This window comes from Populus nigra, chromosome 1 (assembly GCF_951802175.1).
Source record: "Populus nigra chromosome 1, ddPopNigr1.1, whole genome shotgun sequence".
Classification (NCBI taxonomy): domain Eukaryota; kingdom Viridiplantae; phylum Streptophyta; class Magnoliopsida; order Malpighiales; family Salicaceae; genus Populus; species Populus nigra.
This window is the reverse complement of record NC_084852.1, coordinates 27,259,422-27,331,510: the sequence shown is the minus strand read 5'-3', so window position 1 is coordinate 27,331,510 and position 72,089 is coordinate 27,259,422. Positions and strand designations below refer to the sequence as shown.

The window sequence follows — 72,089 nt, the reverse complement described above, 5'->3', positions numbered from 1 at the left end:
ATTATGAAAGTATAGGGGGAGATTGAATTTAAAAGTGATAAATCCGAGGAGGATGAGATGCACCATTTGAGAATTGTAGTTATGTTGAGTATATAATTGATGAAGAGGCTTTGGTGATTAGAAGATCATTGAAAGCTCATAATTGAAAGCTCATATTAAGGATGGTGATGTAAGACAACAAAGGAAGAATATTTTTCATACTAAATGTCATATAAGTAATAGGGTATGTAGTATTATTATTGATAATAAGAATTGTACTAATATTGCTAGCGCTACACTTCTTTAAATTTGAATCTGAACATTATAAAACATGAATGACTTTATAGACTTCAATGATTGAATGAATGTGAGGAAGTAAGAGTTATTAAACACGTTTTGTTTTATTTTTCATTTGGGAAATGTAAAAATGAAATTTTATGTGATATGATCCTTATGTATGTTACTCATTTATTATTAGGGTGTCCTTGTTATTTAAAACTAACAAAACCACTAAAGGTGTCATAAGAAGCCAAAAAATTTTAAAAGTAATACATACTGACATCTATGGACTATTTAATACTCCATGCTTAAATGGTCAAAGATATTTTATCTTATTCTTTGATGACCATACTAGATTTATGTATCTTTATCTCTTATTTAATAAGAGTGAAGCACTTGACACCTTTAAGATCTATAAGGCTAAGGTAGAGAAAAAAAGAAGGAAAATGACCATAACTATTGTAAGGCCAGATAGATATGAAGAGTCTTATGGTAAATACATAGAAAAATGACAAATGTCGGGTCCATTTGCAAAGTTCATTAAAGGAGAGAGCATCATTACACATTATATAATGTCTGGCATACCACAACAAAATGATGTGATTCAAAGAAGGAATCGTACCTTTATAAACATTATAAGGAGCATGATTAGTAATTATAAGCTACTATTATTCTTAGGAATGAAGCACTAAAGACTGTTGTGTATATTTTAAATAGGATTTCATTCAAAGTTTTGTTTAGACACCTTTTGAATTATGGAAAAGATGAAAGCCCAGTTTAAATCATACACATGTATGTGGTTGTTTTGTAGAGTTAAGGATTTATAATCCTTAACCAAATAGATTGGTCCCAAGAACAACTAGTGGTTATTTCATTGGTTATGCAATGAACTCTAAAGGGTATAAGTTTTATTGTCCTTCATATAATACAAGAGTAGTAGAGGCAAGAAATCCTACATTTCTTGAGGATCTTAATTTCAGTAGGAGTGATTTTCCTAGAATGATACAATTTAAGGAAATATAAGATTTAACTAAGTTATATAAAGATAAACAACAAATGATTATTGTTCAAGAAAATCATTTAAATAATTTTGAATAATAACCAATTTACAAGCTATGAATGGATCAAACTTTGCTCCATGGTATAATGCAATGAAGGAAGAAATGAAGTCTATGTCTAAAAATCAAGTTTGTGACCTCATCGAATTACCTGAAGGATCTAAAATTGTGGGCTATAAATAGGATTATAAAACCAAAAGAGATGTTTCTGGTAATATCGAGTAATATAAAAGTAGACATGTTGCTAAGGGTTATACTAAAAAGAAAGTCATAGATTATCATGAAACCTTCTCTCCAGTTTCTAAAAAGGACTCATTTAGAATAGTACTGGAATTAGTAGCTCATTTTGATTTAGAGCTATATTAGATGGATGTCAAAACAATATTTCTAAATGGAAATATGGATGAAGAGATATATATGATTTAGAGCTTAAGGTTTTTGTGATGACACACATAGCCACTTGTTTTGTAAGCTAATGAAATCTATATATGAACTAAAGCAAGGCTCTTGACAGTGATATATTAAATTTTATAATGTTATAGTCTCATATAGTTTTATTAAGAACATTATTGATCAATGTATATACCTTAAGATTAGTGGGAGCAAATATAACTTCTTTGTCCTATATGCAGATGATATTCTTCTTGCAAGTAATGATTTGGATTTGCTACATGACATAAAACAATTTATTCTCGAAACTTTGATACAAAAGATTGGAGTGAAGTCTCTTATATTGTTGGCATTGAGATTTACAGAGACAAGTCTAAAATGATATTAAAACTGTCTTAAAAGGCCTATATTGAAAAAGTTTTGGAAAGATTCAGGGTGTCAAATTGTACACCTTCGGTAGCACCCATTGTGAAAAGGCAGAAATTTAACTAGAATCAATGCCCACAAAATACATTGGAAAAATAGTAGATGAGTAACATTCCCTATGCATCTACAGTTGACAATTTGATAAATGCACAAGTCTGTACAAGACCTAACTTGGTATTTGTAGTAGGAATATTGGGAAGGTTCCAAATTAATCCAGGAATGGACCATTGAAAAACTGCTAAGAAAGTCATTAGGTACATATAAGGAACCAATGATTACAAGTTGACTTGCAGACACACTAATCACCTTGAGGTGATTGGTTATTTAGATTCGAGTTTGCTGGCTATGTAGACATAAGAAAATTTACTTCATGATACATTTTTTTTCTTGCTAGAGGAGTTGTATCTTGGAGAAGTACTAAGCAAACCATTGTTAACTCATCTACTAGAATTCATTGCATACTATGAAGCAACGACATAGGTGATCTAGTTAAGAAATTTTATTTCTGGTTTTAAAATTGTCGATTCCATATCAAGACCAATAAAGATATATTATGATAATAAGACTATAGTTTTTTTCTCTAAGAATAATAAGAATGAAAGCTGAAACAAGCATATTGATATAAAAGTATCTTATTATGAGAGGAAAAGTGAAGGAATATTAAGTGCTCATTGGAAATATTAGCACTGAACTGATGATTGCAGATCCCATAACTTAAGCATTGCTGGCAAAACAATAAATAGGTCATGTAGATCGTATGGGTCTAGCTAACTCATTTGATATTTAACTTCATTTTCTTTTAATTGATTGTCTAGGCAATTTTTATGTTATTCTTAAAGACTAAAGTGATGTTTTGTGCACATAAAATATTATTTTATATATCTATTAAGATATATAAAGTTGGACCTAATTATTAGAAATTCATTCATAAAGTTTATTTTCTTATTGAGTGCTTTATTTTGGGGAAGCAAAGTATTGTAATACATGGAAGGAAGTACATGATTATAAAGTGTGACCGATATGATTTATTGTGTTCTTGATTTAAGTGTGAGTGTTTCCATTTACTAGGTATTTTGAAATCTAAAAAGATATTGTCACTTTTCAGGTGGTGTTATATAGACCAAGTGGGAGAATGTTAGAAAAATATTTTTTAAGGTAGCCTATATGTCATGTAGATTTTAAATCAAGTGACAATAAAAACTTAGAGCCCATTAGACTCTAGTAGTGAGCTAAAAACATTTATGATGAATGAAGGTGTAAAATTAGGTTATATATAATGGTCCCTAATCTAGTCAAAGAGAGGCTAATGAAAATTCTGTATCTTCCATCTACATAAAGAAACCCAAAAGTTTTGGCATAAATTAGAAGACTTTTTATTCTTGACAGCGCTGAGATTTCCAAACAATTGCTTCAACACTTAATCAATCATGGCAGGAGGTGTGTATCCTATTAATTTTCTGCTATGTTTATATGTTTGGCATATTAAGATTATCTTATAATTTAAATAAGATGTAAGTAAAGTTCTAAAAATTTAAATATATGTAATGTGATTTTTTTTTTTAATAATAAGGACCCTTTGCTGCACACCTAGAGTTTAATCCTATATAGAAATTACTAGATGGTTGGCAAACACTACACTATGAGTCATATCAATTTTTTTAAAACATACAAAAGAAACATCCAAGCGTTGCTAAAGTTTTTCTAGTAATTTTTTCTTACATCACATGGAGATTGATTTAATATGACTTGATTGACTTGATGGATCCAAAGACAGTCCAAATGACTAGTAAAAATGGTTTGACTCCCAAAAATTCAAGATAACAACTTTTAAAAAATAATATTGAAAAGGAAACATATTAGATTGATTCGGGCCAACCTGATTAACCTACAAAATCCACAACCTAAAGTATAAGACCATGATAACCCCCATATAAATAAAATCAAAATAGAAAAAATTATTTAATTCAAGTCGGGTTAACCTGCCACACTCGTGATCAAGGTCATGAGACTATGATAATTTTATAGAAAGCAAATCAAAATAAATTATGAAGCCCGGATCAATTATTGATTGATAAAATTGAAAAAAAACTCAATCTAGAAACAGAACATAATAGAAATTGTTAACCTACAAAACATATGACTTGAGTCATAAGATCAAGATAACCTCATAGAAAGAAAACCAAAATAAATCATGAAGCATCATTCCTATGCAACCTAATGTTGATGGATGAGATTAGAAAAAAACCAATTAAAAATAGAAAAAAAAAACTCAAGTCAACTGGGTTAACTTGTTAAACCCATGACCCAAGTCATGGGACCAAGATAACCTCATAGAAAACAAACCAAAATAAATCACGAAGCTTAATTTCTTTATTAACCCAATGTTGAATGATAGAATTGAAAAACAAATGCCAAAAAAAGAACAAAAAACTTGAGTTAAATGAGTTAATTTACTAAACCTGTGACACTAGTTATAAGACCAAGATAACCACGTATAAAGTAAACCACAATAAATTATAAAGTTTAATTTTTAATAAAGAAAATGTTAAATATGAAATTAGAAAACAAAAGAATCAAAGAGAAAAAAAAAACTATTAAATTTAAAAGAGATTTGTGAGGTGGTTTGTAATAAAAGCGTTACCTTTGTTAATTAATGGTGTGACAAACACATCCCACACTTAAAGAAAATGGAGTTTGTTGTCTTATTACGAAAAATTTAAATAATATTTATGGAATAGTTTGTTAACTTAAATAAAATAAAATAAAAATCTTTTTAAACAGAAAGAATAATAAGTTTAATTTAGTATAGCTCTCGTAAAACTAGATCTATTGATGTTTTTACACTATGCTCCTTCCTCATATTTAAATAGAAAAAATGACTATTCAATTAAAAAATTTAAACATTCTAAAAATAGGGCTATATATAAAGAAAACAAGTGTATAGAGAGAAACTCTTTGCAAAGATGGAGAAAGTCTAACTTAAAGCCTAAAGTATTACAATTATAATTATAATTTCAAGGAAAACTAACAACGTTGGTTGTTTTACCATAGATTTTATCACTATACATGCTTTTAAATTTTATTATGGATTACAATAGAGACTAAATTATTATTTTTTGTTATGGTCATTAAACTCTTTTTTTGTAATTGCATCCTTGTGAACTAATTTGTATATTTTGTGAGTTTATGGTCTTTATCCTTATATATGTTATAAATATTTATAGATTCTTATTAGATTTAAAAAATTTGTTGGAGACTAATTTCATAAAATACAATTTGGATTTGTAGTAGAGAGGCACAATTAAAATAAAAGAGACCAAACTGAAAAACATAATAAAATTGCTTGGCCAATCTCAAATTCGTGCAAAAAAAGTACTTTTTTACTCTCTTTTTTCATCTCATATTAAGTCCCTTTTGTTTTTAGAATTTTAGTTTTGATCTAAAATATTATTTTGTTTATTTTTCAATTTCTAAGTTTAAGAGATGAAAGAAAAAGAGAAAAAAGTAGTTGGAAAATGATTAAAGATAGAGAGACTTCTTGATTGGCCACATTCCAACAAAAATAAAGACAAATTTTGATAAAATGTTTCATTTTACGAGATCAGTTTCATTTAGATGTTTTTTTAGCCTTCATCTTGCTAAAAACAAAAATTGGGACATAAGAGATTTTTAAGATTTAAATTAATTTTTCTTTTTCTGACCAATTCAATGTCGATTAAAGAATAGATTTGAGTTTATTGATGTCTTTAGGGTGTTTCTTAAGTTTTTTCAATTGAAAAAAGGGTCAAAATAGGGTTTTTATATTACAAAAATCAAACCTTGATTTTTTGGTAACTTCAGATGGTTGGAAAGTCAGCTGGTAGGCAATGTGTCATCAATTATATTTTAAAAATAATAATAATTAGATAGACAATGTTTTTTTTAGAGAAAATAATTGGAAGGACGACACGTCATTCACTTGATTAAAAGAAAAATAAAATAAAAGGAGGACCACACTTACGGGCTTGGCCTTACAGATCCATTTCAGCCTATCTTTCTTTGTTTAATGAAGCCCTTTTTATTTTTTTCTTATATTTTATTTATAATTTGTTTAAATAAAATAACTAGAAATATATTTAGGATATGATTTTGTTAAATGACATTAAATTTTTAATTTTTTTCAATTAATCTTATAACATTTTTTTATAATATTAAAAAATTCTCTTTTTGTATAGCTCTTCATAATTACTTTTTCTTCTTAAATTTTAATCAAAATAAAATATTATGAAATAAATAAATTGAATTTAATATGTTATTTCACTAAACATCATTCAGCTTGACATTTATTTTAAAATCAGATTCTAGCTTCTTCTTCTTTTTTATAATGTTAATTATTATATGTTAACCTGTGATGTAGACTTTTTTATATATTTATGGTCATGAATATTCTATGAAAATGAAAATGAAGTTATTATAGTATCATAAATATATTATTTAATTTTTGTTGCTTTTTATTAAATAAACTAATTTTCTTTGAACATTTGTTTTTGTCAAAAATATAAAAAATTAGATGAATATCTTTTATAATACATAATTAATTAGAAATTAGATTCTATGAAGTTTTTTTTTGGTAGCTTGCAAGCTTTATATTAGTTTCTTTTTTAATACATTCATGTAAAAATTATCAAATATATATATTTTATTTTATGTTATCAAAACTTGATCATATGGTTCTAATACACTCATTTATTAGAGTATTTAATTCTTGATTTATTTTAATAAATATACGCATTAACTTTTGAGGTGATAATTAGCTCATGCGTTTGCAAGTGTTTGGTGTTGTGGTTGGACAATGCTTTTTTTAAAATTCAATTTTGTTTTTGATATATTAATATAAAAAAATTTTAAAATAAAAAATTTTATATTTTACTATATTTTCAAGTAGAAAGTATCTTAAAGAACAACATCTATCACAGTTTCAAACATTTCTTTTTCTTTTTTTAATGTCATACAAATCACTTAAATGCTAAGTTTAAAGATGGGAAGGAATGAACTTCAAAACTTTTATTTGAGAATGTGTCATAAAAACAGGTTTAATTTACTTAAGAACTCAAACTTAGAAGTCTTAAAATAGAACTAATAATCAAACTTTCTAGTTCAATTAGCTAATAATCACTTAAGTGTTGTGTTAAGGATTTGTGACAATGGAACGAAAACGAATATGAAAGTTTTGTTGCTACCTTCATTAGCTAATAAATTTCTAGTTCAATTATTTATTATTTTTTTAAAAAAAAGTTTATTAAGTTTAAATCTCTTATGTTTTAGTTTTTTTTACCTTGTTTTTGGAAAAAAAAAAAAGGAAAATAGATAGTAATTTTTATTCTATACTAATAGGAAAATGATAAAAATAAATTATGTTGATTTTGTAAATATTCTCTAAATAAGATGATTTCATTTCTCGGTGATTCTTTGTGGTCATATATAGCAGTCGGACTAGAATTCTTATTCCTTCCAATAGGTGTCCGAAAATAAAAATGATGTATTTTTACAATATTTTATTCTAATATATGGTTTTCCGGGTGGGCAGGATTACGATACTATTTGATATTGTATTAGTAACTTTTTTTTAAAATATGTTTTTGTTTAATAATATAAAAAAATAATATTTTTTTTATTTTTTAAATTTTATTTTTAACATGAGTATATAAATTCAAAAACATCAAAAAATTTAATTTTAAATAATTTTAAAAAAAATATTTTCAACAAACACGCAACGAGCAAGTTACGCTATCAAACAAGTTCTAAATATCATTTTGCCCTCAGGAACTAAAAATATATTTCAATTTGTTTCATTTTCTTCAAAGTTTTCTATAATAAAATAAAAGTTAAAGAAGGAAGAGTATGTATCATTGGAGAAAGAAAATACATTTTTCTAAATATTAAAACACCCCAAAACATTAACTTCGCATTAATTCTAATTTTTTAAATATATGACTAAAGTGAGGTGAGAGTCTAACTAGTGTATTCCATGAGAAAACCCCTGTATAATTCTAGGTACAAAATCCAATTCCTTTTTCAAGATGCAAAATAGTTTAAGTAGGAAAAAGAATTCTTGAATTATAATTGTAATGATTTCATTAACAATTTTCAAACAAGTTGTTGCGATGTCGCGGTCGTACAAATTAATTACCCTAACTTCAAGCACAACACACAAGATAGTATAGAGCAAGCAAGGGGTCGATCCCATGAGGAAGGTTCAAGTAAGATTTTTATGCTAGATGATATGCAATTTGGAGGGGGTTTGGACGTTATCTAGGCTAAAACAAAAGAAAATAGAAAACTATCAAATGAAACTTAATAAAATCAGAAAATTATCAAGAGAACAAACTTTGGTTGCAAGCACAGATCCACTTACAGAAATCAAAACTGATTATGGAAACGAAACATCAATTTATATTCTGAATATTTATCTCTTCTTAACATTGGTTAGTTAACGGATCCGCCGTATAACTAACTCTAACCATCAAACAATCACAGTGTCCGCACTAGTAATTTAATTCAATGGCAGCATTAAGAACTAGATAAGTTGATTAATCAAGAAAACATAATTGTCTGCAGTCTATGTTTGATTTGATTGAATGTTCTCCCTAAGATTAATAACGTAGATCTGCTACAATTATTAAACTCAGTTGCTTCACAAGTTCATATACTACAACTCCGGTTTTAATATCAAACTTAGCAATAGATTGTCTATAATAATAACTTAGAGTTCTCTCTAACAATTAAAATAAACAATCATAGAAAAAATAAGTATAGGAGAACAAACATATTCATCATAAACTGAAAAGAAAATGTAAAATAAATATCACAGTTCTTGAAATCCGAAGTTTAACCTTATATATTTGTTGAACAACTAATAAAAAAGAAGGAGGAATGCATGATTTCGGGTTTCTTAGAGGAGGAGGGCGTTTTTCTCCTCTTGGCTGGCTGCCCCCTTTCTCTTCTCTCGTTCTTTTTATATCCTAGGAAACCCTAGTCTCTATTTTACAAAATAGTCCTCTCTTAAGTAGACAGTTTACAATTAAGTACTTCAATAACTTTTTTTTTATAAAAAAAGAAATATTTTTGCATGAAATCTTCAAGATTTGAGTTATAGGAGTTAAATTGCTAAAATAAAAACTTGGATGTCAGTTTTCAGAACATAGCAGATTGCAAGATTTGACTTTGAAGGCTGCGATTTCCATGCTCTTCCTTATTTTATTTTCTTGCCTTATATTTTCAAAAAGTTATGGATGTTAGCTTTTTAATGCCATCGGAATCACTTCATTTCGATCTCTATAGCTCACGCTCTGCACAAAACATTGACTGATGGTCACATCTGTCAATTACCTCCAATTTACTTCTTCTTGCACCTTTCATCCAAAAGTGCCTTCAAACCATAAAACAAAGAATATTAAGGCATTTTATATATATAAAACATAGGCAAAACACTAGTTAAATATGGGTGAAACTTTCGAATAATATGATTGCATCAAATACCCCCACACTTAGCTCTTGCTCGTCCTCGAGAAAGGATAGGTAACATCAAATTGAAATTAAATTAAATCAAATCACTATGACTAATCTTTTAATCTCCCATCAATGTCCAAGAATATATGGATTATAAACAAGAATATAATCAAGAAGGATAAAGAGTATAAATTTTCATGAATTCATTTACATGTAAACTTCAAAACTCAATTAATCGTCGGGATTTAAATGAAATCTATGTCATGCCAAAGTGATAGGTCCTCTCATTGATATACACTCCAACACTCACGTATTTAGGGCTTATGTGTTTAAATCTCTCAAATTTAATCAATGAATATGTTCTACCATAAGCTTGCTCTTCAATCTCATCTCCATTACTAACATATTACAAGCAATGCATGAATCAAAAGGTTTTATTTTCCAGTTGTAATGAAGTTAAGGTTAAGGTGAGGTAAAAGAGAGTAAAGGAAAAGGTTCAAACTAAAGAATGTAGAGCATTCTGAAAAATGATATTTCAAACAAGATATTCCATCAAAGCACATAAATTTTTCATCTTTAAGCATCAATGCTTACCTTCTTTTGATTTCAAGCTCTTTCAACATAAAATCTTAAGAACATAAAGGAACACTTTTTCTTTTCTTTTCTTTTTCCTTTTCTTTTTTGTTTTTCACCTTTTGCAACTTTGCCTATCTTTTCATCAAGCATCACTTATTCTTTCTTTTCATATAATTTCCAATCATAATTTTATGAGATATCACAAGTATATGCTCTACTAATCTTTGGCCAAGGAAAAAGGAAAACATATAAAACGTTTGCTATGATACATTGATTGGAAGAGCTATTCATATTTATATTATGACAAACGTTTGCTATGATACATTAAAAAAATTAATTAAAAAATAGCTCTTTGAATAGCTTATGGAACCTTTTAGGTGAGATATCATTTGTACGTGCATGCATATATATAAAAAGGAAACATCAAAATATGGTCATAAACTTCTATATATAGCATATTTTATGTGCCAAAAAGATGCCCTTTTCTTCTTATAAATTAGAAGCATGTAGAGTGCCTCCTCAAGCATCTTTCTTGGCCAACTCTCTTTATTCTTCGCTCTCTTTGATCTTTCTCAGTTCATGCGAACTTTGCCCAACTCAATCAGCCATGGAGGTTGCGTCTGGAAGCGGTGACAAAGCTGGGTTTTTCACTCAAGGACGCTCGTGGCTCAAGGCCTTGCCTGTGAAGTTCAAAGCTAACATGGTTGGTATGGCTAGGAATATAAAGAAGCTTGGACAGGAAGATCCAAGAAGAGTTATTCATTCACTTAAAGTAGGATTAGCACTTACATTGGTATCAACATTCTACTACTTTCGCCTATTTAAGAACCTTGGTGTCGATGCCATATGGGCTGTTATGACTGTTGTCCTGGTCTTTGAATTCTCCGTGGGTAAGTCTCTGACCTTTTTAAAAGTACAACAAGAATGCCCTTTCATGGTGAAACCTCTACTCAAGTCATAATATTGACTGTGGTTTGATTTTTGACAAATAAATTTTCAGGGGCTACTCTTGGAAAAGGATTGAATAGAGGAATGGCAACACTTCTGGCTGGTGGACTAGGTATTGGAGCCAATCACCTAGCAAAACACTCTGGACATATTGGAAAACCTATACTAATTCTGTTCCTTGTCTTTGTACAAGGTATCTATAACCGCGCATGCACACAAAATAATTATATGATCCTTACTATTAAAAGAGAAGGAAAAAAGTACTCGTGGATTCAAAATTATTCTGTTTTTTATTGCAGCTACAATATCAACATTTTTAAGGTTCGTTCCGAAAATTAAAGCAAGATGTGATTATGGGATGTTAATATTCATTTTGACCTTCTCTATGATAACGGTATCTGGTTTAAAAGAAGATCATATATTAGAGTTAGCACATAATAGATTATCAACCGTCAGCATAGGTGCTGCTGCTTGTGTCATCGTTGCTATTGTGGTTTACCCTGTGTGGGCTGGTGAAGATCTCCACAATCTGATCGCTCTCAACATTGAAAATCTTGGCAACTCCTTAGAAGGTATGTATGTCCCCAACAAAGCAGTGCACTGAGTCGTAGTACCAATCAAGTAGTGGATGCATTCATTCCAATTGTTCTTTTCTTGCTAGATTTCAACATGCATGTGCTCAACAACTTACTCAGAAAAGGCAAAATTTACAGGATTTGGTGTTGAATACTTCATAAGAACAGGGTGTGAAGACGACAAGAAATTTTTGAAAGGATACAAAAGTGTTCTTAATTCAAAAAATAGTGAAGAATCCTTGGTGTGTGTGTATCTCTCACCCCACCCCCCTCTCCCTGCATCCACCACCCCCCCCCCCCCCCCCAACCTTTCCTTTACATATTTACTTGAATTTTTCTGATAATAGTTTTGATGCCTTTCAGGCTAATTTTGCAGCATGGGAGCCAGGTCATGGTCGGTTCACATTTGGACATCCATGGAAACTATACCTCAAAGTTGGGACTCTGGCTCGAGAATGTGCCTACCGAATTGAAGCATTGAATGGATACTTAAATGCTGACATTCAGGTATAAGAAATTAACTCCCTAGAAGCTATCTCATCTTTGATGTCTAAATACAATGTGATAAGCTACTTTAAGCCTTCGGCATATCATATGTTGCGATCCATTCTCACAAAAATTAGCAAAGTTCAAGCCTTTATGTATGGGTTAAGTAATAAAAAAAATGAGTACCATTTAGGAACATATATGCTCAGAAGCCCCAGGTGATTCTTCACATGCTTATCTCTAAATATTAGCTGCTTATTGTTGCAGGCATCATCAGAAGTTAGTAACATAATTCAGGAAGCATGCACAAAAATGAGCAGAGAATCTGGAAAATCACTTAAGGAACTTGCATTGGCAATCAAAATAATGGTGCAGCCATCTTCTGCAGATTCCCACATTGAAAATGCAAAATCTGCTGCCAAAAATATCAAATCTTTACTCAAATCAGGCATATGGGAAGACATTGACCTGCTGAAAGTTATACCAGGGGTTACGGTAGCTTCAATACTAATTGACGTGGTCACATACACTGAAAAAATTTCTGAATCCATATATGAACTCGCTTCCAAAGCCCAATTTAAGAGTGTAAAGCCAACTCTATCACCAAAAAAGTTGCATTCAGGACAAAATCAGAGTGTAAAATCAGCTCAGATGGTCAATTGCCCCGATGCTGGCATCAATGTCAGGGAATCAACTCTGCCTTCCCCACCAAGTGAGAATTCTTCAGCACCAAAGGCTAGCAAGCAAAGGATGGGAGTGCAAATATAGGGGTAACTTGTATTCCAATTTGTATCATCTTTTTTTGGTACAAAATAATTGCCCTTTTCTTTCAGGATAAGGAAAATATCAATCTTTTCAGCCATTTTTGGGTAACTTGTATTTTTTATTTACTTGTCATTTTGGCAAAGACAGAATACATGGCACATCAGCCATTAATAACAACCTTAAGCCCAAAGCAAAGTTATCAATTTGCTTGAAAATCTTCTTATCACTTTCATTCTTAGCAGAACGATGAGCTAGCTTTGAGCAAGCCAAGATTATACATGTAAAGTGACCAAGTTCAAGATGCTCCTCTGTTCTTCATCCATCATGTTGTGCTGACGTATCTTTGATTGGGGTTCTGACATGCACAAAAGGATTCCCAAACTCCAATATTATATGTGTTTTATAATCCAACTTTTACTCGTTTAAATCTATATGAAGCGATATGATATTTAATGTGCTGATAGAAAAAATGTGTCCTTGGTTGCCCTCATAGAGCCTCCAGAAAGATATTTTGGCGAAAAGAAAGACTAACAAGAACTCAAAGTTTTGACAAGATTTGTACATATATTTATGTAAGTACTGTTTCATTGTCAGCAACAAAGTCCATCATCGTCATTGTCATACCAAATTTTGACGCCCTCAATTTTAAGAAAAAATGTCTTCAAAACCATTTTCAAACAAAAAGAATCTTCAAAGAAAAATGTTTTCAAAATAAAATACAATTTGGGTTGCAAATGGGCAAGAATTTAAATTATAGCTTGGTTAAAAAATTATGCATGCATGCAATCTGGGGTTTAATTGAAAAAAATAGAAAAAAGGATTAAATCGGTCATAATCAAAAGAATTGGAAGACCAATGATCAAAATGGAAAAGATAACAAAGTTTGGAAGTCCAATTAATTAAATTAAGAGCCTAATTGAGGAGAAAATTGGAATCAAGGCCAAAAATGGCTAAATTTGCAAGCCAAAGACCAAAATGAAAGAAATGAAAAAGTTTGGAATTCCAATTAATTCTATTAGGGACTTACTTTAAGATAAAATTGAAATTTGAAGTTAATTTGCCTAAAATTAGAAGAATTAGAGGACTACTGACCAAAATATAAAAGACACTTAAATCTAGGGAACCTATTAATTCAATCAGTGGTGTAATTAAAGAGAAAATAAAAATAAAGTTTACAGTCAATTTGACCAATATTAGAAGAATCAAAGGATCAAGGACTAAAATAGAATAGATACTAGAATTTGGGGATCCCATTCATTCAATTAGGGGTGTAATTAAAGAAATATTAAGATTTTTTTGTCTAAAAATAAATAAATTAAAAATCCAAGTACTGAATTGTAGAAGGCGCCAATATTGAAGGATAGTTTTGAATATCATCAAGGGTTTAATTGAAAGAAATCTTAGAAAATCAACCCAAATTGACTGGATATGAAGGAATTAGAAGTATGAAAACTAAATTGTAAACAAAAAAGGATGAAAAAAAGATAAAAATAAAATAAACTTAAGTGAAATGGTGCAGAACATCATCTATCACCAAAAAAATGAATTTAAGGTGCCATAATGATGTTGTTTTTCATGGAAGGGATTGCCTTCAAACCCTCACACATGTATGGTTTTATTTTCTCTTTTATTCTCCTTTTGGTAGGTTTTCAGAGCTACTTTGGATCATTATTTCTCTCTCTCTCTCTCTCTCTCTCTCTCTCTTTCTCTCTCTCTCTCATGCTAAAATTAAAACATTAAATGCCAAGAGACATGTCATTTCCCTCGGCACTTGTACTTCATCTTTAGTTAAAGACCAGCTGCATTGTTTTTTTGTGGTGACAGAAAACATGCTAAAGTAGCCCACCCAAACATGTTGTACAAAAATATTGGATGGCCAAGATTAGCTCATGAAAATCAACAAACATATTTGTTCCACCTAGAAAGGTTCTAGAACCTTCCTCCATACCTATAAATAGAGCATGGTAAGAAATAAAAAAGAAGTCTTGATAGAGAAAATTTGACTTTGAGAGAGAGATAGTGGGTAAGGGATGTTTAAGTTTAAACCAACTTGTCTAAAAGGAAAAAAACAGTGAGGAGAGAAAGAAAAGAAAGAAAAAGAGAGGAAAATCATACCAAAACACCAAAAATATGAATATGATATAGAGGGAAAGGTTGATTTCTGGATCACTAAACCAATTCATTTTAAACCACAAAGTTTCAATAAGAGAAAGGAGGAAGAGAGGAAGAAAATGAAGAAAAAACAGAGAAAAAGAAACACAAACCTAAGAGAAAGAGAAAACCCTAGTCTAAAGAGAGAAAGTTACCCAAAATACCTCTCAAACACTAATGCCTATGACAGCCACTAAGAGCCTCCAGAACTCCTCCCTACTCTATTGAAAACATCCTTAATGTAAGTTACAACTCATTTTTTTTTAGGGTTTATTTGTGTGTTATTTAGGTTTTGCATGTCTCTTATCTTAAAAATTAAAAAAAAAAGAATAAATGTGATGATATTGATTTAAAAACAAATGCATGAAAGGTTAACCAAAACTTGTGTTTTAAGGTTTGCTTGTAACCTAGACATGAAATGATAAGATTAGGGTTTTGAAATGTGCTTTGTTTTTAAATGATGATGCATGGATAAAATTTCAGCTCAAGTGTTGCATGCTTCTTAATTATGAGAAAAAATCATGAGATATGTGTTTTGTTTATTTGGATGATGCATGAATAAATAATATAAGACTTGTGATCTTTTATTCTTAGGATTAAATTGTTATCCTAGGTTTTTATTCTTATGCTTGTTGTAGTTATCCTTGTCTTTATGTTCATGCTAAAAAAAATGTTTAAAATTCCATGCATTTTGGCTAAGTTTCCCAAAAACAAATCTTACATCTATTTAATATTCATGCAAGTTTGTTAATTATTGTGTCATTCTGATATTTTCATTTTTCATTTTCATGTCCTTATTTATAAACAAAGAAAAGAGAGAAGAAATCTTTTTTTATGAAATTGCTTGTTTTCATATTGTGTTTTATATCTTACTTATAAAACTCATTGTGATTTGGCTTACATTAAAACAGCTCTTATGGGCTAACATTCCAAAACCATTTTAAAAACTTAAGATTAGTCTAATTTAGTGTTGTTTTTAAAGAAATCAATGTTCTTTTTTTTCAAGTGATAAAATCTTTTATTTTAGGGATTAACATCAAGAGTTTTTCATTAAAATTCCAAAAATCAATGAAATCTCCTATTTTAGGAATTAACTCCAAGATTTTTTCATTAAAATTCCAAAGTCAATGAAATCTTCTAAGTTTAGAGATTAACATCACAAAGTTTTATTAAAATTTATACTTCAATAAAATCTTTTATTTTTAGGGATTAACATTAGAATTTTGTTAAAATTTCTTTTTCAATGAAATATTCTATTTTTAGGGATTAATATAAATGTTTTTCATTAAAACTCCAAAATCAATGAAGTCTTCTATTTTTAGTGATTAACGTCAAAACCTTTCTTTGAAATTCCCACACCGATAAAATCTTTATTTTTAGAGATTAACAATAGATTTTTCAACATCCTTTTTACAAAATAAATATCATAAAATATATGCTCAAAAATAAGAATATATAGTTAATAACAAACATAAAGTAATTTTAGGAAAACACATAGCAAAGATAACCTTTCATTTGAAATAATATGGTAATGATGGTGTCTATCTTCTCTAAACATATTCAACCTCATACTTAAATTTTTGAAATTAATATTTATTTTAGAATTTTTAATTTTTTTAATTATTAAGTGGCGAGTCAATTTATTTTTGTTTTCCCCCCTTCAACTTTTAAGAATCTCACATTCATCACGGTGTCACAATCATGTTCCTGTACTTGAGCATTTTGTAAGTCCAAGGCTTAAGTTGAGCAATGGTCCCTTTTAAATTCTAGTAGGAAATGCATTTTAATTTTTTTATAAAGTTCTTCACTTTTAACTATTTATGCTTTATATAAATATCTAACAAATATTTTTAAGTAACAATTTTTTGAGGTAGAAACTTGCAAAAATACACCATTATCTTGTACATAAAATAAGACTCATGAATGTTAAGTCATTAAATCTAGTCAAAAGACTATTTTAATTATAGAAAAGTGATACACAATTTACTTCTTATTGATTTTTGTTAAATAAATTCACATAATGTAAACAAAAAACTAATTAAATAAGATGGGTGGATTACATTATATGATATGAGAATATTATGTAAAATTAACATGTATGTTACAAACTAATCGAGAAAATTTGGAATTTTTCACTAAGCAATGATTAGATCAAGGAAGGAAATCAGGTCAATTTAATTAACATTGATTGAAAACAAGGTTTCAACTAGTATTTATTAAGAAAAACTAAAGCAAAAGGGTCAATCATTGTTGCAACAACAATCCCAGTAGACTTATTAGCGATGTGGATTCGCACAATGCCATTTAATTATTATTTTTTTTGCCCTGAAACTATTTCCTCGGTTTTATCCTTCCATATTTATTATATTCATGATTGAAATTAATGATTTTTTTCTAAGAGCTTGATATTAGTTTCAAGGGGAAATAAACACCATTTGCTATTTTTCTTGGGCTTGAATTTGTGAAATATTGTTGGGTTTGTTTTGTTTTTCAAGAGATCAAAAATCAAGAGATTATAATTGATCATTAAAAAAAAAAGTCCCTCAAAGGAAAGAAGAACAAAAAAGCTGTATATTTTATAGGGAGGAGAGAAAAAAAAAAAACTGAACATCAGCCAACAAATTAATTAACACGCCCCAGCTAGAATGAAAGAACACGTTAGGATGCTTTCAGATACACTAAAAAAGACCACTTTTAAACATGGGAGGACCCCACACGTGTCGCAACAAGGTTCACATCCTGGTGCGTGTTCGAGATGCGCCATACAACTCTTTTTTTACTATTATTTTACTTCGGTTCCTAATTTTATAAGCACTCATCAATTTAGTCTTGAATTTCATCTTATGTGAATCCAAACCTTTTTCTTTTAATTTTATTCCTAATTAACTTTTGAATTTAAGCCTGGATTCTATCCGATCCAAGCCCAATAAAGACCTATCACTTAAGTTGAGTTGTAATTTTTGCATTAAAATGAGAGTGATTTATTATATCTTTGTATCAAAATTAAAAAAAAAATTATGTCATATATGTTATTTTTAGCTTGTTATTTTTAGTTTGTCAAATCAATTTTTTCACTTCATGACAATTTCCATGTAGTTAATTTGATACTCAGCCTATAATTAATAATTATGTCATGAGATTTAAAGATTGATCGATGTTGTTTGCAATGACACTGTAGAAACAATTTCTATGAAGTTGCTAAATTTTTTGCGCTCGCGCCCATGAAAACAACTCTTATGGGTCAACATTCCAAAACCATTTCAAAAACCTAAAATTAGTCTAATCTAGTGTTGTTTTTAAAGAAATCAAAGTTCTTTTTTTTCGAAGTGATGAAATCTTTTATTTCAGGGATTAACGTCAAGATCTTTTCATTAAAATTCCAAAAATCAATGAAATCTCCTATTTAAGGGATTAACACCAAGATTTTTTCATTAAAATTCCAAAGTCAATGAAATCTCCCAAGTTTAGAGATTAACATCACAAAGTTTTATTAAAATTTCTACTTCAATAAAATCTTCTATTTTTAGGGATTAACGTTAGAATTTTATTAGAAACTTCTTTTTCAATGCAATATTCTATTTTTAGGGATTAACATAAATTTTTTTAATTAAAACTCCAAAATCAATGAAGTCTTCTATTTTTAGTGATTAACGTCAAAACCTTTCTTTGAAATTCCCACATCGATAAAATGTTTATTTTTAGGGATTAACAATAGATTTTTCAATCCCTTTTAAAATTCTCACACCAATAACCTTTTTTTGAAATTCTCACACCGATAAAATCTTTATTTTTAGGGATTAACATTAGATTTTTTAACATCCCTTTTACAAAATAAATATCATAAAATATAAGCTCAAAAATAAAAATATACAGTTAATAACAGACATAAAATAATTTTAAGAAAACACATAGCAAATATAACCTTTCATTTGAAATAATGCGGTAATAGTGGTGTCTATCTTCTCTAAACATATTCAACCTCGTACTTAAATCTCTAGAATTAATATTTATTTTAGAATTTTTAATTTTTTTTAATTATTAAGTGGCGAGTCAATTTATTTTTGTTTTCCCCCCTTCAACTTTCAGGAATCTCACATTCATCACGGCGTAACAATTATCTACCATTATCTTCACGGTGTGACAATCATCTTCATGTACTTGAGCCTTTTGTAAGTCCAAGGCTTAAGTTGAGCAATGATCCCTTTTAAATTCTAGTAGGAAATGTATTTTAATTTTTTTATAAAGGTCTTCACTTTTAACTATTTATGCTTTATATAAATATCTAACAAATATTTTTAAGTAGCAACTTTTTAGGGTAGAAACTTGCAAAAATACACCATTATCTTGTACATAAAATAAGAATAATAAAATTTAAACTCATGGATGTTAAGTCATTAAATCTAGTCAAAAGACTATTTTAATTATAGAAAAGTGATACACAATTTACTTCTTATAGATTTTTGTTAAATAAATTCACATAATGTAAACAAAAAACTAATTAAATAAGATGGGTGGATTACATTATATGATATGAGAATATTATGTAAAATTAACATGTATGTACAAACTAATCGAGAAAATTTGAAATTTTTCACTAAGCAATGATTAGATCAAGGAAGGAAATCAGGTTAATTTAACATTGATTGAAAACAAGGTTTCAACTAGTATTTATTAAGAAAAACTAAAGCAAAAGGGTCAATTATTGTTACAACAACTGTCCCAATAGACTTATTAGCAATGTGGATTCGCACAATGCCATTTATTTTTTTTATTTTTTTTTTCCCTGAAACTATTTCCTCGGTTTTATCCTTCCATATTTATTATATTCATGATTGAAATTAATGATTTTTTTCTAAGAGCTTGATATTAGTTTCAAGGGGAAACAAACACCATTTGCTATTTTTTTGGGCTTGAATCTGTGAAATATTGTTGGGTTTGTTTGTTTTTCAAGAGATCAAAAATCAAGAGATTATAATTGATCATTCTAAAAAAAAAAAACAGTCCCTCAAAGGAAAGAAGAACAAAAAAGTTGTATATTTTATAAGGAGGAGAGAGAAAAAAAAACCAAACATCGGCCAACAAATTAATTAACACGCCCCGGCTACAATGAAAGAACACGTTAGGATGCTTTCAGATACACTAAAAAAGATCACTTTTAAACATGGGAGGACCCCACACGTGTCGCAACAAGGTTCACATCCTGGTGCGTATTCGAGATGCGCCATACAACTCTTTTTTTACTAGTATTTTACTTCGGTTCCTAATTTTATAAGCACTCATCAATTTCGTCTTGAATTTCATCTTATGTGAATCCAAACCTTTTTCTTTTAATTTTGTTCTTAATTAACTTTTGAATTTAAGCCTGGATTCTATCCGACCCAAGCCCAATAAAGGCCTATCACTTGAGTTGAGTTGTGATTTTTGCATTAAAATGAGAGTGATTTATTATATCTTTGTATCAAAATTAAAAAAAAAATATGTCATATATGTTATTTTTAGCTTGTTATTTTTAGTTTGTCAAATCAATTTTGTCACTTTATGACAATTTCCACGTAGTTAATTTTATAGTCAGCCTATAATTAATAATTAGGTCATAAGATTTAAAGATTGATCGTTGTTGTTTGCAATGACATTGTAGAAACAATTTCTATGGAGTTGCTAATTTTTTTGCGCCCACGAAAACAACATCGCTTAAGATCTTTGTTTTCTAGATTATTATTTTTTACTCATATCAGACTTCCACTAGGTTAGGTTTGTCCATCATGAGATTATGAATTTCAAAATCCATACATACCCATAGCAGAGCGTAGACAACGTAAATAGTAATACCTAAAACTGCATTAGATGTAAAGTAACGTGCTTCTCTTGTAGAGTATGAGAATGGCAATGAGTACCCCAACATGTTGGGAGTTTGATTTGAGCCTTTATTTTTATATTTTAAGGCTACGAGAAGAAAGGTGTGCTAACAAGGTTTAAAACTTCTCCGATCCATGAACTACTACTGTAATGTGATTCAATTTATCTCTTAGAAACCGTTTGTTCCCATAAAATTCTTTTTTTTTTTTTTGCTAAAATTTAATATGATTTATATATTTTGAATCGTTTTGATGTGTTGATGTCAAAAATAATTTTTAAAAAATAAAAAAACATCACTGACATGCATTTCGGCATGAAAAGTTATTTGAAAAGCAACTGGTACCACCTTACCAAACATACTTGTCCACATAAAACTATCTACTGGTTTTACGAGAGAGAAATACCTTCTTATATAGAATACTATAGAGAAGAAATGAAGACGTACGTGTAGCATGGTAATTGCCAAAAACGTTAACTTAGAATAAAAGGTTCCTGTAGGATTCACACTAACCACACAAAATGAACATGAACAAGTGGTAAGCAGCGAAAGGCAAAAAAACAAAAGGTGGGATTTGAGTTGTTTTCCTCTAGGATCTTCACTTGGTTGCTAAATAAATAAATAATCTTCTTCGTTTGATGCACCATAGGGTTGAGAAATTAGAACCAACTTTTCAAAGATTTGTAGGAGCATTTATAACTTAATAAATAATACAACTTATCTTAGTAGTTCCACCATCTTTGCTAGGCTTTGATTTCTTGTACTTGTCAAGAAATATTTAATTTTGAAAGGCTACGTAGCTAGGACAGCTTCCATGCTTTCTGTTGGTTTCAAAGAAACAAAACATGCATCAGCATCTCCAAATTTACTTAAATCAACAGCAAATTAATATTCATAGTGTGGACTATATGCAGAATTTAGTGTTCGTCGATCAGTTTATTAATTAAATTATGTTGAGAGCACCATTAAATAAGTAATTTGTTTGATCTTTTTGCCTTGGCGTCACTCTTTTATTAAAAGCATGTTGTCATTCCACTTAGATCTCTACCATTGTCTGACCATTTTGTTTCCATTTATTTAATTTGGTGCCATTATTCTTGAATCTATCACGAGCAGTACTGTAGGACAAAATTAAAGACGATGGTTGCTTTTAAACATCATGTCGGGGTAAGTAATATTGGAAGCTTGGACTGGTTGCTTTGAAGGTCCATAGTTTACTGATAAGATTTGGAAAATCTCATGACATAGCAATTAAACCTTCCCCAGCTACAAGAAACAAAAACAGTGAATTGACTAGTTGATAGCTTGGAGATTTGAATTGATAAGGAGGTGGTGGGGCTTACTTTTCCCTTTCATTTAACAATTTTATGGACGAAAATTTATATTGGTATTCACACATGTACTTTGTTGGCATGTATGTTACCGATAGACTCACGAATAAAAACAATCCGTAGAAAAAACTCTTGTTGGTAATTTATGGGTTATTAATGAGTCCGTCGGTAATAAATATATCGATAGATTTATAGACAAACAAAGTGCATAAAAAAAATTACCAATTTTATTTCATCAGTATATCCATTAGTAAATATAATATATCATCAACAGAATATCATCTGTAATAGTAGATGTGGTATTTGCAGCAATTCTTTTATAATTCTCTAGAATATACTGATGATCTACGATCTAGTTCCGTCGGTAACCCTATCAGTATTAATGGCATTTGCAATAATTTTTGTTCAACTCTGTGGAATATACCGATGGAGTTGTATTGTCAATGACCCTATCAGTAATATTTTAAAAATATATATATATATATATTGAACAGAAGTAGAAATATAATTAAAATAAAATAAATCAGTATAAAAATCAAATATTTATTACAATTTAAATATTTGTACGTTCAAATACAATAAATCTAAAATAGAGACGAAGGCCGGTCATCTTCAAGACCGTGGGGCCAATTAAAGGGTGCACATAAAAGCTCTCTTTCTTTCGTATATTTTTTGGTTTTCTTTTGCGCCTCGTACCAAAAATCATGCAACTTATATGGTACAAATTAATTATTTGTTAGTAAATAAAAAATAAAATTCTAATATTTGGAATAAAAAAAATTATCTTGAATTCGATCTTACCTAATTTCAAAGTTCTCTCAATCCCTCCTTGCAATATTATTATCAGCTCTCTCTCATTCAAATTTGTTTCTTGAAGTAAAAATTTATAAAAGGAAAATTTCAGTAATTTCAATAAACGATCCAAATTAACATAAACAATATTTAAGTTAATCCTAACCTTGAAAACCATGCATCAACCTAAGGTATCCTGAATGGAATTTCCATTCAGGATGTTATTGTTCTAGTAGTCTCAATATTTATAAATCTAAAATCACATTTATTAAATGATATTAATTTTTTAAAAATTATTAAACATGTCGTTGTGAAAGCAAAACAAACTTACATTGAAAGGTCATCCTTCCATTATGTCTCGTACTTCTGGATAAATAGATCTTGTTGTGAAAGGACCCTCCCTAGAGGTTGCGGCATTGCACTCGACAAACCCGCGTCATGAGTCAATGTTTATGCCTCAAATTTATGTTCTTGGTCGGCACCTAAAGACTCATGGTCATCAGTATCACTGCTAAAAGAACTAGCAGCGAACTTGTCCTCGTAATGTGAAATAGACTTTCTCCTAGGCATCTACACAAATTAACAGATAAAAAAAATTAAACGATTTTTATTTTTAAAAAAATAAATAGGCAGCATGTCCTTTATACGAGAGACTACCCTAAAATTTTAAACCTGCAAATACACAATATATATGCCATAAACCAGTTGATTTTATTTGATTTCTTCTAACAATTTAGCATAATTCAATTTTGTAGAAAATTTTTATTTTCTACGTGATAATATTTTTAATTATCAATTTACAACAAATTATTCTAAATTTACAAAAATAATCAAAATAATAATTAAAATTAATCCTACACATTTAATTGAAATTCAACAACAAAATTGAAAAACAAAACAACTAAAATTCAACAAAATAATGAAAAACTTATTACAATAACAACTACAATTAAACAATTATTTCTAAGTAATAATATTTTTAATCCTAAATTTACAAACATTTATTCTAAATGGAATAAATACAAAATAATAGTTAAAATTAATCTTACACATTTAATTGAAATTGAACAACAAATTTGAAAAAACAATAACTAAAATTCAACAAAATAATGCAAAAATTATTTCAATAACAACCAAAATTCATGTAATTTATTAATTCATAAAATTACTAAGAACACAAAATTGAAAAAAAATGACAAAAAAATAATGAAAAAAACACATAAAAAAGAAGAAAAATGAATGAATTTTTTTTACCTTAATGGAGTGCTTTATTTCGGGTCTTAATTTAAAAAAAATCAAGAAAAAGAAAACACATTGTTAATAATCCTGAAAAATAAAGAAAAATAAAAAGAGAAATGATGAAAGACAAGTTTTTACTCCAAGGCACTTCCCCACCATTTTCATGTCTTGGAATACAGTTGATTACTGTTCTTAATTGAGGCTCAAAATAGTATAAGATAAATGTTAAAATCTTTTCAACAATATAGGCCTCACATATGGAAATCTCAACATGTGCCTTGTTTTTTTACTTTTCTCTTAAAGATTGAATAAGTACCTATATGGAATTAAATGAGTGTTCTAAAATATGCAAAGAAAGATATAAAATTTTAATTAAGATGCATATGTAAACCATAACCTCTCGAATGGATACATCCATCTATATTGGATTAGACCTCCAACTTTTGCCTCAAACGGTAAAAATATAGGTAGATGCTCCATAAAGTCAAAAAAAAATGTAAGGAATATCATCTCAAGTTTGCATATTGTCTTGACGATATTCATTTCAAGTCTCTCCATGTGTTATGTCTGCAACTTGTTGGAGCATAAATCTCTAAAGAAGTGACTAATCTCCTAGAGTGCATCTCATATCCTCTTTGTCAATAAATCCTGGCAAGTTAAAGGAACGAGTGTTTGCATAAACACATGACAATCATGGCTCTTCATTTCATACAATATGCAATCCTCCAAATTCACCAACCTTGATATGTTCAAGGCATGTTCACTAGGAAAACACAAACTTTTGAGTTATTGGCAGACAAGTAACTATGCATTCTTGTCTAAGGTGAGGCTGGCTTTGAGCTTTGCGACCTGTAACCTAATATAAATCAACTCCATATTTTTACAATGACAAAACAAAGTTGTATCTATTCTAGCCTTGATGTTGTTCTTTATCTTCTCCTTCACGTTCATAACCATGTTGAAAATGTTCTCAAACACATTATTTTCCATGTGCATGACATCAAGGTTATAGCAGAAGAGATAGTCTTCCAATAAGAAAGCTCACAGGAAATACTTTGCTTTATCAAATTTTGAGTCAAGCCAAAACCAAGAAACTTCTGCTTACCGAATTAAAAACTAAACACAATGTCACCGTACTCCGACACCACGTTATACAATTCTTCACCTGAAAGAAGTGGCAATGCAACAATCCCTTAAACTCTTCTAATAAAGAAGTCATTTATGTTCTTTCTAAACTTGTGATCCGTTAGCAAGAACCACTGGTAATAGTAAAAAAAGATATTTTACCTCTATTTGTTAGCGTGAATGTCTTATTATTTTCCAAATAACATGGACATGCTAGTTTTCCATGCATGCTCCAACTAGAAACCATTTCATAAGCTGAAAAATCATTGGTAGTCCACATCAAATCAATCTTCATTAAAAAAAAAGCATTTCCTTGATACATCATAAGTCAAAGCCCCGGATGACCATAAGTGCTTCAACTTATTAATTAATGGTCGAAGACAAACATCTATATTCCAACTTGGACTATTAGAACCGTGTATGACCATAGATAAAAACATGAACTCCAACCTCATATACGTCCCCGTTGGCAAGTTGTAAATATGAGTATCACCGGCTAACAAGAATAAGAAGCAGCAAATGATCATAATGGATTGAATTTGTATCTATATGACCCAAGACACACATTCCTTATCTCCACTAAAAACTGAGGATGCACATTATTAAAGTATTTCTAGGCTTCACCATTGAATGAGTGCACCATCATTCCATCCACCGCATCATGTGATTGGTGACATGTCATATGCTCAGTAGTTTCTGGTAACATGAATAATCTCTGTAGTCTAGGTGTGATTGGTAAGTATCTAAGTTTTAAGTGTGCGATAATAGTTTTTCCCCTGCTAGTCATGGGTTTATAATGAGAATGCCCCCAAGTTTTGCACTTGGTCAACTTTGTATTTTCAAGGTACAACATGCAGAAATTTGGACACATGTTAATTTTCTGATATCCCAAACTAAGGAGTTTCATCATGGATTTAGCAGCATAAAAGTTCTCTTTTAACTTGTTCTCTTCAGGTAAAATGCTTCTCGCCCATTCAATAATTTTGTTATAACTGGCCTCACTCAACCCATGATCTGATTTGATGTTAAACAATTGTGCAATGACTAATAATTTATCGTGATTTGTGCAATAATCTCATAATGGTTCGTCAGAATCTTTCAAAAGATCAAAAAACATAGTCTTGTTTGCATTAGGTTCTTCATCTACAATTAGACATTGATTGGCACGACCCTGATTTATTTTCATCGCATCTATAACCATATTCATATAAGGATTATTATTGTCATCTACAACTCCGTGCACGTTGCTAGAACTAGAAGTTGACCCAATCATCCTTTCTACTATAATATCGTGAAGAATATATGGTTCTCTGTATGCATACCAATATAGGTATTTCTTCATGAACTTTTTTTGTAGAAAATGCATCGTTACAACATCTAGATCGAGAAACTTTTTATTTTTACACCTCTTGCATGGACATGTAATACCTTCTCCACTAATATTTCTCAGATTATATAGTGTGTAATTAGTAAGATCATGAACCCCATTATAATAATTCATCCTCTATAACCCTTGGGGTGAATCTCTATATATCCATGAACGATCATCCAATATTTATATCAAACCTATATAAAATAATGATGACAACATGTATTAATTAACAATGTTAACTAAATAATTTGCAAAAATATTGATTTAGCTCAAACTTATTCTATATATTTTAATAGTGCCCTTAATTATTCATTATCAATTATGTACATAAATTCAAATCTTTACACATTTACCGAAAATTTCAACTCGATAATAAAATTGACAAAATATAAAACGGACCCATTACATAAGCCATTATTTATTTCATCACAAAATACCTAAATAAAAAATTTGACATAAGTTTCATCAATTTACAAACAAATGTAATTTTACAAAATCTAAAACAAATCCTAACATGTACAAATCATAAATCTATACAACAAATTTATATGAGAAATAAAACAACTAAATACCCAAACAAAATAAATATACAACAAAAGAATATGCAAAAAATCGAAATTTTAAAATTGAGTTAAATAAAAAAAATAGATTTGCTTATTTAAAGTAGAGAATCCTCAATAAAATTTGAATCAAAATACGGATGTTGACATACTAAGTATTGTGGTGGTCAAATTTTTTGTTGGAGGTTGAATTGTGTTGAGATTTGGGAGGAAGAGAGGGGTAGTTGTTTGTTGTAGAAACAAAATGTATAAGAAAGAAAAAGAAATGAGGGAGGAGGAGAGAAGGGTCGATCGTGAGATCATAAATTAAATATCAACGACAACATTACCAAAAGAATTATTGTATCAATAACTCATTCGATCATTCTGTTGGTAAAAATATCACGTCACCATATAATTTATCTTTTTTAATCCTATTGTAAAACCCTTCATCATTCTCTCGGTATATATCACAAAAACTTTTCTGTCGGTGTTTATCGATAGATATAGGAATGAGAATTTTATAAGTAAAGATCATCGCAATATACTGACAGATTTTTTCCATTGATATTTCTATTTATATTTATTAATTTTCTAGTAATTTTATATGTATAATTTCATATTCATGTTGTGAATACATGTTAGAGAATAATATAAATCATATCCTGGGACCTCACCTAACAGCTTAAGCTTTTGGGTTGAGATGGTTCTTTGACATGGTATCAGAGCCTTGATGACCAAGTGGTCACGAGTTCGAATCTCACCATCCCCATTTATTTGATAAAAATTAAGCACAAGGTAAAGTGAGCCTGTGCAAGTTTCAAGCCCAAAGGGCTTTCACTTGAGGGGGTGTGTTAGAGAATAATATAAATCATATCCTGGGACCTCACCTAACAGCTTAAGCTATTAGGTTGAGATGGTTCCTTGACAATACGATTATGTGATTTTCTTCTCTTCTTCATGCCCGGGCATGCTTCTTGGAATCTTGGGGCTTAGTTAATCGATTAATCTATTATTATTTTTATCTTTTAGATTATAAAACAGAGGTTCGAACTCGATGAGTTGAGTTATAGTTCATCGATATTAATTCATTACTTGATCATTTCTGTAATATTCTTGTTAGAGCTTCCTTTTCTTTCCATAATCTCTTGTTTCTTATTTCAGTGGATTTCACTTGACTTGTTATCCTATTCTTCACAAAACAATTATGTAATTTTTATCTCTAATTTTCTTATTTATTATAAAAATAATCCATTAAAAATTAGAATCGTGTTTATTGAATTAAGATTTTTCAAAATGTTATTAGTCTTATATTTTGTAATAAAAAAATAAATCTAAGAAAATTACACGAACAAAACAAGATCATTCCTAACTTATGGTGAATATATATATATATGTTTTCTTTTTATTTTCTAAGAACTTGGAAAAAAAAAAGTAGGCATAGCCTAACACTTGTATATCCAATAACTTTCTTTAGTGAAGTAACTTCAGTCATAATAATAGGGCTACTTTCATTATACAGCCCAAGATCTGAGCAGTCTTTTTATACCATCTTCATCGAATAATTATCATCTTGATCGAATTCTAACTCATAGTGCATGATACTAATTTTTCATGGATTTTTTTTATAATAAATAAGAAAATTAGAGATAAAAATTACATAATTGTTTTGTGAAGAATACATAATGTTTGGAAGTGTGGTTGCAATTGATTTTCAAAGTATTTTTTACTCAAAAATACATATTTTTTAAAAATTGTTTTTGACATCAGTATATCAAAATGATCTGAAAATACTAAAAAAATAATTTAAAGTTAAAAAAATAAAAAATTTTAAATTTTTTCAAAAATAATTTTAAAATATAAAAACAAACAGATTATTGCAAGTTTAGACAACAAAAATATACAAGGGAAGAAAAGAGAAATAGTGAATGTAATAAACTTATCATCAAGAGTTGCACTCTCAGGGCTCACTTTGGTAGTTTGATGAGGGATGATTAAAATTGTATTTTATTATAATATTAATTTTAAAAAAATATTTTAACACACATCATGGGTCTCATTAAAATATTTGTTTTATAATCTTGATTACAAAATAATAATAATAATTTATAATGTTTTTTAAACCTATTTGTCCAAGTTGCAGCCATATAAACTATTATAATATCAAATAAACAAAAAAAAAAACTTTAAGTGGATTTCATTAGTTAAATATTGGAATACCAAACTTCTTTCGAATATGTTAGAAGTTTCACTTTTCAGGATGATATCATGGAGTATTAAATGCATAAACAAAATAAACAAAAGTAAATAAATATGATAACTATTATTTTTTTTTTCTTTTACTTGAATTGAGCCATCAAGCAAATTTTAAAAACTGAAAAAAAAAAAAACGAGGAAATAGTTTAATGAAAGATTCCTCAGGAGTATGTTTAAAGGTGACGAATGTCATACGTTGAGTCCAGAACCCTTGAATAATTAATTAATTAATTAATTAATTTTTCTTTTTCAGTTTAAGTTCGTACGATAAGGCATTGTACGTGATCAAGCATTTTTTGAAGAATGGGAAAGGTCGAAGTTAGGCTCGTCGGCTTGGAAACCTACCCTTGAATAATTTAAAGAACGTTAAATGGGGATGTTCTAAGGGCGTTTGATTATTAAACAATTTCTTTTAAAATATAATTTCTTGGATTTGATCATCTTAGAGCCAAAGAATAAAAAATAAAATGTGGGTGTGGTCAAATCCTAGCTACCTCTAGGGATATTGTTTGCTGATTTTAATATTTGTTTTACATTCAATTTATAGAGATCTTATATAGCTATATAACAAGACATATAATAAAATAGAATAAAATAAATTATACAAAATGTTTGATAATTTTCTTTGATTAGATGATAGGAATATTTTTATTATTATCTTGAGTTGTTTATTTCCTTAATTTCTTTCTCTTATTAATTATAAAATAATAAAAAATATCTACCTTGATTATTTCTTTAATAAAATTCACACCATGTTTATACTCGATGGACCGTTTATGGGCCTAAGTGTGACAAGGAAAATGGAAGTGGCTTCCTGTGGCTAAAAAATATGTGCCTAGTACTTCGGTCCCTCGTCTATGATTTCAGTCAAATTCATGGTAGCATCCTAACAGGTTGTGAGTTTGGGCTTTAATGGAAACCGCAGGAAACCATCCCAATTTGGACCTACAAGAATATAATCGCAGCGGCTGGAGCTGCTTTGGTTGTCGAAATCACCGAGAAGTTTCAGATGCTATACAAGAATTAGCCTCTATGGCTCAATTCAAGAGCGTGGAACCTACAGTGTCTCTTGAGCAACCCCATTTGCACCACCAGGTAACAGTGAAGCCAATTTCAAGATCATGGAAGCACAAAATCACGTCATTAATTTTGATCACAGGAGGATTAGTGTCGGAGTTTGATATCCAGGCGCTCTGTGGATTAGGCCTTGGCCTAATTTACCCACCCTTTGCGTCATGAGTCTTGAATCTCTTGATGTAGCCCAGAGAGTTTCTTATGTGTCTCTACTTCACTTATGTTGCTTCGACCCTTTGATACTAGCAAGAGTATTTTCTCGGCAATAATGCTAGTGGGATTGTGTGTGATTTTTCAAAAGAGAGATGAATGAAAATTAATTTGTCGCAAATAGAATTATAGCTTAGAAATATCGATTGTTAATTAAATCATTTAAATTATTTCTTAGATTATCATATTTATCATTAGAAGATATTTTATAAGCTAATTATGTTTCTTTTAAATCAAATCATGGAAAAAGGTTATTTCCACTGACTTATAAAAATATGGAGTGATATTACAAATTAAAAACAGAAATAACACCAATCTAATAATTATGTCATAATAATCAAGAAGTCTGTATCAATAAGAACATCATACAACACAAGGACAATAATAATATCTTTATACTTTAAAGATAAAAATAATATTTAATTATTTCTTAGTTTTGTTCAAGTTATAAAATTAATTTATATTAAAGACTAAATTCAAATTCACAATTATAAAAGAATATTTTTTTTAATTTAAGAGAAATAATCACAGCTAGCATACCAAACGGATCATTTCTGATTTGTTAATTAGTTTGGCAGGTGATGAGCACAGTGACGTTGGTAGTGACGGTAATTGAAGACGGCGCCCTCAGACGAATTTCCATCATGGAATATATAGGGCGAGGATCTTAATGGCTTCCCTAATAATTTCTCCAAGAATGGCTGCATGGGTCATCATTTGTTATCAGTTTCAACTTGAAAAGCTTCTTATTTATCTACTCTATAAATCGGGTCTCACTCTCGATTGTTTAGATACACATCCAACTTTCCTGTCTCTGTGGGGTTTGGGTTCTCAAAGGTTTCCTTTCCTCAAACTTTTCCAAGGTTTCCACAGAAATGGCATGTCCTTCCAAGTTTTACTCTCTCATGTTAGTACTAGTCTTGTTCTACATGGTCATGGAAGAATCTTATGGTCTGAATCTCTCCCTATCTCTCTCATTGCATGGTTTGTTTTGTAAGAATTGGGCCATGTTTATTGTTAAGTAAAACTAATGCATGAGCAAGCTCCAATAAGCAGCTGAAAGTTTTTTTCTTGCCTGTTTAGCAGGATGCAGTACTGGTCAGAGGTGCTTTTATGCTGAGGCGGTATCTCCTGTGGAAATCAAAAGCAGAAAGGTTTGGTTTACTTTGCTTTTTATATTTCTATGTGGTTTTCCTTCGTAATTCTTGTTTAAGGGCTTCTCTGTTGTGTTAGTATTGTTATTTGAGCTAACTACAATATTATTGTTTACATTCCATGGGACCAGGTGTTGGTTGTCTTGACGGGTGGTTTGCGTGGACCAACAGGCAGCACTGGAAATGGAGAGAAGTTGGAGATTCGAGAGTTAAGGGCAGCGCCTTCTGGCCCAGATCCTTTGCATCACAATGGCGGTAGCCCCGAGAAGCCAAGAACACCGTGACTGCACCAAGCAAAAACTATAGCTTTAGCACTAAGTAACTTGTTATGTTCAGGCCAACAATATATCTTTTGCATCTGCTCTGTATCTAGACTGATACAGCCTTTTGTCTATCCTCCAAGAAAAAATGTTTTACCTGTACTGCTGTTATTTTTGGAATGAAGATCAATGCATGATCTCTGTTTATATGGAGTTATGAACTCCTATGTTAATGCAAATTATATGTGTTGAACTAGTGCATTTATGCTCTTTATCTGTTTCTTGATTGTCTAGACAAATACTTCTCTTCGATGCCTGCATCAAGGACAGTAAAAATAAAATCTGGATTGTATAATTTTTTTTAAGATTGTTCAGCCATTTTGATCCTCGAAGAAGGATACTTGTCTCCTACTCGTGTAAATATTCAGAAGTTGGTCGAAGTTTGATCTTAGTTGTTACGTGATTATTACAATTATACTGTGCTAAATGTTATAGAAATATATTAAAATAATTTTTTTATTTGATATTTATTTTTAAAATTAAGACATCAAAACATTGTAAAAATATTAAAAAAAAATTGAAGATAAAATTAAATTTTAATTTTTTTGAAAAAAATAAGGTTGGATTGTATGACTTAAGCTATATGTGATGAGGTGTATAAACCATCACTTAAAATTTTTTGAGTTTGTAAGAATTAAAATTTTGATTTGGAAATAAAATAGATTAAATTAAACTGAGGGATTTTTCACATTAATAATAAAATGGAAAAAAAAATATATTAGATTAAAATTATTTGGGTTGATGAGACAGGATATTAAACAAAAAATACATGATTATTAAAGGGATTGGCTTTGTTGTCCATAAGGATAAAAAGACGAGTACATGAACACTATTGGCTTTCTTTGGAAGCTAATAGTGGTCGGCTTCTTAAAGAAGAAGAGAGGAAGAGATTTTTTTTATGTTTTCTTCAATATTCTACCTAAATTCAAACCTCCATACTAAAATTAAAGAGATAAGAAGAGCGTAGGAGGAGATTAAGCTAGCAAAAACAAATAAATTCTTGAGGAATTTGACATGGAAAGTGGCAGGTTTGGGAGGAAAAAATAGAAGGGAAGGAAAACTTGTTTTCAATTCTTTTTTCCTTCAATTTTTTTTGTTAATCTAAACTTTAATTATATGTATGTTATGTGATGATACATTTTTATTAGAAAAAGCATTATGGAATGTGGATTTGAATGAATAGTTGATTAAATGTTTAATGTAGTGCTTGACATGATTCTTGGGTGATGATCTAATTTGGAGAAAATTAAAAAGAAAACCTATTCTCGTCACTTGCTAGGGTTCGACCATGGGGGAAGAATTTAAAGAATGAGTTTGTTTGATGAAATTATCAGAGAAATTATATTTAAAGATGATGTGTGTTGTATTAGAAAGTTGAATAATAAGTAAATCTCTAAAAATGAAAATTTAATAGTCACTTTCCTTGGCCAAAAGGTTTCGGCCAAGAAAAAGATTTAAAGGGGAAGGGATTGTAAGTTGTTAAATTCTTGTTTGAATTGAGTTCACAAGAATTCAGTGTGTGAGAAAATTAAATGAATTATATTTTTCTTCTATAATAAGATCATTTCAATAAAAGTATGGAAAGGAGCAAGGTGATTATGGGAGATTTGTTTACAAATAATGTTATGATATATGTAGGAAGAAAGTGGTTACCATAAACGGTGAAAGAACACATGAAAATATTTTTAGACATGTAAGCTGAAATTTTAATAGTTTATCACTTGAGTTGTAGCAGGAGTTAGGACAAGTAAATAAGAATGTTTGAAATATATTTATGCATAAAAGTTGTAGCTTGAGGTGTTAACTTTTAAATGAAAGGAAACTAACATTACATAATTTGGAGTTATAAAACTCCTATTATGGACAAATAATAAAAAGAAGGTTAAACTAAGTTTCTATTGAGCTTATTGGATATCCTATTGTTATGGATAATTTTTGATGGATAAATGACATAATTGGGTATTGCTTACTCATTGAAGTTGTAGCCTTATATATTAGCTTTTCAAAAAAACCAACCACATCTAAAATGTAATTTTACAACTCTAAATATAATTAAAATACCAAATAGTGTTCGGGGTTTGGTAGAATCAATCAAGATTTTATAATTTTCTAATATTGCTTGGAATTGTTGTTAATAGATAATCTTAATATGAAAACTAAGAGAATAATTATATATATGAAATTTTGAAAGTTTTCCTTGTTAATATTTTATTGAGAAAGGAATTGAAATGTGGTTGATAGTTACATTTCTAATAATAATTGTAATCATAATGGTATAGAAAAAGTTGTTGGGTCAGAGAAATAGTCACGAGCGATAACACAAGTATAGGCACTAGACATATGTTATCCTTCCTCTTCATATTTTTATATTATATTTTTGAATGTTAGTTGGTAATAAATTCTTGATGTATTTACGTATATCTAAGTCGAGGATGATGTTAAAAAAATAAAAGCAAAAATGAATTGAATTGGACTAGTACTTTGAGTGGTATTAGAGTTATCAGTGAATCTAGCGAGTGAAATTAAATTTGATTAGTATCCATGAGTGGTACTAGAGGTGTCAGTGCACCTAACAACTGAGATTAAAACTAACTATTATCTAGGTATTGTTAGAGCCATCAGGGTATTTGATGACCGGGATGATAAGTTATTTAAATATTTAAATGATAATAATAAAAAATAAAGACAACTGGATACTTTTTAAGTATTTTATAGGATAAAGAGTTCATGTTAATGTTATGTTACTATAAAGAAAGAAATTAAAAAATTAAAATAAATAAATAATTTTGTTTTGTTATATGGGTCATCAGAGAATGTTTCTTATAAATGTATGGTTATGACAGACAGTAACAATACCATATTAAAAAAGCAAACGGAGCCCAATCGAAGTGCTTCAGTGTAAGAAGTGACAAAAGAACAAAGAAATAAATTTGATGAAGTGCAAACCCATTTGAGCCCTATTTTTCAACAGCCTGAAATCTCATCAACACAGACGCAAGTTCAAGGCTTGACATGCAAAAAGACACAGTAGATGTGATATTTTACAAATATGAAGTTCGAAAAAAGAAAAAGAAAAAAAAAAAGTAAGAAACAGCTGGCAATTACATCACTGTGAGAGAGAGATATTTTACAAATAGATGTGATATTTTCGGGGCTAGGTTCGGACGGCAGTGTCAAAGTCAAGCATGACTATTTGTAGGTGACGGGCTTAGCATATCCACTGAGTGTGATAGGAATGGAATAGGAATCGACAGAATATATATATAGTTTGTACCGTATACGACCCTGCAATAACTAACCTCGAGAGCTCCTGTATCAAATCAAGTTTAATGTATATTGGCCTAGGTAATCGTGTTTCGCTGCCGGATTATTTAAAAAGAAGAAAGATTTTTAAGTATTCAAGTGAGATTAAAAATAACATAAAAAATTTATCATAATAAATATGTAAAACTATTGATTAAAATTAAATCAATATAAAATAACAAATATTTAATTATTATTGTTACTATTACCCCGCCACCACCACTACATTTACAATTATTATTATTATTATTATTATTATTATTATTATTATCAAAAATATTATTATTTTTTATACTATTTTTATTTTTATATCTACTAATAAAATTAATTCATTTGAGCTTTATATTCATTCAACCAATTATTCTTATAATTAAATTAAAATCATAAAATTTTAAAGGTACTAAATTTACTTTTACATCCCCGGCCGGGATAAAAGTATTAATTATGACATAATATTACTAATTGATTATGAGACTAAAATATTACATGTTTTTTAAATTTAAATTTCAAAGACACTTTAATGCAACTTTTTTAAAATTATAATACATGAAAAGTTTACAATGAGAAAATATTATTTAATAAACATTATAATAAGAAGAAAATATATCTCCTTAATTATCATTCTTATTATTTTTCATTTCCTTCTGCATAATAACATATCATGAAAATAAATTATTTATCTAATTAGATACTTTAAGATTATCCTGTTTACATAATATTTCTATTTATCATTGTTTTCATTTAAATTTTAAATAACATATTATCCCGGTCATCAGACATCCTAATGTTTCTAGCACTGTCTAGGTACTAGTTGATTTTATTTAATCATGGTCAACAAATTCTTTGGTTGTCTAGGTACTAGTTGATTTTATTTAATCATGGTCAACAAATTCTTTGGCGCCTCTAGTATTATCCAAGATAATAATTAATTTCAGTTCCGGTTGTCAGATTTACTAACGCCTCTAGTACCACTCGAAGTACTAGTCAATTTCAGTCTCGGTCATCAGATTCTTTGACCCCTTCAATACCACTTCAGATACTTTTTAATTTCAATCTATCATTCTCAACATATATATATATATATATATATATATATATATATATATATACACTTCTAGAATTTAACATGAGATTAACTTCTACCTGGCATCTGTGCTTATGTTATCGCTCTTGACTGGCTCTAAAACCCAACAGCTTTCCTTGTTCTATTATGGTTACAATTATTATCAAAAATATAACAATCAATCATATCAAAATTCTATTCTCATTCAAACAATAACAAGAAAAACTTTTGAGGATTCCACATGTTCATATAAATATGTTCATTTTCTTTATGTCTATACTCATTCTTTTAGTTCCACATTAAGATTATTCTTTAACAACGACTTTAAACAGCATTATAAAGTTATAAAATCTTGGCCAGATTATTCTAATAGACCCTCAAAAAACATTGTTAGGTATTTTAATTACATCTAAAGTTATAAAACTATGTTTTGGACGTGGTTGACCTTTTCAAAAAGATAAGACATAAGGCTACAATTTACATGAGGAAGTAATACCCAGTTATGCCATGTACCCACTCGAAATCACCCTTAACAGTAGCATATCGAAACAACTTCGTAGAAAAATTAAATTTGACCTTCCTTCCATTATTTTTCCTTAATGGGAGTTCTAAATTTTTCTTATACTACTCTTAATTCATTTTATTCTCGCAAACTCAAATCGAACAAAATTTAACAAATTATGGTCCCCTCCCCTTTAATTTCTACTCTTGGTTGAAACCTTATGATAAAGGAAAATGGCTCTAAATTTTAATTTTAGGGATTTTACTAATTATTCAACTTTCTAATACAACACATATAATTTCTAAATACAATTCCCCTAATAATTTCATTTTCCCAAATTATTTCCTAGAGGTCGAAACCTAGTAAGTGATGCGAATAAGTTTATTTTCAAAATTTTCCCAAATTAGATCATAACCCATCATTAAGCATTGATTCAACCATTCATTCAAACATATATTCCATAATGCATTCTTTAATTAAAAAAAATGTACTTTGCACATAACATACATATAATTAAAGCTTAATTTAAAGCTTTTCACCTCTTAAGCACAAGAATTTGAAGAAAAGAAAATGTTTGAAACAAGTTTTTCTTTCCCTTCTAATTTCTCCTCCCAACCCCACCACCTTCCGTTCCAAATCCCACTAAGTTTTCTTCATTTTTCTAAGCCTAATATCCTCCTAATCCCCTCTCACCCCTTATTTCTAGTGTAAATGTACGAATTTAGGTAGATTATTGAAGGAATTTTGAAAAAAAATCCCTTCCTCTTTCTTTCTCTATTTAGTTAGCCACTCTTGGCTTCCAAAACTTCCTTTGGAAGCCAAGAGTAATTATATACTTGTCTTTTAGCCTTTAAAGACAACAATGCCCATCCTTTTAATAATTTAGTTTTTTTTATTTAATCGGTTTATTCTGTCTCGTCAACCTGATAACTTTAAATTCAACATATATTTTTGTATCCATGTTATCATTAACATGACAACCCCTTAGTTTAATTTTACCCATTTTTTTCCGAATTAAAATTTTAATATTTACAAATCCTAGAAAATTTTATCTGGGGTTTAACATTATCATCATCATCACTAATAATAATAATAATAATAATAATAATAATAATAATTATTGAAAAACTCAAAACCATGAACTTGATTTGTAGGACATAATTGAAAACTATAAAAAATTTAACAAAAAGAACAAAGAAAACAATAAGAAATCAAAAGAAGAGGGATCAAATTAAAATCACTATTATTATTATTATTATTATTATTATTGAAAAACCAAAATCATAAACTTGATTTGAATGATAACATCGAAAGCCATAAAAACTTTGTCAAAAAGAGCAAAGGAGCAAAAATACAAAATTAAAAGCAGGAGGTCCGAATTGAAAATCATTATATATACAAATTACAAACCAATTGTTAAATTGAAAACATATAAAACTTTAACAAAAAGAAAAATAATATATATATATATATATATATATATATATATATATATATATATATATAAATCAAAACTAAAAGGATTTAATCTGAAATACCAATAAAACCAAGGACAATAATGTATTTATCAGGGCAGGAGAGAGAAATGTAGGGAAAAAAAAGGATCATCGACGATAAATCAAGAAAATTTGGACTACATCCGCTGCCTATGATTGAAGAGGAAACGATAGAGAATTGGACTATATGGTGGAATACCATTTTTGACCACCAAGAGATGCCATACGAGCCTTCTAAAAGACACGATGTCTCTCACTTGCTGACGCGTGCACAACAGCTTTTTCTAATTAAAAAAAATATATTTTAATGATAAATTATTGCACTACCCTCATGCAAACTAACAATTAACAAAAATACTAGAGCTAAAAGACTCTAATACCCCTGACCCCAATGTATTAAATTTCTTGGATCCAAGGGTATATTTGTAATTCAACTATATATAAAAAACCAAAAATGCCAATATACTCCAACCTGGTACAAATGTTTTTTTTTTTACTCTTGGGGGGTTTTTTTTTATTTTACTGTTCGTAAAGATAATGCATAGACAAAAATACCCTCACACAAATCAATAATAATGAATGCCCGTGTGAAAATACCAAAATACCTCTTATTCAAAAACATGTATTTGTTTTTGCCAAGGCCATAAACGGCAGTCCACTATTGTAGTGAATAATGAATTGAATCTATGGGCATGGTGAAATCTACATGTGTTTTAGCATATTTGTTATTTAGTAATGAGATTTCAAGTATTTTTTTAATTTTAATTAAAAAAATATATTAAAATAATAAAAAATATTAAAAAAATATTTTAAAAAGCATGTACAACGTGAAGATGAGATGGCGATCTCATGTGCTCTGGAATATATGATACCAGTGAAATCATTCCTTTCATTTCATACCAGAGATCAACGTATCTCAAAGGAAAAATGAAACTATATATATATATATATAAACATGAAAAAGCCAGCCGTCTTGGATTAATTTCACTTTAAGCTCTTGCGGATGATTCCACCCAATTCAAAAAAGGCTCGAATTTAACCACATACGTCCATGAAAGATTGACCATCTGAACTTCAAGCGGCTAGTATCCAATACAGAGAAAATGTTTATCAATAGTATAAGTTTATTTTTTAAAATTTATTATTTCAAGTCTTATAAATTTTAGAATTATTGAAGATTTATATGATCATTAATTTCAGAACTTGTAAAAATAATTAAGGTATACACGTAAACTAACCTAAATAAACACAGATACACACACTGTTGTCCAAGACCTTGTGAGAGCTTAAGGAATAGGTCAGTGGCGGGGGCTCAGGGGTGCAGGAGAGGAGAGGGCCATTGCCTCCTCGACGCCCACAATTTTCCAAAGCAAATCTAGAAATTCAGTACCATATATAATGCCCACCATTTTATTTTTTTTCATGATCTCACAGCTAATTCATCTATTTGAAAACTCCTATAATTTCAATGATGTCATATCATGCCCCATCTTCTCATCTTCTCTTTTCCGGATTATAAGACAAAGCACTTCTCATGACCCGTTAATTTAGGATCTGATTTCTTGTCAACTTGGGATCTAACATAGTTTTGAAATCCGGCCCGGCCCGGCGGGTCAACCCGGGACCCGGCCGACCCGGGGCCGGAACCGGGCCGGGTTGATGAAAAAACAGGGGAAGGAAAAACCCGGTGTGACCCGGCTGACCCGGCGGGTCGACCCGGTGACCCGGCTGACCCGGCAAGACCCGGTCAAGACCCGGTGACAAACCCGTTGACTTTTGTTTTTTTTTTGTTTTTTTTTACTAAAACGACGTCGTTTTGATTTTTTTTTTAAAAAAAGAATTGACCCGGCCGACCCGGTCAAACCCGGTGACCCGGCCAAAACCCGGAACCCGGGCCTTAGACCGGGCCGGCCACCGGGCCGGGTCTTAAAACTTTGGGATCTAACCTGGATTGGGTTAGTGAATAAACTTATATTTTAAAAACATATGTTTATTTTAAAGTTTTTTATATATAATTAATGGTGTTTTAAAAAATCTAAATAATTTGAAGGTAAGTCTTATATTTTAGATAATCAGTCAATCTTTTATATATATATATATATATATATATATATATATATATATATATATTTATTGTCTATATAAAAAATTAATTATATGTCCATTAATTTGATATATTAATAAAAAGAATTACTTCCCATTCAATTTTTTTTATTAAAATATACAAGCTTGATATTGTTTTTGAACTAATCATGTACTTTATTTGACATACTATATTTTTGTGTAAAAAAGGTTAAGAAGTATTATGTTAAATTTTACTCCCCTGGAAAAACCATCGAGCTTTCCTGCCGGAGCAGATAATATCCTTTACTGGAGTCGCATCAATCAAGTCTAAATCATTTTTTAGAAGCAATTTTATTTGAAAATATATTAAAATATTATATTATTTTTTAATTTATTTTTAATATTAGTATATTAAAATGATAAAAAAATATTAAAAAATTAATTTAAAGTAAAAAAATAAAATAAAATAAAATAAATTTTTTTAAAAAATACTTCTAAAATATAAAAATAAACAAACAATAAATTTGATGGGAGTGCAACCCCTCACTTGAGCCCTATTTTTCTACAACCTGAAATATCATCACACTGACGTAGTTTTAAGGCTTGACATGCAAAAACACAGTGTGGATGTGATGTTTTACTAATACGAAGTTTGAAAAAAGGAAATGGGAACAGCAGGTAATAACGTCACTGCAAGAGCTGTGATTTTTCCGGGGCTGAGAATCCGGACGGCGGTGTCGAAGTAAAGCGCAGGCGGGCTGAATCCGGACGGCAGTACTGTCGAAGTCAAGCATGACTATTTGTAGGTTAGAGGGTTAGCATATTTCCTGACTGCGATAGGAATGGAATAGAATCAACAGAAGCTGGAGGCTGTACCGTATACGACCCTGCAATAACTAACCTCGAGCTTTCATCAGGGTGGGGATGTGATAGTGATGACGACACTGCTCTGGGGTCTATGAATGACAGCAGTGAAATCATTCCTTTCGTTTCAAGCCACAGATCGATCAACGTAGGAAAGATGAGATTTTAAAAATAATGAAAACCAACCACCTTGGAATAATTTTCTATTAATGGCATCAACCACGTTCAGCCACATGAACATATTAATTACTATGCACACTCCTGTACTAACTAAGCTAGCTTTTAGGATATATTATTTGTAATAATTGTTTTTTATTTGAAAATATAATAAAATAATATATTTTTTAATTTTTTAATTTTTTTTTTAATATTAATACATTAAAATAATATATTTTTTATTTTTTAAAATTTATTTTTAACATCAGTACATCAAAATGATCTAAAAACATCTAAAAAATATTAATTTAAAAAAAATAAAAAATAAATAAAATTTAACTTTTAAAAAAAATTTAAAACACAAAAACAACAATGATTGATCTTACATCAACATATTATCTCCCAACTTAGCTTGGTTTTAATAAATATGTTGAAAAGATGTTAGGCAGCGGTTTTTCGTTTTTTATATATATATATATATATATATATATATATATATAATAATTGATATAGTAGATTAGAATAATAAAATAGCCACAATGATGTGGCAAAATGTCAAGAAATCAGATTACAGTCAAGCCACAGGCTCAAGTTCATTGCTAGCTTATCTGTCACGCCATTAATTGTACCTCTCATACTATTCATTATAACAGTGTAAAGCTGATTTTCTACTTATAAATTTTCAAGGCTGGGCAAGATGATCTTTTACTAAGATATATTTGTCATTTTTTTATTTACCAATACCTAACAAAAAAGACTTTTTTATATATAAAAAAAGATATATTTGTGATTATTATATTTACCAAGTACCTAGCAATAAAAAGACTTTAATTTTATCAAAAACAAAATTAATTAAATTGTTATGGAGTTTTGACTTTTCCAATTTTTTAAAACAGTCAAATGATATATTATATATTTACCCTTGGCTTTTAATTTTTTGAACGGTTGGTCAGGTTGCTTTGGTTTTCTTCTTTTTTTTTTTTGTTGCTAGTTTTGTTAGGGCTATTTTAAATTTTTTTAAATTAAAAAATATTATTTCTAACTAAAAAATAATTAGTATGTTGCTACACACGCGCCTGCGAGTGGATGGGTTGGCTTCAATTGGCAGTCAAATGTTGCCTTCAGTGGTAGCGTTGGAAAACTTCTTAACTCTTTTTTTGTGACTAGATATGTGTTCATGGTGGAATCATTGAGCTCCAGTGAATATTTTTCTTTTCCTCTTATTTTCTTTCTTTTCTTATTGGAAAAATTCAAGGGTGTCTTGCTTTTTGTTTCTTATATCCAATTTGGTTTTTATTTACTTATTCCTATTTATTTTTTTATTTTTATATTTTTTATATTTTTTTCTTTTCAATTTCATTTCTTATAATTTGATGTAATTTGATTTTTTTATCCAATTTGATTATTATTATTTTTATTTTTATTTGTTTTGTTGTTTTTATTTTTTTTCTTTTAAATCTCATCCCTTATCAGTTTGTTTATTTGATTTTTATATCAAATTTGATTCTTATTCTTTTGATTGTTGTTTACTCTTTTTTTTTTCATAATTGAATTTTGTTTTCAATGTTATCCCTAAGCATTTTGTTTTTAATTTTTTTTAATGGCTTGTTTTTTCAATTTCATCCTATAGCATTTTGCTAGTTTAAGATTTTGCTTTATACTTGTTTAGGGTTGGTTTTTTATGGGGTTAATCCTAGGTTCATGATGAGGGTCACCAATTTTGAAGGTTGTCAAGGGTTAATTTTTGTTTTCTTTTCTTTTTAAAAAATATATTTTTTTTATTTCATACTTCAACATTTGATTTATTGAGAAGTGGTCTTTGCATTTTTTTTTCCTTTTTTTTTATCAGATTATATCAGTCCTAACTAATATGTTTTTCTCCCATGTTAATGAAATTAGCAAATTAATCTGAGTAGACTCGGATTTTTTAAAAAAAATTAAATTTCTTTTATTATTTTCGCTTTTCAACATTTGGTTCTTCAATAACTGAGCTTCATTGTTTTATTGAATTTAATTTTGACGAGGTTACCCTTATACCACAACCAAGTTGTATTTTTTTTATGTTAGAAATTTTTTTGACATGCCCACATTTTAGCACAGGCAACCTATCTTGGTTAGGATATTGAGCTTCGTCATGTTCTTTGATTTCCTTTTAATATGTTTATCTCGGTGCCATCACTTAGACTATATGTTTGGCAAGTTGGTTTCGATTGATTTATATTTTTTAATGATAATTTTTAAAAGCTTAATATTTTTTCCATTCCATTCTTCATCATTGTTTTTTTTAGAATTGAGCTTCATGATCTTTTGTGGTTTGTTTTTTATTAAGTTATCTCATTCATATGATCCAAGTTGCAAATTTTGATTGGCTTTCTTGATTTGTTGGGGTTTTTTTTTATATCCTTTTGATAGTTTCTTTTTCTTTTCTCAATTTCATGCCTCTATGTTGAATTTGTTTGGAATTGAACTTTAATTTTTTTAAAATTTATTTTCTATTAGCTTATTCCGACGTCAAGATCTTGATTACATATTTAGCATGCTCCCTCAGGATGGTACATGTCAGGTTTTTTTTATTATTTTGTTCTTTCACATTTGATTGACTGAAATCTTAGCTTAGCCACTTTTTTTTATCTATCTTTTTCCAATCTTTCATTAGGTTTTTTTTTTAATATTTATCAAATTACAATTGCTATATGTTTTTTTTATTGTTGAAATAAATTGTACCTTTTTTTTTTTACTCAATGGAATCTATGTCATGAATCGTGCCTTTTTTAGCTTCTTTAAAACTCCGCGGGCCACAAATCTAGTTACCTTTGATGTGAACATGCATGAAAGTGACTGTTGGAGCATCTAACATAGACTAGATATCGCATTGAACTCATTCTACAACCTCCAAGGTCTATCAACCGAATTCTTCTGAGACCATGAATGGCTGAATTTGTGTCCAAAATCCAATCACTTGCATATATATATATATATATATATATATATATATATATATATATATATAAACGTGGAGCTAACCTCTACAGCTCTCTTAATTGCCAAAAATGTCTGCCTCATTAGAGTCTCTAATGCCGGTAGGAGAAGATAAGATACATGTAAAATGAATCGGTATGGTTCTAGCTATTCCCGAGAGATGATGACCCATCAATGTTTCAACTTCAACTCTTGCAGATAATTCTTCCCAATCCAAAAAAGGCTCGAGTTCTGCTGCAATATTTGTTAATGAAAGAAGAGCGTTTGAACTTGAAGCCAATCATATCCAATGCAAACAAAATATTCAGTACCATTTGATAAGACTTACCACCGAGGAAAACTATGATCAACCCTAGAAACTCCTATCATATGATGCCACCTTCTCATCTTCTTCTTTCCCTAAATATACGAACCAGGCTCGGCCCAATTAACCTGGCGATCTGTTAATTTAGGACTTGGTGATTTATCAATATCCAATTTAGGATTGGACTGAACTAGTGGAAAAACTTGGTTTTTTTTTCTTCTCAAAATTTGTTTGAGGATTTTCTTTTCATAATCTATTTGATTGTCATTTTCATGAGCAGGTACAAAATTTGTTAAGATAATTTCTCGTTTGCAAGACTTTGTTAGCCCAGTTATCAATGGAATCAAACATTTCAAACCATTTTTGAGGACAGGATGGTCTCCAATTCAAAATCGAGCTGTTGACATTGAAAAAAGAAAGCCAATGGGATTTTATTTTTTTGGCAAAAATTCGCATCCAGACAGAAAAATATGCAAAACCTATCCATGTTATTGCATTCTTTGACACTGACACAGCTATCTCCATGGCGAAACCCACAGTTCTTCCATCTCATCTATAAGAAGATTCTTATCAGGTATTTAGAGCAGCAAATGACAAGGCTTTTATAAAAAAAATTATATCAAAACTCATCAGAATCTTTTGCTTTCCAGGCATGCTTAGTTCTTTCTTTTGCAAATATATAGACTGGTGGAGGAAATCCAAATCTTCTTGTTTTTTTTCATCATAGAGATTAACGAGATGTTGGACATGTTTCCTGTAGTCTTCATAGAACACTTACTAGGACATTTGGAACCTACTTAAGTTAGACAGTTTGATATCATAAGAAATGATCATAGATATTGCGAGCTTGCGAGCTATTTTTTTAGAACATGATAATCTCCGATTCAAAATCGAGCTAACTGACATTGAATAAAAAAAAAAGCCATGAGATTTTTATTTTTTTGTTAAAAATGCAACCAAATTCATATATCTAAACAACCCTCGAACAATGTTTCTAGCACTATTTCCTAACTTTTGCATCCCTCTTATAGATCCTAAAAAAGTTAGTCCACAAAAATCCTAAAGAGTTATTTTGGCAAATCATGTCCACATGAACACAAGCAAGATAAAATCCTAAAAAATGTCTCTGCTCTCTCAGACATCAACTCAGATGATGATCTCGAATCTCTCTAAATGAGACTTTGCACATGAAGTTTGCAAAATTTGTGCAGTGAAAGCTTCAAGGCTTCTGTTGAAAATTACTTCCAATTTGATGTGTTAAAAAAACAGTTACATGTCCGCCAATTCAATGTGTTAATAAAAAAAATTACTTCCAATTCAATTTTTTTTATTCAAATATACAAACTTGATATTGTTTTTTGAACTAATCATATACTTTATTTGATATGCTATATGTTTGTGTAAAAAAAGTATACAAGTATTATGTTAAATTTTGCTCCCCTGAAAAAACCATCGAGCTTCACCATTGGAGCAGATACTATCGCATTCTGGTGCCACATCATTGAAGACTAAATCATTCCTTGCCAGCCACATTGACCAAAGAAAAGAGAACCCAAACTCTCCTCTGCATTTTTCTGTGAACACAAGAACTCCTGAGCCGAAGTAGATCATCTACTGTTCTAGGAAATGGCCATTCATGTCCCAGCCATCATAAGAAACTAGTCCACAAGAGCCATACCTGTTAACAATGCAATATTAAAACATCTTCAAAATCCATGATTCAACAGCTGATTGAAAACTATTAAAATGTTTAATTGTTGATTTCTCCGAGTTACATAGAATGTGTTTTCCTATAGAGCCGATTCTCAAAATGGCTTTCGTTTGTAGATTGTCATTTCTAACTCTGCCTAAGATTTAAGGAATAACGGGGACAAACGGGGCAGAAATGATACAAGTGGAGGGGTGGTATTTGTGTAGGTTTTAGGTATAATTCTTGGAAAGTTTAAAGGAATTATATTCACAAATGAAATAGAAATTACAACTGAGTCACTGAAGTGAAATATTATTAAAAATACATGTAAAAAACAAATCATGTACTAAACCTCCTGATCACGTTTCTCTTAAAAAACAGAGCAATGTCTTTCTGGTACTTTCTGATGGCTCCAACAACTTTTACAGCAAAAGCCTCATCTCTGGGTGTTAATGCAATAAAAGATCACATAACAGAGGCAGTAGAAAGTTGAGCACACCTTCAAGCGTTTGAAGACAGTAAGATGAGTGTGCGATGTGGTGTCCTCCTTGGAGAATAAGAAGGTGCCCAGCACTGTGTTTATTTGCTAGCTAGCAAAGTATCCGTTTAATTATAACCATCCATTTTCAAGCATTGCCTTCCATTTGATCAAAAGCAATGCCACTCAGTAAGGAGGTAATAGTAACATCAAAGAAAGAAGGCAATAGTCTTAACAATTGAGAATTGCATGTTTTTTTTTCCGTCTCATACTGCTACCTTCAGCCATTTCCTAGCATATCCTTAGCCATGGCTTCAGGAACATAACCACACAATGCTTGATCAAAAGACAGAAGCTCTAACATCGAATATATATCCTCTGCTTTATCATGAGATTTATCACCAGCCACAAACTCGTGAATGTCACATCCAATCTCAATTGAACTAAATCCTGGCTTCTTCTGTATACCAAGAGCTTTCATTGTCATTCTCTGCTTGCATGCACCATCCCACCTTCCAACTGCTGCATATATATTGGAGAGTAATACATAATTTGAATCGGCTCCAGGATCCAAATGGACAAGATAGTTCATTAACCTTTCAGCTAATTCAACATCCCCACGAGTCCTACAAGCAGCCAATAATGACCCTACAACAACTTCATTTGGCTTCATTGGCATATTTTGTACTACACTCATTGCATCTTCTAATCTCCCTGCTCGGCTGTAAAGATCCACTATGCACCCATAATGCTCAATTCTAGGAGAAATTTTGTGCACTCTCTCCATGATATCAAAGTATTTCAGCCCTTCATCAACCAAACCAGTATGGCTGCAAGCAGTGAGTGCTCCAGTGAAACTGACATCATTTGGCTTGAACCCTTGTTTCTGCATCAAATCAAAATGCTCCAAAGCTTCCTCGGTAAACCCATTAGCAGCTAAACCCCCAATAATCGAATTCCAAGAAACCAAAGTTCTCTCACCCATTTTCTCAAACACTTGACGAGCTAATTCGATGGCCCCGCATCGAGAATAGAAATCAATCAGAGAATTACATATCTTAACATTGTCCCTTAACCCTTTTTTCAAAGCATATCGATGCACCCACAAGCCTAAACCCAGTGCTCCCAAATTGGCACACGCGGACAGAACTGTAACAATGGTCACGCGATCAGGCTCTACTTTAGAAACCTGCATTTTTCTAAACCACTCAAGAGCTTCCTCAAAAAGACCCATTTTAACAAACCCATTAATCAACACAGTCCAAGATATCACACCTCTCTCAGGCATTTCATCGAACACCTCAATCGCCTCCCTTATCTTCCCATTCCTCACGAACCCATCCATCATCGTATTCCAAGAAAACGAATTCTTCACTTTTAGCTCATCAAAACACAACCTAGACAATTCCACATGACCACACTTAGCGTACATATCAACAAGCGCTGTACCCACCATCAAATTACACGTATCCAAGCCCAGTTTTCGCGTGTAAGCATGAAGTAAAGGGCCAAGAGAGTTTCCTTGTGATGGAAGATCTGCACAGCCGGAGAGAAGAGTAATGAACGTGACATGATTGGGGTCGATTTCTAAGAGACGCATTTGAGTGAAGTGAGAGGCGGCTTGGTGCAACTGCCCGTTGCGGCAATAACGGGAAAGTGAAGAGGTCCATGAAACAACGGGGTCTATTGAGGTTTTATTAGATATTTGTTTGAGGGAAAGATTGGGTTTTTTCGAGTCGCGGTTAATGAGTCGGGTTTGGTCTTGATGACGGGTAGTGTGCGGTGGTAGTATGGTGTTGGGATGTTGAGGAAGAGTGGTGGTTGTTGTGTTGGTCGTGGTGGATATGAGGGCGGGAAGCGCTGTCATTTTGTCAAATTACCGTTACGAGATAGATAGAGAGAGAGACTGGTTTCATAGCCTTCCATTTAGCGGGTTGCTAAGAAAGTAGGGTGAGTCTTGATTAGACCTCCAATCTATTTTTTTGTTTCAATCAGATCCTTAATGTATTAATATATTTTCAATCAAATACTCTTCTTGATTTTAGTGAATAATTTATTTTTTTTATTAACGTGAGTGTCTAGGCCAGTTTGTACGCATCTGGACTAATTCCAACGAGTTCTGAAGTTAACGAACCATGTAAGCTTTCAGTGACTTTTAGGTTTGTAAAACTTGAATTGATGATTTTTAGAAAGTAAATCTAAAATATGATCAATTAAGTTATATCTTTCAGAATTGAATAAAATTTATTATTATGGGTCCTTGTGGTACCATTTTAGTATGGACAAATATACATGCATCAAACATTTCTAAATACTCATTTTGTCATTTGAGTGGAGAGAAAAATCCTTCATCAGAGCATATATCTAGTTTGCTTTTCCGGGGTGTCATAATTTTAATGTGTTTGTATAAATTATTTCCAGTCGATGATTTCATCATTATGTATCAAATAATTTACAGTAAAAAGGGAATATTATTAGATATTCCAATTTTCAAGCTGAGATTTAAAATCCGACGTTATAAATTAATAAACTTGATTAAATAATATTTTTATTGGATCCCAACTTGAATTTGGAATTTAAATAATATCTTGATTAAATAATAAATCATCATTATGCTAATGATATGAATTAACGGTATTTTGTCAAGTTCTTCAATTCAGTCCAAAATTTCCACTCCTTTGGTAGGAAAAACAAGCCACAGCATCCGAGGGCTGCGATATCTTCCAGATGCGTGACGGAGAACACACCAGATGTTTCTCAAAAACTAGCCACCAAATCAAGGGTTATTGGCCACAATGTGAACCTCCCCACATAATTAGTACTAAGATTCATCTCAGAAGGTGTCCTTTGAATTTCTGTTGGAAAATGGAGGCACTTGGGCAGCGAGATTAACATGATAACGCAGTGTCTGATCCAAAACAATCAAGAAGAGGCAACGATGACATGAATCAAGGAACTCAAATAGCAAATGACCATGAATTCTTTACAGAAATAGCTAAAGTAACAAGCAAATTCTGTATTAAGGAAGACCCAAGTGCAAAAGTGAAGATAACAACTATCTATCTACACCATGAGACAGTTATCATGGCTCGAATAACAAATCCCAGAAGCTTGCTGTGTGGTTGACTCTTAACCTTGTATTTACGGTGTGCAATAACCAAAAGAAAATGCGTGATTCGATTAAGCGTAGCAGAAAATAGAGCAACTGACACCAACTTGATAAAACTTACAGCTCTAGTTCAGTGCTTAGGAGTTACCTCCATCTAACGACCATCAGCTGATGTGAAGGACTCGGCAAACCCAGCTGGTCTGGCTGGAATACTACCCTTGCTGTCACTAAGACTGGTATAACTTAGCCCAGTGCTGTCAGCATCCTGCCAAACTTTTAACATCTCAGGAAGTGGCTGGCTGTAATCAATGCCATAGAAGTCTTCGGATTCGTCATTAACTGGTTTCCATTTCTCAACAAGTGGCACCAACACATTCACTGCATGACCCATATCAGGCCGGTGGTTTGGATCCCTTGAAGTGCAATGCCCAGCCAATTCAGCTATGCTGGAGATGCTCTCAAATGTCTCGTCATTGACGTTAAGAGCTGGGTCAATGGCAGCCATAAGCTTCTCTTTGCTTGACTTGATTCGCCAAAACCACTCAGCCAAGTATCGGCTTTCCTCAGGGCGCTCCTCATCGAGGGCTGTTAACCCGGTCAAAAGTTCCATCAATACCACTCCATAACTGAACACATCAACTTTAGTTGTTATCTTCCCCATAACTGTGACACGGAAAAAGAATAGTAAGTGATGAAGTCAATTGAGGATTCTAGTTGTTGATGTTATCTTGGAGATTGAATCCCAAAAAAACCACCAATCAGAACGAATGATTGAAGACCAAAGTTCTGCAAATTTATAAGACAATTCTACAGTGTAGACTAAAGGAGGATTCACAAAGATCACACGTGCTTACAATTTTTAATTTTAGCCATCAAATTGTTCAATAACTATCTGATCATTCGTGCAACATACATTTCTATTCTGCATATCATTAACATTATCACCGCATTCTTATCAATAACATGGTTGAATAAGCTCATTACACTAAGAAGGATATCAATAACCAACGTGATGTACTGGAAATAAGCTTGTCCGTAACTCTGCAGCATAGCCAAGAACTTACAAGGGGACAAAAGAAATAACCATTGGCATTTCACAGTAGATGTTTTAACCAAGACTTTATTTTGTTGAACAAATGAGGCACAACTGGAAAGCAAGAAAAATCTTACTGAACCATGCAATTCTCCGTAGCTTCAGTTAAATTAGCCTTTTTTTATTTCTAAATAACCCTTGTTCTTCTATACCAGGAATAAGAGTTTGGAAGGGGAATTTGGAAAACACTTACCAGCATATTCAGGTGCGAGGTAACCAAAGGTTCCAGCTAGTCTTGTCGCAACAGACTGTTCTCTGTCCGGAGCAAGTTTCACCAGCCCGAAATCAGAAACCTTTGCGTGAAAATCATCACCTAGAAGAATGTTAGATGATTTGAGATCTCGGTGAATAAATGTCTGTCGAGCCAAACTATGAAGATATTCCACCCCCCTCGCAACATCCAGTGCAATGCTCAATCTTCTCATCCAAGACAGAGGTTCCAAGTTCAGTTTCTTCCAATGAAAAAGATGCATACTTAAAGCACCTTGAGGCATGTATTCATAAACAAGAAGTCTCTCGTTGCCTTCAATAGAATACCCTAGGAGAGAAACCAGATGTCGATGCCGAACTTTAGAAAGAACGGCAATCTCAGCCTGAAACTCATCCCCAGCTTTACTGCCCATCACCCCGGCCTCCATTCTCTTGACAGCTATTTTAGTCCCATCTTCCAATTCACCCTTGTAGACAATGCCAAATCCACCAGAGCCAAGCTGATTCTTTTGGGCAAAGTTATCTGTCACCTTGCGAAGAACTTGGACAGATATAACCACATTTCCAGACTCAACCAAAGAAGAATTTTCTGTAAGATTACTGGTATTACTGACAGAACTAATTCCGGTTTGAGTGGACAAGCTTCTGATGGTGTTATTGGAAAATGCAATCTTAACAATATTTTCTGGATCAGACGGATCTCTAGGATGAACCACAATGGAACTGGGAGGATTTGAGGTCTCTTTTCTCTTCTTAAAGCAACAATATAGAGACAAAGCAATCAACACGATAGCCAACAATGAACCGGCAAAAATTCCACCCACAATTACCAGTTTGGTTCTTTGATTTGTGTTTGAGATTGATGTTGGAGAAGGTGGACTGAAAGGCATAGTGGATGGCGAAGGCGGTGCACTGCCTCGTGGAGGATTCTCTGGTGGAGTAAAACTCCCTGTAGGAGGGCTGCTAGCAGAGGAGGGGGGTTGGTGCGTCTGATTCCCACCATCCAGAAGAGGATTTCCATCAACAACAAGCTTCACACTAGTCCGAAACTTGGGCAATGGAGGACCAAGGTTGTTTCCACTAACATCCAACAATCTCAAAGAGTTCAAATTCGTGAAATTGCTAGGAATTGTGCCCTTTATACTGTTTCCTCCAAGATCAATTTCAATCAGTGAATCTAATCTTGCAATTGATGGACTAAGAGTGCCAGTAAGATTATGCCTAAGCAGATTTATGACAGAAACCTTTGAATTAGAATCACAATTCAATCCCAACCATGATCCTTGACATGGATCATTACCAGACCACTGAGAAGTAAGGATTGAAGGATAATTCACACCACCAAGAAAGTCCAAAAGGGCATTAACTTCTGGGGCACATTCCAAACCAGGTTTAGATTGACAAAAAGGATTGGATTCATAAGAAACCTTACCAGCCTTGAACATCGGCACTGGACCCATCAGTTGATTATTGTTCAAGTCCAAATTATCCAGCGGCATATCTGCCAAGCTCTGAGGAACCAAACCAACAAGCTTATTCCCGTTGAGATTAAGATCTCTCAACAAAGACAAACCACCAATGTTCTCAGGTATTGTTCCAGTGAAAGAATTCCCATGAAGCCATAGTTGGGACAGTGATGTCATGCTTGCAATAACATCAATCGGACCACTCATGCCACCTCCTTCTTGATTATTCAACAGCAGAGTAGACATCAAAGATTTCCCAAAACTCGCAGGAATTTCGCCAGATAATCTATTATAAGAAAGTCTTAGATTACTAAGAGATTGCATGCTGCCTAGAAAATCAGGCAATGAACCAGCCAAATTGCTTGAAGACACTGAAAGATTTGTTAACTGAACAGAATCTGCTAACTCACTGGGAAGAGACCATCCAGTACTCTCATTCAAAGGATTGCTATCCAAAGCCAAAACCCTTATGCTACTAAGTCCAACAAAGAAATCAGACGGGATTGTATCAAAATTATTGTAATCCAAGAAAGCAAATTCTAATTCAGATAATCCTTTAAAGGTGGGGAGTTTCCCAGTGAAATTGTTTCTCTGGAGGCCTATATTGTAAAGCTTTGAGAGCTGGTTAAAATTTGGAGGGAGGGGTCCTTGAAGACCCATACTTTGGACCTGAACTTGTGTGACTCTGCCATCAGAACAAAAAACATGAGGCCATAAAGGAGGGCCACAAGGATCATCACCATTGGCAGGCCATTTGAGAAGCTCTGGATTCTCCAACCCCTTCTGGAAATCTAACAAGATCTTAAGGTCATTAGGATCTGTAACACTATACCCCAATGTGACACAACCCAACAACAACAACAATAAAAACAACAGGTTGCAAAGCTTCATACTTTCACCGCCTATTACCAAATCAACATACTAAAAGAATGAAACTAACCCTCCCAATGCACCTTAAAATCCCACATAAAAACTAGGGCTTTCACGTGTCAAATACCACAAAAGGGTGTAAACTACAAGACCCAGATGCAGGGAACAAGATTTATAACAAAGTTTTTGAAGAACAAGAAGTGAAAGTTGGAAAGGCTAAGATTTTGAAGGAGATTGGAGAGGACCCAGAAGAGGAAATGGTGACTAACAGAGGTGGAGACAAAGACAGGAACATTCAGATCATCATCTAGTACTTTTAAGGTTTTTGTTTAACTAAATCTTTGAACACTCAAACCCTAAAAGTTCAAGTAGTGCACCACAATGACTGTGCCTCTCTCCCCCACCCCTCTCTCTTCTATCTATCTTTTCTTAACTTTCTAAGTCATAATAATTTATATTATATTATTGTTAATAAGGCAAGAAGAAATGTGTAATCACAAAATCCATTTGAATGATAAAAGGAAAGGAAAGGCATTTTGGATTATCAAGATAATGGTAATTACTGTCCATATTAAAATCTTTCTCTAATTTATTGGATTCCAATTTGGAAATAATATCTTAGAAAAATATATTAAAATACTTTTAATACGCAAAGTAAATACAAATAATGTAATCTTAAAACTGTAAAAAAAAAGATAATATTGGTTATTATTTCAATATATATATAAATAAAAAACATGTTTTGGATATAATGATTTACTCTAAAACTAATTTAAACAATAATATATCTTTTTCATTTCTCCAGTTAAAACAATTAATTATACAAGGATGTTTACATGTGGGCCCTGGTTGATTTTCCTGGCGCTTCTGCAGGTCCTGTGATGTCGGTAAGGGATGGTTTAGATTTGGAAATCTCTCGGGATTATTATTGATGACAATGATGAGGCGAGGAGTGGGCCAAGCCAGATTTGGCGGACTCGACTGCGGTGGTCTAATGATGGCCGCCACATTGATCACCTCCCTTTGTTCTGGTGATCGCAGCGGCCTCCTCGTGTTCAGGCATTTTTAAGCTTCCAACTTTGACTGCCAAACAAGACTTTGTCATGTCTTTTGGTTACCAACGCCATTCTATTTTATTCACTTTATTCTTTGCTGCTGCATAATTGGAGGGATTCTTTTTATCGCAGAGTGTTTAATCTATCTGAGAGGTATTTCTAAGAAAAATTAATCATCCTGCTCAAACAATCCATAAGAATATTGGATGGTGGAAAGGAAATAGGGAGCATGAGACCCCATATGCTAGATAAAAGGTGGAAGCAACCTCCTCTTTGTGATTTTTAATGGAGGAAAACATTGAATTATTCATGTGTTTACGGAGAATGGATCGTTTTTTTTTTATTAATATGGATGTCCGGACCAACTTGTACTCATTTCGATTAATTTTATAGATTTTATGGTCAATAATCATATAAGTCTTTAATGACTCTGAGATTTATAAAACTTAAATTAATAATTTTTAAAAAATAAATTTTTAATTTTACCTCCACTCACTTTCTCTTTTTTTGATAGCATGGAGAAGGAATCATCACTTTGAATCCGTGATCACAGCTAATAAAATCTTGCAACCTGCATTTCCAAAGGTTATTCGTAACATAACTTTTGAATTTGTAATTTGGCATCCGAGGCAACTTTCGAACATGTAATATGTAATAGAAAGTATTTTTATGGTATTTATTTTGCGATCCTTAATTATTTTGATTTTATTGACATTAAAGTGAAAGATTGCGTAAATAATATATATATATATATATATATATATATATATATATATATATATATATATATATGCATGCATGGAGTTATTATCATTTTTCACATCACTAATTATTTCCATGGTCAATTTGTCGAGACTCAAGGCGTAAATGATGGCGTTAATCACGATCCAAACATGGAGTATGGTGAATTTGAGCTATAAATGGTAAAAAAACACCATTCGTGATGATAAGTATTAATTTCCACCTGAAAATTTAAAGATATTAAAAGATTTTAAAGATTAAGAGTGAGATTGTCAAAAATACTTTTTTGACATGATATAAAATATATAATATACATTTAAATTATAAAATTACAAGTAAAGTGTTTTAATTAATTATATTTTAATAATTTTAATCAAACAGTCATTAATAATATAATACAATTAATTTAAGAGCACTAAAAGTCAAACCAAACAAACTCACACAAGAATAAAAAATCAAATGAAATCTTGAAATTTAGATTTTTGGACTTCTAAATTAAATATATTAGATACAATAATTACATATGTGATTATTTTAAAAAAAGTTAAAGGAGGGTGGAGTTGTTTTTATTTTTAGTAATATCATTTTTGGAGCCTAAGTTAAATCCATTATTCCTCTAGGTTTGAGACGTCAATGCTACATGGTCATAAGAACTGAAAATTCTTCGATATAGAATAGTGTCATTTGAAAGAGACTCGAATCTAATGAAATGAATATTAACTAAAAAACTAAAAGATTTGAAATTATGGTAAAATGTAAAATTAAAAGATATAGGAGTAAAATATAAAACATAAAACAAAAAAACACGAATCACTTTTAATTTGCAACAAATTTTATTTTGATTTAAAAATTCTTTTATTTTTTATTTTTTAGTCCTTATGTTTAATAAAGAATTGATTGTTGTTTAACAAAATAAGCTGCATGATTTTTTTTATTATTTTTTATTATATTATCTTGATTTCATGACCTGACTTGTAGGTTTAACGATTTAACTCGGATGGACTCACACTTTTTTTTGGCATGTAATTACTCTTTTTTCTTTTGAATCCTTTTGTGTGGTTGATATTTTTTTACTTCATCCTTCAATATTTGATTTGTTGATAATTAGACTTCGTGTTTTTTTCATTTTTGATGCTTCTGGCCAAATGGCCCGAGTCACAGGTTTTATAAGCTAACGATGGGGTTTTTTTAATAAAAAAATAGGTTTTATGATTTTCTTAATTTCATTTATATCAGGTTACTTGTTCACATAATCAGACACGTGGGTTTGGCAGGTTGACCTATTTAGGCTTGAGCCTTTCGTTGGCTTATAATTGCTAATAATTTTTATCCTTTTGTAAGCTTGATTTTTTTTTTTAATTTTATCATTTGACATTTTATTAATTAAAAATTAAGATTTGATATTTTTCAAATTTGGTGTTTCAATTCAAATGACTTGGATAATGAACATAATAAGTTAATATAATTTGATATCATTTTTTTAGCGTTTTTTTTTGTTAGAATTGGGCTTCTTAATTGAACCCAGGTTTAAGATTTTCTTGGTTATGATTTTGAAAGATTACTTAGTTTTTAATATTATTAAATTAAATTTTTTTTATGTTATTAAATTAACTAAATTTATTAAAACCAGTTGACTCAATGACTTAAGTCTTCAATTTCTTTTACTTCTTTAGAAATCCTAGCGTTGCCTTAACTTTGTTCTTTTTATGTTCGAAAAAATTTAGCTTGACCCGTAGCATTGTGCAAGCCACCAATATAAATTTACTCAAATCATTTTTTTTGTTTTTTTTAATTATATTTTTTCTTGCTTTTGACCCTCAATATTTAGTTTATTATAATTGAATTTTTTAATTTGTTTTGATATGGTTCCATGGTTTTATCAAGATTTCATACCTGATCACAGGTTTCATAGATTAGTTATTGTTGATCCAGGTCGATTTAATATTCCACCATCTCAATATTTTATTCTAAAAAAATCATTTAATATATCACTATTTAAATATGTTAAAAGTGATTTTACCATCATACATCAAATTTTTAACTTTCTAATATCTCAACATTTTTTTATGCTGAACAAAACAAAAACGACTTGCAATACAATGAGGGCCAAAAAGCTAGTTTATTCTAGAAAAAGGATTAATTTTTTTTTTCATCACTCTAATAAGAGGATGCAGCATACATGTATAATGATATTTTCATTAGCAGGATAGACTCCTTAATTTCCTGACTCTTATCCTAACGAATTAATAAAAAAATCAATCTGTTTTGGTTTTGATTTCAGATTTGACAAACCAATAAAACCGAAATAAACCAATTTCTTTTAAATAATAATAAAAAAAACACAAGCTCAATCAGTCAAAAATATCTAAAAATGCCCAATTACTTAACCTATTGACTAATTAAATTTAACCAAGTGAAATCAAGTTTTTAAATTGATTATTTAGATATTTTAAAATATGATTAAAATTGTATTTTTTAAGATTATTTTTTTATGTTTTTAAATAATTTTAATATGCTGATATCAAAAATAATTTTTTTTAAAAAAAATTATTATTTTAACATATTTTTAAATAAAAAATACTTTAAAAAATAATCATTACTATACTTTTAAACATATTTTAAGTTTGATTTAAGGTATTATTTTTAAAAATAAAAAGTAAATTAAATTGAATTTTTAATTTCAAACCAAACCATCAATGCTCACCTGAAAAAGAGCTATGGCGTGAAGCAATGTCAAACTTAAACAAGGTTTCTTAAATGTGAATATATATTAGTCAAAAATAACTTTTTGATGTCAAATCTTGACAAGAGAAAATTGATTTCTGTTTCTGTCTTCCATCGTACTACTTTGGTAATCGGAATTATAAGAAAGGTTAGGTATTAGCATCTATTTGTTTTCATGCGTTTAAAGAGTGTTTTTCTTTAAAAAAAATAAAATTATTTATTTACTTTTATTTTAAATTAATTCATTTATATTGTTTTAACATGTTTATATAGAAATAAATTTTTAAAAATAAAAAAATTATTTTAATATATTTTCAATAAAAAACATCTTGTAAAACAACTATTATAATAAAAAAAATATAAAACTTAATTGTATTTATATGCTACCCCACGTAATAATATTCCACCCAACAGTTCACATGGAACCAACCACGCTAATATCATCTCACCAGGTGCATTGATCACGCCTGTCAGAACGCCAAAATTCACGCATCCCTTTGCCGATGGGGATCATTTATGGAATCATATGCAGCAGCAAAATTGGTTCTACGTGGTGTGTGGTTACTATCTCAAGATACACGTCTATGTCTTTTTTTTAGTTTGAAATTATAAAAATCCACTCTAAAAATATAGTCAAACAGCAAAGATGACCGGTTTAAGGATGAAATCAAGGATTTTACGTCAGCATAGAAACAAAAACAACAGAATCAAGATGGGTTTGGAAAAGGTTGCTTAATGCATCCTGTTCAATGAATGAAACCTGTTCATTTGCAGAGCGTATACTTGATCTCACGTTCATCTCTGCAAGAAAAAAAAAACCAGAAATGACATATCATTCAGGAAAATAACAGTTTGGTCCTTAAATAACTGGTGAAGCAGTAAAATCTTGTTTCTGCAAGTTATGCATGCCAAGTATCTTATGCTATCAAAACAATCCTAAATGTTGAGATGCATTTGACAAGAAAAATAACTAGGATGTCACAGAGGGGTCTGACCTTCCTTGATTAAGAATGGATGTCTCTATTTTATATGGAATCGGAGATACAAAATGGAGATCACATTCTAATTGTATTAGAAGCCATTTCTCCCTTGAAGAAGATTCCTGATAAATCCCTTCTATACCAGATTACATACTACAGAAAACTACGGGAGATGCCCTGATGAATTCGAGCGTCAGAGCACTGGCAAAAACGGAAATCTCCTAAAGAATTTCCTGCAAAGCCATTGGAGATGCAGTAAGGTTTGACTTCTGAATTACTCTTCATTGATGTGGAACCGCTGAACAAGTACATGACAGACATTATTTTGAAGAACAAGTCAGCAGAACCTAAAGCTGAATGGGTGGTGATTGCTATGCATTGATGTAAACAAAGGATAAGGTAGAACTCCAGAATGGAAAAACTTTCGGATTTTAAGTCCACACATGTCATAAATGCCACGTACAAAATATGTCAGAGAAGCTAGAGTCTATCTGTAATTTACAAGGCACATAGAATTAAGTGTTTACACCCTAAATGGTCAGCAGCTAAGGATAGTTCACAGTTTATTGCTATACCATTCCAGGATTTAAAACATTTAACAAACACTGATCCCTATATTATAGTTCTCCTACCAAGTTTCTTGGTGGTTTTACATGGTCAACATCCTTCGCCTATATTGACAATCAATTTTCCAAATCCTTGATGTCCTCCATGCATTCCTCTTTTAAGTGATGGGAGCTTCCGTTGGCTTGAATAGTTGATATCAATCCTCCGCCTTGCTGCACCAAACAACAAATTCTGATTATAATTTCAAATTTTCAATGTAAGATTACGGCTAGACAAGACAAAAATCAAAGCAAAAACTGTAAAGCATGTGTGTTTTGCCAAACGGCTTGATCATAAATGAAAGTGGCATTGTTCACTGCTTACAAGCTCAAGCTAATGGTTGAACAGAGTAATTTCACCTCAAAATATTGTTGTTAACCGCTTAGTATGTGAAATGGTAAATGAGAATCAAGGGAGCTGAGAGAAGAACAATTGGGCAGAGAGACATGGAAGAAGGCAAAGGGAAGATAAACATGTTGGGCACGTAGATTTTCCATAGTTCCAAAACATAAATTGTCAAACAAACACAAAGAGCAGCAGAGTTCGCTGCTGTACAGAATTTACTGAACCACAGATCAGATTTCACCGCTTTACAGAATTTACTGAACCACAAATTTAAGTTACCTAGAATCATCTAACTTAAATTTGAAATCATATAAATCCCTAAATGTCTGGCTCACCAAAAAGCACTTAGAGGCTCCAATATGTCCTATATCAGAAGAGGCAACACGTACAGAATCACACCTAAAGATTTTGAACTCTTTTGTCCCACAACCATAGCCTTATGTTCATACAATTATTCCCAGAACTCCTCTGTTTTTGCCAAAACATTTCCAGAATCGGTGGCCTCACTGCCTCTGCAAATATCACATTTTTTTTATTATTATTTCTAATGAATTCATAACTTATTTCCTGTGCTCTTTCGAGAAAAAAAAATTAAAAAAAAAACCCTGGGTTTAATGGCTACCAAATATTAGAAAAACGTGCATTGGATTGGTTGGACTCTGGTTTATTTGTTTAGGTACCTTAGTACCCTAATAAGCATTTAGTGCACGTGTGAAGCTCAGGGAATTGGTGAACCAGAAATACACATCATACGGAGGGAAATATCTTCATTGGCAAAGCTGAGTTGGTGGACAATTAAAAAGATCCTAGCTATAAATTGAAGTCATCTACACAGATAGAAATTGTCTCAACCACTGTCTCACAAACACACAGGACATGGCATTGGAACATATTACAAAACACAGTGAACTGCAAAAAGTTGGCAGAGAACGAGTCATCAGGATCTTTCTGATTTAGAATGTCCCAGATCAAAACTAACAACCAACTCTTTACAAAAGCAAACGATAATAGGATAGATCAGTAAGATTTTACAAAATAATAATAATAATAATAACATGCAACTAGATACATGAAGCAGTGCAGAATATACTGGAAGAGTGTACATAATTCTGAAATACTGAAAAGAGCTCTGAAATAGCTAAACAACTGGAATCTCTAAACTTACTTGAGGCTAACAAATAATGTTAGGAAAATTTAGGAGGAAAACAAATATGGAGTTGGCTTAGAGGCGTGAAAACACTATTTTTAAGGTGTTTATTTGTCCCACACAGAGACAACACCTCCAGGATACAACTAAGCCCTCTAAACCTCTAAAAGAATAAGAAGATAAGATCAAGAAAAGAATATGTCTTTTTGTTATGTTTTCTTTTCTGTATAGTAACATGCTTTTATAGACTTGAAAGATAACAATGAAACAGTATGACTGTTCATCAAACATTATGACTATTGATGAAACACTATGGTTGTTCATCAAACAATATGATTGTTGATGAAATAATATGATTGTTCATCAAATAGTATGACTATTCATATTAAGTTTCAAGTTCCAAATGATATTATAAATATCCATATAATAACATTAGGAAGCCAAATAGGAGAGTTTGTCCATCATAGCTTAATTTACTACACAATAGAAACCCACACTTAGAAACATTAGGAGGGAGTGTTTTTTTTCAATGTGGGATAAACATCTTTCCTTTATTCATTTACAAACTACACCAACAAATAAGAAAAAAAAAAATCAATATCAAGATGGTCCACTCCAGAGGGCCTTCTCTAAAGAGTCCTTTTTTTTGTTTATTTTACAGCCATCAATTACCGAAAACAACATTATATGTTAAAGAAACAATTCAAATCTTTTCCTTCCCTGGATCTTGTATAAATGGGGTTTCCCCTGACTAGATAAAAAAGGGAAACAGTCTTTCCTCATATTATAATTATCTAGCAAAAGTGTAGAGAACAATTAGCATGGAAATATTGGCCTAAAAGCTAGGAAATTTAACCTTCTATTAACAAAGATAACACTTCAGGATGCTCTTCCAGTTGCAAAGAAAGTCATTTGTCAACTCCTAAATTTATTCACTTCAAACTTTGTATGGCTACTTGACTTGGTCAGCCTAATAAGATTAAGATAAGCCATCATATAGACAGCATATTAAACTCTATTGTTGTTTCTACTCAAGCATGCACATCATTGTGTGATCAGTGGTGCATAAAACTAAGACCAATGCAAATGCAGGGCTATGAATCAGGAAATCCAGCAAAAAGCCTCGTTCATATTAAAGCTTGATGTTGTTTCCATCGTAGCATGACGTAATTTTAAAAGTATATGTGCATATGAATCGTAAATTAAAAATGAGTTTTGAATGCAGTACCTTCTAATCGTGCTCCTTGAAAAATGGAACCAAGTCTTTATGATACTTCCTGAAGGCTCCAACAACTTCCACAGAAAAAGCCTCATCCTCAGGGTAATGTGCAATGGGATCACATAATAGTAGCTGTAGAAGGTCCAGCACACTGCCAAGCGTTGCATGAAGAAAGTAAGCTGAGTATGTGACGTCGTATCCTCCTTCTTGGATGATAAGAAGGCACCCGCCACCATGTTATTTGCTTGACTATGAACTGTCCGTCCAATCTCTGTATACCCATCCATTGACAAGCATTTCCTTCCATTTGGATCAAACTGAAGCACAAACAACGTGACTTGGTGAGCAGATCAAAGTTTCAAAAAGTATTTTTTCAGAAATATACAACACAACATCTGAGAAATGCTCATCAAAGAAGCACAATGATATCTAGAGACTGGCAATCAAGGAGCTTCACAACAAACATGGACAGCGTGGGTTATGATGAAAAACAAAGGGACAAAATCTTTCCATAGAACATGACTAGTGGGAGTAGACAGAGAGGGGCTAGTGAAGGGGAAACTGAAGAACTGAAATGAGCAGGACATATGACATTGAAATATGTTTACAGCTCTACATGATGTAGAAATAGGAATAATGGTAGATTATAGATGAAGAGACCTCGAGATTGATAATTGAAGCCGATGTTTCTCTTTTCCTTCTCTTTTTAACTTTTTTTGGCTTGCAAAAGCTGAAAGTAGCAAGGCACATGAGACGGCTGAGTGAATTTGAGTTATGAGTACATGATAAAAAAGCATGCTTGTGAACCTTATACTTCAATTGTTCGGATATATTTTATTACATATGTGCATGTTTAATAGACCATATTGTAAAACTAGAATGCATATGATCACAGATTACCTCACCTCGTCACATGGTCACAATTTGACAGGCCGACAACCAAAACTATCATATCAGGTTCAAATTTGTGAATAGCTGGGACAATTAATTTGTTCATGGCATACTCGTATCCCCTGTCACCCGTCCCATCAGGAAGAGGTACATTCAAATTGTAGCCGAAACCATCTCATTCACATAGCTCATCAATAGGTCCTTTCTGTGGGTGAGATGAACCCCATGAACCATTATTCATATGAGTAAGTGCTCTATCTGTCCGATAGAATCCCTCTGCTGTTCCATTGCCGTAAATAACATCAATGTCAATAGCTACACCTTTTTTACACCCTGAATCTAATCCAAGGCCAATAGAACAGCAAGTCCTGTATTGTTTAGGAAGCAATACCCGTCTGCTTGTTTAGGTTGAGAATGGTGACCAGGCAGCCTAACCAATGCATAAGCAAGTTTTCCATGCCCATCAAGAATGTGCTTCATTGCAGATAGTGTAGTGCCAGCAGCCAGGAGTGCAGCATCCCATAAGTCGGGATTTTAAGAAAGTTCCAGCACAAATCACTTTTCCCCCTTGTTTATCTGCCTGAAATAGTTCATCTATGTACTTTTCGAACTTAAAATAAATGAGCAAAATCAAACAATGCAACAACCCAACATTCTTCACTAAAAATTAGCAAAAACCCTCTTTTCTTTCTACCAATAAAAGAAAAAATCTCCACGCTCTAAGAGCGTCCAAGATGGCAACTTTCCTACCCTTTCCAATGGGTTCAAGATTCATTCAACTAAGGGATTGCTGATCTTAATATATAGTAAGAATGAAAGAGTTACTTGGGGCTTTGAAAAGAGAGCAATTCAGAGACTTGAGCAGGCCTGCCAGAATGCCAAGAAATGTAAGGAGAGACGGGGCCTTTTCCTAAGTACAGAAACGATATATGTTCTTGATCCTGTCTGAGTTATCCGGTTGCTTTTTTAACAAGTCTAGAAACCCAGAGTCAGTTCCTGCGTCAAAAACTCTTTTTCCAGTTTCATGTCTTAGCACATGCCCTTAGCCTTACCTCAGTTAATCCACGTGTTTTATAACGATGGGATAAAGCATAATTATTAATTCTTTAGGAAGCTCCCCTAATTATATATATGGTTTTTATTAGGCGCTAAATCTCTAAATTAAACAATATTATCCTAAAACCAACATATTTTCATTGATTTGTCCCCTTCTATTTCTAATTTTATAAAACAATATTTTTGACTTGTGACTTACATATAACTTATAAGGGATTAATTTCAGGTACTAGAACACATAAAATCACAAAGAAATTACAGTTTTTCTTTTCTTTTCCTTTTGCATAAAGTTTCTATAAAGAGATACAGATTAAAAAAAAACAAAAATTATTTATATCTCCGTCTCAAAATCACAAAAAATGGAATTAATTGGTTTCACAATTCAAAAAATATTTAGGTACCTTTCATCAGTGGGGTTACATCAAATTACGCTCTAAAGTTAGCTAATGTTTTTAAAGTTACCGTTTCATCAACCCAAAGAAGAAGGCAGCAGGGATGGTTGTTAACTTGCATGGCATCAACATAGCCTTCCCTGCCCTTGTTCAGTAATCTTCCCTTCCAACCAGAAAGCTTTCCCAGGATATCGTTGCTCAGCAGGTTATCTATCAGACACAGCAAGAAAACTGCTAACAATCTTTGATGATTTCCACTAGCCATTCGCAGAACTACTGCCTTTTTGTGAACTCTTCTTCGCCCTTTGCACCTACAACTTCAATAAAAACCTTGAGATACTATTGTGCTGCATATTTATACTATTAGGTCCTGTGTAAGTCTTACAGAGACTATATTACTTTGTCAGGAACCCACCTGGCTCTCTTGACCACTCACACACAGAGATATATATATTTGGTAAATCTCACTTCTCAGATAGGAAATCGATCTTCCATTTCCAGGGACCAGACCTAGCCCTAAGACCAATTAAATAAATAATGTATTTGATCATATCTTATCCATCGATGGATTGCATCAAATGGAGGTTGAAAATTAAAAAATTGACTTGGTATCGTCTGCATGACATAAGAAACATAGGTTTAAATTTAATCATCCGAATGTACAAAAAATTACAAAACTCAACTCAATCCCATTAAAAAAAAAAAGCGTTTTACACACAACCTATAACATCAATAAACTCTATACTTGCTGTGAATTGTAACTCAGCTCACTTTAGGATTAGATACAATCCGTAAGTGTTTCATTTTAACTCATGAAGCGTATAAATTAATGAGGTTGTAGACCCCTTTGCTTCCTTGTTTTCCCCACAAACAAGTCTCTGGATTTGATCATACCAGGAACAATGCCAATGAGGGTTGTGTATGGAAATTGTGCTACAGCATCCCTTCTGCCCAGCGAAACAATTGCCGTAGTTGAACCTGGTTTATAAGAGGACATCTTTCGTTCTTTGCCTCCAGACATCAATAGCTTCAGATTCGCAGCTGCCACCAAAGCATGTTTTTGCGCCAAGTACCCTTGTTTGATTTCCTGTTAGATAACATTTCATAAAAATGAGCATTGGTTTGATTATCGAGTACCATAGATGCAAAAGACCATATCCTATTATTGCAAGCATTCTCAACATATAAAACTAAGACGCCTTTCCTTCTTTAGAATTACATGAACTCTAGTCTTCAGTCTTCTTTACTACAACAATTACCTAATTCACTATCACCATACAGAATACCTTGATGTCATATATGATATATACTGGCCATTTTCTCATTCAGCTGTGCGCATAGAGCAGCCTAGCTAAAGTGGACTATGATTTTGGTCACTATAAAAGCAAGCTTTTGAATCCTCCTCCAGCCAAAAAAGCACATCATTTCCAAATTAAACAAAAGGAGTAGAAGAGTAATGTCCCTGCCTCAAATATTATCCACTGGTTTCATCATCCATTAAACTCATTTTTATTACTGAAAACAATTTTAAAAACGCACAAGTTACAGTTAGGTTCTTCTGAACTCCATCGGTCAAGGTTAGTTACCAGTAGACAACAATAAGGAAATTTCTCAAATTAATGGTGAAAGAAATTTTATACTAAAATGGACCTTTTCTTGACTGATTCAATTTAGTTAATTTTTTCTTTGGTTTCCCGTGGGCCCATTAACTCAAGCCTCCAGATATTTGTGATATAATTTATGGTAAATAAAAGCATCCTAGCAATTTAAAACAACCCAAAAGCAAGTATTACAGATGGGGTTAGACTTACTGGAACATCAGTAATATCTCCAATTGCGAATATATTTTTTCGACCTTTGACCCTCAAATGCTCATCAACCATCAACCTTCCCCGACTATCCAGGTTACTCTTCAAAATAGTGCCCTCGAGCCATCCTGAACCCAGTGGTTTCCCGGTGCATAGGAAATGGCAATCTGCTCTGATACTTTCTCCAGCTGTGGTGTGATATATTTTGCTACCATTACTATCTGTAACAGAGTTCAAATCAACTCTCTGCTCCAATTTCACATCAACTCTCTTCGATGTCAGCCATTGCAGTGTCTTATCAGAAGCTTTTGGGCCAATAAATTCCAGCAACCTTGATCCACTATGCACCAGGGTAACATGTTTTTCTGGGAAATCAACAGAAATCTCTCCAGCAAGCTCAACACCAGTAGGACCCCCTCCAACAATCAAAACAGACTGAGCAGACTTAATCTTTTCATTTTCTGCAAGTGTAAACAAAAAGAAAAAATACAGCTGAAACATTTTTCAGGGACAATGTGCTCCCATTTTGTTTTAAATAATCCATGAAGGATTTAGATCAAATAGATGAAATAACACTTATGCCAAAATCATAACATGTTCTTTTTATGTGATTGTGAATTTCTTTTCCTTTCTTTCCCCTTTTTCTCTAAAATAAAATGCAATGGAATTAAATTACAAAACGCAGGTGGGCTAAATAAATTAGAAAACATAAACATAATTGACTCAGCAGGACTCATTCAAAACCAGTATCTTTAGAAGAAGAAACTTAGACCAGATGTTGCTCGACATGGAGTTGCAGTAGCAGCCCTAGAGCTAAAATGAAGTTTTGTTTGGAATATGCATTATAATAGCTATAACCAAACCTGCATTTTCCAAACTTTGCCTTAAAAACTTTTGTAGTCAAACTTCTGACTAGTAGCACCATGATAAAACATATGGTTTCGCAACCACACTTTTCCGAGTAGCAGTCCATGGAATTTAAGAATGAAACTGTGTGTGTGTGTTTCAGGGGGGGTTCGATAAGGCACAAATTAACGTTTGGTTTTACCTGCTTGGTATTCCTTAAGTCTTTCCATCCTAGTTTTCGGGACAGGATCCCTGTGGCCTGTGGCAATGACAAGATAGTCATAGGGAATGGAAAAGTCATCTGCTGTCAATACTTCCGTTTCAGTAATGCCAATTGCAGTAGATGTAACAATACGGCCATTCGTGTAGTAATCTCTGTGATTGATCACTGATCTCTCCCCAAATGATGGCTCCACCATTGTTCTCAAGTTTGCCCATGTGATCTCAAAATACTCCTTCCTGATTCGAAATTTATTTCCAGTTAGGAATTAGGACAGGCAGTTATTCTAGTTTCTTGAACCAACAGCAGCCCAAAAAAGTATTCTTGTACTTCATAAGAGTTTGCTACTGCTAATAAGCTAGGATTGACCCAACACAACATTAAACATCATTCTTTGAAATTTTCATTTCGCCAACAATAAAACAAACATGGGATTGTCCCAAATTTTACTAACATCTTCCCATTTAAACATACAACATAAAAAAAATTATAACTCACAAACAATTTTCATAGATATTTAGCAATAAGAAAAAAGGAACAAGAAAAAACATAATTAACTGATAAAGGGGCATAAAAGAAAAGGAATAGAGCACATACGGGTCAATAAAGGTGACATCAGCATGAAATTGGAGAGATTTGGCAAGCAAGGAACCAGCAATACCTCCTCCAATCACCACCAACCTCCTCTTCTCTGAACCCATTTCTTCCATTTTGATATTAAGTTCTGCAAGAATGAATTTTGGTGCTTTTTCTCTTGAAAGACTTTTTCTTGGGTTTATAAAGAAGGAAGTCAATGGAGCTTGTTTTACAATTGGTTTGCTCTGTGAAGAAGAAAACGGTTGATTCTAGAATTTTGGTTTCCATGTTTACCAGGTCATGTTGGCTGTCAGGGCATTGAATATTCCTTATCTGCATTTCTTTTTCTTTTCTTTTCTCCTTCAAGTTCTTTTTTTAAAAAAAAAATAATAATAAATGGGCAGAAGACCTCTTCTTCCTTCTAAAAACAGAGGACGAGGATTTGGTGAAAATGGGAATCACTCTTGGTAAAATAGTCGTTAAACCCATAATTAGACCTCATCCATTATCAAATTATTTTTTAAAATAAAAAAAACTTTGTTTTGTATATAAATTTTCTTTTAAAAAAAAGTATTAAGCTAACCAATCTATTCTTGTAATCGTGTTAACTAAGTCAGTATCAAGTTAATCTCTAAATTGATTCAAAATAAAATTCAGCCATAACAAGCTTTAAATCAACAAGTTACTGGATTGATTTGTTAAATTAGATTAGGTATAATTATGGATAAATTGGGCTCAGTCTGGTATGTTTACCTAGAAAATTTGAAACTTAAAACATGAGTAAAGTTAGGTATTTAATTTAATTGAATAAGATATTCCCCTAATAAAACTCAATTAACTTAATTAAACTCGATTTAAAATTAACCATGATAATACCAAGAATTCTTTTTAAATAAAACAAAACAATATTATTTTAAAAAAATAATTATTTAATTTTATCCATTAATTAACTTAATAATCTAATAATCCAAGTTTTTTTTAAGTCAGTTTCTAAACCGGGTCTAATAATTATTTCTTATAAAGTAAAAATAAAATAAAAATTGTAGGAGAGATTGAATATTGAAGAATCAATTTACAATCCTTAATTTATGTTCATTATTAAAAAAAAGTATTTTTTCTGTAAATATTCTCTTTTTTATTTTTTTTAGGAAATTTGAAATAATTATTGTACAGTTCTTGTTAATTTAAAACTAGAACCGTAATGGAAGTATAATGAGAATATTATAATTGGAAATAAAAATATATTTTAGGGGGTACAATTGGAAATAAAATATTGCAAGTAGTAATATCAGCTTCATAAATAAATAAATAAATAATTTAAAACACGATGAGCGGACCATTTCGAGCATCTCCGATTTATTCCTTCTACTGCTTCCAGATGACTTTTGGTGTTTGAGATATTCAACAACACAATAAATTTTCTTGCCATGATCTTGTTGGTTATATCTTATATGTATTTAAATTAATTTCTACATTCTAATAAAATATTGGTTTATCAGTTAACTCATTGTTATATATCTGAAAAATGGGAATACAAATTCAATCTTCAATAAATATATTTATTGAAAGAAGTAACTATAAACTCTGAACAGGATTAGTTTTATTTTTTAAAAGGATACGAGGATATCCAAATAAGAAATAAAAAAAATTAATTTTTAAATTTATCTAGATGACAATTTTTTTTATTTTTCTATTATTTAAAAACTGTCCCCAAAATTCTCATTATTCACACTAAAAATCAGTATCGTTCTTCATGTTCTCAATTGTTAATTTTTCTGCCATTTCTCTTTGTTTTTTGTTCTTAAAAATTGTTTTCAGAATTTTAAAAATGGATCCAAATCAACACAAAGGCAATATACTATGTAATACATTTGAGTGGTGAACAAATAATTTGATATGATCATAAATGTTTGTGATTTTTTTTTATCTCATGTGTTGAAATGGGATAATATTTTAGACAAACTCCATGTTAAGTTATTTAATATTGAAAAAATAAAAAGTTGGAAGAATGATATTGTGTCTCGTGTTGGACACACTTGTTTGAAAAATGTATTTTAAAAACTTTACATTTTTTTTATTTTTTTCTTCAAATTAATATTATTTTATGTTTTCAAATTATGTTGATTATTTTATGTTTTCAAATTATTTTGATGTAATGATATTAAAAATAATTTTTTTTTAAAAAAATTATTTTAATGTATTTTAAAATAAAAAGTTTTTGAAAAACAATTACTATCACACTCCCATGCATACTATTACTGATTCAATTCTAAGCTTCACAGCAGCAATTTTTATGAAGCACACGAAGCCTACAAAGAAGAAACTCTGATAAAGCTCGGTTTGTGGGTTAAAGAGTATAACCTGAATTAATCTCAAAACAATGTTATTTCAATGGTTTTTTTTTAATGAAACATTGTTGTTCTAGATTTAAAAAAATAAAAAAAATGAAACTATGTAATTTTATAAAATAAAATAAAATAAAAAACTTTTGAAATTAACTCAATCAAGTCTTATATAAAATTAACTAGGTCAATTAGATTACAAGTTAGGCCATGTTTGTTTCCCGGAATTCATTTTTCGAGAAATCACTTTCCAAACTTTCTTGTGTTTGTTTGTTACTAGGAAAGTTGGTCAACGAAAAACACTTTCCGGTCAACGGAAAACACTTTCTGGTCAACTGAAACACTTTTCGGTCAACGGAAAACACTTTCCAGTCAAAGAAAAATTTGGTTTGGTTTCTAGGAAAATGTTTTCTCTTTTGGCTGTGTTTGTTTTCCGGAAAGTGATTTCCGGAAAACCACTTTCCAAACTTTCATGTGTTTGTTTGTCATTGGAAAAGTTGGTCAACGGAAAACACTTTCCAGTCAAAGGAAAATTTGGCTTGGTTTTCAGGAAAGTGTTTTCCTGAAAAATTTGGGCGGAAAACACTTTCCGGAAGTTGTGAAAAATTTAGAAATGTCATTATTTGCTGATTATATCAAATTTAATCCTCAAACTTTTGATTGCTATATATAATTTGTTTTGAATATTTATTTTTCAATTTCTTCTCTTAAAATTTAATTTTTATATTAATTTTGATCCTTATTTTTATAATTGCTATTTGCTTTTTCCTTATCGTTTTTTTATTGAAATTTTTTATCTATCAAATTTGATCCTCATTCTTTTGATTTTTACTTATTTTATTTGAAATAATTTATGAAATGTTAATTATTATTATTTTAATTTCTTCACCTTTTATTTTTTTTAATTTTTTAGATTTGATCTCTATTATTTTGATTATTATTTATTTTATTTGAGATAATTTATGAAATTTTTTTTTTCAATTTCATTCTCATTCAACTTTTTAATTTGTAAGATTTGTTCCTCATTATTTTAATAAACTTGAAAAAATAAAACATTAATAAGTTATTTTCCAGCTCATTTTCCATAACATAACCAAACACTGGAAA

General features: G+C 31.0%; 4 protein-coding genes and 1 pseudogene across 5 annotated transcripts; 1 reads left to right on the top strand and 4 right to left on the bottom strand.

Annotated features, from left to right (window-relative positions):
- Positions 1 to 10,803: 10,803 nt before the first annotated feature.
- Positions 10,804 to 13,028, top strand: LOC133680959 (aluminum-activated malate transporter 2-like). Its single transcript, XM_062104029.1, has 6 exons — positions 10,804 to 11,086; positions 11,197 to 11,337; positions 11,444 to 11,716; positions 11,858 to 11,961; positions 12,083 to 12,226; positions 12,473 to 13,028. Exons 1-6 carry the CDS (start codon positions 10,804 to 10,806, stop codon positions 12,971 to 12,973), a joined length of 1,446 nt encoding a protein of 481 aa, XP_061960013.1. The 3' UTR covers positions 12,974 to 13,028.
- A 33,396-nt stretch (positions 13,029 to 46,424) lies between these two features.
- On the bottom strand, positions 46,425 to 49,222 carry LOC133700011 (pentatricopeptide repeat-containing protein At1g05750, chloroplastic). 2 transcript variants are annotated; one of them, XM_062123568.1, is made up of 2 exons: positions 47,161 to 49,222; positions 46,425 to 46,796 (listed from the first exon to the last, which is right to left on the bottom strand). In XM_062123568.1, the coding sequence occupies exon 1, from the start codon at positions 49,151 to 49,153 to the stop codon at positions 47,567 to 47,569; it is 1,587 nt and encodes a 528-aa protein (XP_061979552.1). In that variant the 5' UTR covers positions 49,154 to 49,222; the 3' UTR covers positions 46,425 to 46,796; positions 47,161 to 47,566. The 2 variants fall into 2 exon arrangements, with proteins under 2 accessions (XP_061979552.1, XP_061979559.1); XM_062123575.1 differs by having other exon boundaries at positions 47,308 to 49,222.
- A 1,003-nt stretch (positions 49,223 to 50,225) lies between these two features.
- Positions 50,226 to 54,466, bottom strand: LOC133687343 (receptor protein kinase TMK1-like). The gene is made up of 2 exons (XM_062107034.1): positions 51,682 to 54,466; positions 50,226 to 51,058 (listed from the first exon to the last, which is right to left on the bottom strand). The coding sequence occupies exons 1-2, from the start codon at positions 54,053 to 54,055 to the stop codon at positions 50,550 to 50,552; spliced, it is 2,883 nt and encodes a 960-aa protein (XP_061963018.1). The 5' UTR covers positions 54,056 to 54,466; the 3' UTR covers positions 50,226 to 50,549.
- A 9,286-nt stretch (positions 54,467 to 63,752) lies between these two features.
- Positions 63,753 to 65,455, bottom strand: LOC133680951 (histone deacetylase 8-like; annotated as a pseudogene).
- Positions 65,456 to 65,810: 355 nt separating this feature from the next.
- LOC133681040 (uncharacterized) lies at positions 65,811 to 69,032 on the bottom strand. Its single transcript, XM_062104126.1, has 4 exons — positions 68,662 to 69,032; positions 68,047 to 68,303; positions 67,002 to 67,459; positions 65,811 to 66,277 (listed from the first exon to the last, which is right to left on the bottom strand). The coding sequence occupies exons 1-4, from the start codon at positions 68,772 to 68,774 to the stop codon at positions 66,017 to 66,019; spliced, it is 1,089 nt and encodes a 362-aa protein (XP_061960110.1). The 5' UTR covers positions 68,775 to 69,032; the 3' UTR covers positions 65,811 to 66,016.
- Between the last annotated feature and the right edge of the window lie 3,057 nt (positions 69,033 to 72,089).

What these genes read in the sequence shown, in the direction of transcription:
- LOC133680959 (XM_062104029.1), top strand. Translation starts at nt 10,804, where the DNA reads ATGGAGGTTGCGTCTGGAAGCGGTGACAAAGCTGGGTTTTTCACTCAA. An exon ending in GGTCTTTGAATTCTCCGTGG is followed by an intron (nt 11,087 to 11,196) that starts GTAAGTCTCTGA and finishes ATAAATTTTCAG; the next exon opens with GGGCTACTCTTGGAAAAGGA. An exon ending in AAAATAGTGAAGAATCCTTG is followed by an intron (nt 11,962 to 12,082) that starts GTGTGTGTGTAT and finishes GATGCCTTTCAG; the next exon opens with GCTAATTTTGCAGCATGGGA.
- LOC133700011 (XM_062123568.1), bottom strand. Translation starts at nt 49,153, where the DNA reads ATGACAGCGCTTCCCGCCCTCATATCCACCACGACCAACACAACAACC.
- LOC133687343 (XM_062107034.1), bottom strand. Translation starts at nt 54,055, where the DNA reads ATGAAGCTTTGCAACCTGTTGTTTTTATTGTTGTTGTTGTTGGGTTGT. An exon ending in CCTCGCACCTGAATATGCTG is followed by an intron (nt 51,059 to 51,681) that starts GTAAGTGTTTTC and finishes TCCGTGTCACAG; the next exon opens with TTATGGGGAAGATAACAACT.
- LOC133681040 (XM_062104126.1), bottom strand. Translation starts at nt 68,774, where the DNA reads ATGGAAGAAATGGGTTCAGAGAAGAGGAGGTTGGTGGTGATTGGAGGA. An exon ending in GATGTCACCTTTATTGACCC is followed by an intron (nt 68,304 to 68,661) that starts GTATGTGCTCTA and finishes ATTTCGAATCAG; the next exon opens with GAAGGAGTATTTTGAGATCA. An exon ending in ACTTAAGGAATACCAAGCAG is followed by an intron (nt 67,460 to 68,046) that starts GTAAAACCAAAC and finishes TTACACTTGCAG; the next exon opens with AAAATGAAAAGATTAAGTCT.